Here is a 72,089-nt window from a genome sequence, read left to right as displayed (position 1 = left end):
TTCCTGCAAGTGCAGGCCCCTTAATTGTAATTCACATACTTATTGTAGAAGTATTATTTGACTATGGGTAGGCTTTCCACCATGGTTTTTCCCTTTATCGAGTTTTCCACGTATAAATCTTGGTGTCATGTGGATGGTATTTATTTTGTGATTATCGTTTATGCTTAATTGGTTTAACTGCTATTCCGGTATTAATGTCTTGGGTTTTGGTATTAAATTTTTAATTGCTAATGGTTCTGGTAATCTGTGACAATTGATTCACCCCCCCCCCCTCAATCATCTTCTGTTTATTTGAATTGTCTAACAATTGGTATCAGATCTTTGATCCTCTCTACAGAAATCTTAACCGCTTGAGGAAGATCCTATGGCATCTAACTGTAGACACCCAAAAATGGTCAAACGCTTGCGAAGTCATACTTTAACATTTGCGCATTGCCTCATTTTAGGTTTTTTGCGTCGCATTAACATTTCTCCTATGTCACGCATTTGGTCTTTATCATTTGTGAACATCGAGTCATTCTTCTACATTCTTCCTTTATCTCGCTCTCGAATTTGGTCTTGTCGACAACACTATCCAGTCATGATTTTAATCGATCTTATCCTATTGCATCAATGTGCATGCTTATTTGTCATCATTTTGGACATCGTCAATCCTAATTAGGGTTTTGTCCTCTTATTAATCTTATCATCAATCTTATCATTTTGGACATCGTCAATCCTAATTAGGGTTTTGTCCTCTTATCGATTTGTCATCAATCTTGTCATTTTAACGATCAATTTGTCATCGATCGTTGTCATGTTCGATCTGGTCATTTTGCGATTGATTTGTCATCGATCGTGGTCATTTTCAATCTTGTCGTCTTGCAATCTATTTTGTTATCGATCCTCGTCCTTTTGTCAATTTTGTCATTTTGCGATCATTTCGCTATCGATCGTTGTCTATCTCAATTATGTCAATTTGGATCAATTTGTCATTGTTCCTCGTCAATTGGCGCATTTTTCAGTCAAATCGTTTATCACATTGGTCATTTATCAATCCAAAATCAAATCAAATCGAGTCAATTATATTTCAAGACCTAATTCGTCTTCTAGGGTTTTATGATTTATTCATTTAACCTAATTTGTCATTTCTTCCTCTAGGATTACTAAATTATTTATTAATCCTAGGTCTTCTCATTACAATTAAATCTTTATTTAATTGGCTAATTATTCTTCCTCTTGTAAATTAATTAATAAATGACAAATTATTAATTAATTTACCTAATTTCTTCTAGTTCCTAATTTCCTATTTTTCCATCAATTTCTAATTCCTAATTGTCATCAATTTCAATTTTCTAATTTTCTTAATTTCCTAATTTCAAATTCCTCCTATTTCTCTCCTAATTCTATGGGAATGACATTTCAATTTGTCATGAAATTATCATAATTGATAATCAATCAATTTTGACATGGAATGTGTCATAATTTGTCATCAATTAACAATCAATCAAATTGTGCATGGAAAGTGCATAATTTGTCATAATTTGTCATATTGATTTGCAGTTTCCATTTGAATTGCATCATGCCAATCTTGTCATTTATCCAATTTCTCTATAAATTGGATGATTTTCAATCAAACCTAATCCCGAATTTCTATCAAACTACCGAATTTTCGTTTCTAGTACTCTTGAGCTTTTTGCTTTCAATTGTGTGAGCACTTGTAGGTGAGATCCACAAACCCATTGAAGAGGAAAGAACAACAATGGAGCCGCATGGAAGAAGCATCCGAATTTTTATATGGTTTGCATGACATTTTCTTTTAAATGCTTTGTTTTTGTGCCTCTATTGAATGTGCTTTGGAATTAGGTTCATTTCAATGAGAGTTCTTTTGATTGAGCTAGCATGTCGTGTGTTTTGATTGATTGATCTACTTGTTTTGATGATTCCTAATTCTGATGCTACATTAATTGGTGAACCCGACGTGAAAACTAACCTTCTAACCCCTTTACTGTGTCTTGGAGTGCTTTCAAGTTGATTTTGCAGGTCAAAAACCCAAAAACAGGGCCGTGCAGTGCATTCTGGACACTTCTGCGCTTGTGTGAAGCATTCTGCGCCTGTGTTGAGACATCTTGTGCCTGTGTTAAAACATTCTGCACTTGTGTTAGACATCCTGCACTTGTGTCCTGACTTCTGCGCCTGTGTAAAGTCCAGATCAGAGGTGAAAAATGTAGTTTTTTACTTGAAATCTTTGGTGTTTTTGCATTCTATTTTCTATGCTTTGGATTTTGGTACTGATTATTTGTGCAGGATCTTGGCATACGCATGACAAAGACTAAAAATCAAACTACTAACATGTGTTATGCAGATTCGATGGTCAAAGACAACAAATCAAACATCTAACTTGGGTTTTGCAGGTTGCCTTGGAGAAACAACCAAATTGTGTGTTTGAGTTTTTATTTAGGCACTTAGTGATTTATAAATAGGTGGAAATGAACCCTTGTTTGCTTTGTTTGTTAAGTATGACATTGGAGTAGGAGAGTATGCTCTCATCCTTCAAAGGGTGATCAGAAATCCAGATCTTCGATACCATGCTTGTGTTGTTGATTGTTTGTCTCCATTAGAGGGCCTGCCTTCCCGACCACTTTGCTTTAGCAAGCAAGTGATAATCATGAGAAGGGGATGACCCAAAGTGAGTACGGCTAGAATTCCTTGGCATTCTAACTAACTATAAAAAAATACCTGATGAGCGAAAGCTTTGAAGGAAGTGTTACGTGGGAATTGCAGTTACTTGGGAAGTGATGACCCTTGGACTCTTTCTCATATCAACATCTAAGTAGGGCCTCTTGGTCTAAATCGTGCTTGCGCGACTACATTTGTTTGGTATCTTGATGGGATTAATGTCTCAATCATGCTTGCATGACATCAAGGAGTAATGCTTAACAGAAATCCTTACTAAACACCTTGTTTTTAGAGGCCAAAAACCCTTCTAGTTGCTTGAGAAGGACAAATTCGGATACTTGGAAGAGATACTAAGTTCGCCATGGGGATATTTCCATGGGGAATGATGCTTGGCCGCCCTGAGAAGTGAGTGCCGTGGAGGGGATCCCATGGGGTCAAGCATCTATGTATTCTCCTTGAATCCCATAATGAGTCTACCTCTCAAGTACCTAATGTCTTTGCCTACCATAAGGAATGTGGAAATGAGCATGATTGTCTTGAGTCTAAGTTATAACATCTTGTATTCTTTGATTGTCAAAAGTTGAATGTTATCCCATTTCAAAAGCAAAACAAATTGATTCAAAACAAGGTTAAACATAAGAGACATTCATCCAACAAAAATTCAACAAGATTCAAAGATCATATTCCTAAAACATGGTTATCCAATATTGTTCAAAAACTTGTCTCAACTCTTATGTCACTTACATTTAGGTTCATCCTAGGTTGCATTTTTCAAAGTCATTATCAAGTATCAAGGTTAAGTTTCATCTAAGTTATACTCTTTTACATATTAATAAAAGTCATCCATTTGCATATGTCCTCTTGCATAAGAGTAATATCATTTCATAATTAAACCTTAGGTTTCATCTTAGGTTGACATTGTCATACATTTGCATTTGCATATCCCAAGTCTCTTCATTAAGCCTAAGTCATTGTCATATCATATTAAGATCATTTGCATATTGATTGTCCCTTAGCATATAGTGTCAAACCTAGGTCTTGTCATACTTGGATAATCCAAATCTTTGATAAACCCTAAGTCATTGTTAGGAGGTCTAGACCTTATCAAATCTTTTGTCCTTTTGTCATCAATATCATTTCGTCAAACATAGCTTAGTATCCAAGCATATAGGGGAGACATTGTCATCTTGTCCTTTGTCAATTAAGTCCTTTTGTCCTTTGAGGTCTAGATATCATTTCGATTTCCTAAGGGTCTCTTTTAGATTTTCATTCATAAGTTTGTCAAGATCTTCAAAAACAACCAAAAACATAGATTGCATTTTCATCTATTTAGTTCGCATTTAGTTGCATATCATATATTGTCTTTGAAAAATTCAAAAAAAATAAATAAATTTGCATTTGCATAAGTGACATGCCTGTTGAGACAAGATCAAGATCTAAGAAGATGAGTGAACCAATGTATCAATCCATGGATAACATAGTAAATTCGCAGTTTCAAACTAGTCAAACAGTGCAAGTTGAAGGTTCATTAAACACATCTCTACCACCATATGGAACGGTTCAACTTGGACCACCTCCATTATATGAACCAGTATTTGTACCCATGAAACCAGGACATGGGAGTGTTCCACCAACTCCAAGAGGAAGTGCACCTTTTAATTGGGATCAACCAAATTTGCAACATGACATTCGAACTCAAACATTGTATGAAGACCAAACTCTTTCACAAGGATTCGGTTCAGACCAAGGCATTCAACAAGAAACGAATCCAATTTTCCAACCAGATTCTTCATCTGATTCCGACGCTTCTGATGATGTCGACATGTTCCTTCAAGATCCAAAGGTAATAAAAAGGATGGATAAGTTCCTGAGCAAAGTCTTCAAAATGTGTCCTCAAAAGTATCTTCACATGATGAGTAATATGGCTCCCTTAAATGAACCAATTAATGTGCAAACACAACAAGGCAGTGAGCCGTTAAGTTTCTCTACGCATCCCAATGAAGAAAATGTGCAACAAGAGCTTCAACCTACATTGATGAGTAAACGTGCTTCAAAGGCATTGACAGTGACTATTCCTCAAAAGTCATCATTTGAGACGATAAATAATCCATTATTCAATACAACGTCTGTAATACAGGATCAAATGAAGACCATGCAAATATCGACAATGGTTCCTCAACAAGAAGTGGTTCCTAATATGCATAAAATTGGATCAACATCTAAGATACAAGAAAGTTTTACAACTGGAATGCCTAATGTCAATAATGTTTGAAGCAATTCCACGATGCAACAAAGTTATTATGTATCTTTGTCAAACACTATTGCGACAGATCCTTCCATAATGGCTACACAAAGAGCTATGGATAGTGGTGTGCATCACCAGCAATTATTGCAACAATTGAGTAATACACAAAAGGTACGATCGAATGTGCAAACAAACGATGTGCAACAACAACAATATCACATTCGACAAGAAATTGCAGCACCTTCGGCATCATTACAAGTTAACACAAACTTGCAACCATCACAAGGGATTGGACAAACAACACAGCAAGTTAATGCAAGTGCTATACCCCATCCTAAGGAGAAGCAACGAAAATCATCTAAACAAAGTTTTTTACAAATGATGGGATATACACCGCGACAACAATTGGCACAAAGTCAACAAATTCCAATTCGTCAGCACCAACAACATGTGCCACAATATGTGCCAAGGCAAACAAGTTATCCTACCTCACAACCGCAAATGGCGCCTATGCAATATCAACAACCTACTCAATTGCAATATCAACCTAGGCTCCAAGAAGCACAACAACAAAGTCAATATCAAGGTATAGCACAACCGCAACAACAAGAGAAGTACCAAGAACTTTATATGCAGGAGACGCCAAAAACGACCATTGCAGAGTATCAACAACCGATCGGAAATGCGATATATCAACAAAGAATACCAACTGGGATTAATGATGAACGTCTACAATCTGATACAATTGCGCAACAACTTGAGAAGTTGCGACGAAAAGTTGATGCATTAGAAACTAAAGGAACAAAGAAGTTGTATACAGATCAAGATTTATGTCCTAATCCCTTTGACAAGAGTGTATACATGCCTCCATTCCCTAAGCATTTTGAGGCACCCAACTTTGAGAAATATAGAGGGAATGGCAATCCAAAAGATCATATTCGAGCATTTTACACGACATGCACAAAAGTAAACTATGAGGATACATATTTAATGCGATTATTTGCACGAAGTCTCACTGGACAAGCTATGGATTGGTATTCTCATCTGCCAGGAAATATAAAGACTTGCTCAGAACTGGCGCAAAAGTTTATATCTCATTTCGCGTTCAACATCGACAGTGATGTGACTATGTCGGATTTATGCAATACCAAACAAAAGCAAGGTGAACCATTAGTGACCTTTTTGCAATGATGGTGAAGTTTGTATAGTCGTTCTTCTCTTGATATACCTGAAGAACAGCAAGTGAATCTGTTTATCCAAAATCTGGTCCCAGAAATGATGTATGAGCTAAAATTGAAAAGTCCTAGTACCATAGAAAAACTCATTAAGAAAGGAATGAATATTGAAGTAGCTCTTGTAGCTAAAGCAATTATCAAGCTCAATAAGGACAATGACAACACAAATTATTAAGGGGATAGAAATAGATTTTGGTATAAGAACAAGAATGTCACTAATGATGGTGTTGTTGATGCGAGAACTGTGAATGCAAATCAACCCCCATTCACAATCAAGAAGTTGAGTGTTCCTAATATGTCGACTATGGAACAAAATCAAGCACCCAGGAACAATGTTACTCAACAGCCACAGTATCAACCGCATGCTCAACAGTTGCAATATCAACCGCATGCTCAATAGCTACAATATCAACAACATGCTCAACAACAGTATGCTCAACAATGTAATCAACAACAAGGCCAACAAAAAAATCAACAACGCAAACCCTTCCGATCGCGGGATGGGCCTCCTCAACAGTTTACACCATTGGGAGAGCCTATCGAATCAGTCATGAAGCAATTAATACAAGCGAAGTTTATCAAACTACCAGATATTAAGGCAGAACCAGCGGTAAAACCGCATTGGTGGAATGATAATGCGTACTGTGAATATCATCGGTCCAAAGGACATAAAACCGCTTCATGTTTTCAATTAAAACATATGATTCAAGATTTATTGGAACAAGGAGTAATTGAGATAGATCCAACCCATCCGACCTCTAATACTGATCATACTATTTTCAAAACTCCTTTGCTTGATCATGACAAGGGTAAAGCGTCGTCTTCCAATTCTGCTCAAACGACCAATTATGCAAATACCGGTTATCACAATGTTATTAATTGTTTTCATGCGTCAAATGAGTATGTATCCACCTTGAGAATAAAAGGACAAGATCCTTCTTGTGCGGTCACCACTCGTCGATCCAAAATAGTCTTGAAAGGAGCTCCTGCAGCTCCTCCTAAACCAACTCCTGCAAGTCAGTATAATCTTTTGGATCACCTAGGAAAAACACCTGCACAAATATCCATTCTAGAGTTGTTGAAAATGTCTCCCATGCATCGTGCAGTCCTAGATAAAGCCTTGATTGAGTCCACTGTCCCGATAGATATTGATGTTGACCAATTTCAAGCGCGGATTGGACATTTAGCTGTTTCCCAAAATGTCGCATTTTCCGATAGTGATATCTCACCTGACAAGCTTCCCCATAATGACCCTTTGCACCTAGAAGTCTTTGTCCACAATTGCAAAATCCGGCGAGTCTCGATAGATGGCGGAGCGGGTCTTAATATCTGCACCTTGAGAGTGGTCATTGGCCTCGGATATACAGAAAATGACATTGATGCTTCCAAAAGGATAACAATCAAAGCCTATGATGACGCTGAGCGCCCATCCAAAGGGATAATTGTATTGCCCATCCGAGTTGGTCCAGTGACGGAAAACACTTTCCTACAAGTCCTAGACCTTGATCTCCCTTATAATATGATTCTTGGCCGTCCATGGATCCATGCAATGAAAGCAGTTCCATCCACCTATCATCAATGTCTAAAATATCCTTACAATGGAACTGAGATAACAATTCCAGGAGATCCTAATCCATTTCAGTTATGTGCTACCTTAAGGGGTACTCCTCAGCAGCAAGTCCCAGTCAATAGAGAAGCCAAATCACATAACTATGTGGATCCCAATCAATTATTAGATGTTGTCAAAGGAAAAATGAAGATACAGGACCAAGGGTGTGGAGAATATTCAATGGACCAAACATTCCTCATTGGGAATTTGCCGATGTCTCCAAAATCATATGGCAAACCGCATTTATTGCAAAAGGAACCCAAGGTCATTATTCAATATCAGCCTCCTACTACATTTGCAAGATGGGGAGAACTTGACAAAGAAACTATAGATGATGGTGTCATAGATTGGCTCTATAAAGATCCAACTGAAACTCCACCTGTCAAGTTGCCAGTGGAATTATATGGCAAAGGATTTACTATGCTGCAGAAGAAAGGATATGATGGCTGCAGTGGCTTAGGCCTGAACAACAATGGAAGGCTAGAACCCATCATACCTGAGAAGCGACCCCCAACTTTAGGGTTAGGTTTTGTACGGTTACGAATTGGATCCACATCTACCAAAAGGTCCATGTGTCGAAAAGGGCGTGATTCTGACGATGAAATAACACCTGAGGATACCCGACCCGAGATTGATTCTAATGAATGGGAGTGGAGTTCTTTTTCGTCCAGCTCCTATGCCCTTGACAATATCTTCATTGACCCTGATAACTTGCCTATGGAGGATAAACATGAAATAACTCATCTTCCTAAAACATGTCCTCATGCTTGGATCGAGTCATTTTGGGATCCAAGCTCCGAATCCGACACAAGCAGTTCGGATAGTGACACCATAGACATTCACATTTTCACCATATCAGCCCTCTCTATCCTTACAATCGATGATGACATGCCCCTCATATATCCCCAACTTATCCAATATGACCAACAAGAACCGCTCACGTTGGACTATTTTCAGAATGACGAAGCAATTGCAGAGTTCCTGGGACTACGGGAAGGCATACCACAGGGTGATCACAAGGCAGGATTTGCTATTGACCTGGATTCAACGACATATTTGGGGGAGTCAACTCCCTCTTCCAGTCATGAAAAAGAAAAAGAAAAAGAAAAAGAAAAAAATCAAAAGAATAGATCTTTGAGTGAAAACCGTAAGGCGCTCTCTGATCATACAAAAGTAAAAATAAAAGACGTACATGCGGGTGAAAACCTTTCTAAGGCGCCCAAAGGTGGAAGAGTGGACGTACCCCTATCAATTCAGGATAAATCAACACTGCTTTTGGAGATGACCGAGGAAATCAATCTGAGAACACCTGACAACCCTAAGGTCATTCATTTTGCTGCTTCTCTATCAAAACAAGAAAAAATAGATTTTGTCAATTTCTTTCTGGAGAAGAAGATCAGTTTTGCGTGGTCCTATGCAGATATGCCTGGCCTCGATCCCGAGTTAGTTCTTCATCATTTGCCATTGAAAGCAGGTGTTAAGCCCGTCAAACAAAAACTTAGAAAGATGCATCCTCAGGTGGCTCTTTTGGTTAAAGTGGAGCTAAAAAAATTGCTAGATGTGGGCTTCATTAGACCTATTGATTATGCAGAATGGATTTCAAATCTAGTACCAGTTAGCAAAGTAACTGGGGGCATCAGAATCTGCACAGATTTTAGGGACCTGAATAAAGCATGCCCTAAGGATGATTTTCCATTGCCCAACATAGACATCATAGTGGATATGACGGCTGGATATGAGATGCTTTCACTAATGGATGGTTTCTCCGGCTACAATCAAATCTGTATTGCACCTGAAGATCAGCATAAGACCACATTCACATGTGCTTGGGGCACCTATTGCTGGAATGTGATGCCCTTCGGCCTCAAAAATGCCGGTGCTACATATCAAAGAGCAATGACGACAATCTTCCATGATTTCATGCATACTTTGATGGAGGATTATGTTGATGACTTGTTATGCAAATCTGTTACCAGAGATAGTCATCTAGCCATCTTGGGCCCAATCTTTGATAGAATGGAGACTTACAAACTCAGGCTCAATCCAAAAAAGTGTGTCTTTGGTGTTACAGCTGGAAAGTTGCTTGGATACATTGTTTCTCACCGAGGCATTAAGGTCGATCCCGCAAAGGTCAAAGCAATAATGGATATGCCTCCACCTTCCAACCTCCGGCAATTACGAAGTCTGCAAGGAAAGCTCCAGTCAATCCATCGTTTCATAGCTCAGTTGGCTGACAAATGTCATCCATTCCAACATCTACTACACAAAGGTGTCGCTTTTAAATGGACTGAGCAATGTCAATCAGCTTTTCAAGCTCTCAAAGACTATTTGTTGTTGCCACCCATCCTAATGCCTCCTATCGAAGGAAAGCCCTTTTTATTGTATATCTCTGCAACTGAAACATCATTAGGCGTTCTCTTGGCCCAACAAGATGAGAACGGCAAAGAAAGAGCTATTTACTATATCAGCTGGACACTGGTAGGCTATGAGCTAAATTATTCAACTATTGAGAGGGCATGCTTAGCAGTGGTATTTGCAACACAAAAGCTCCGACATTATATGCTAAGCCATCAAACATTGTTGATTGCCAAAATTGATCCTTTAAAATATTTGCTCAGCTGAGCAGCTTTGACAGGTCGCCTAGCTAAATGGGTCATGATTCTCAGTGAATTTGACATTGAGTATATGGAGCGAAAGGCGATAAAAGGACAAGTCATAGCAGATCAACTGGCAGATGCTCCTATTTCAGACGATCATCCCATGTTGACTGATTTCCCAGATGAATCAGTCTTTGCTCTCACACCATCCAATGAATGGAAGTTATACTTTGATGGGTCCCACACCAAGTTCGGATCCGGTGCAGGCATTTTGTTTGTCACTCCTCAAGGTGATGCTATTCCAAAATCTTACAGAATAACTTTTCAATGTACCAATAACATTGCAGAGTACGAAGCATTGGTTACAGGACTTCGAGTGGCAGTCCACTGGAATATCAAGCATTTGCAAGTCTATGGAGATTCTCAATTAGTCATCCGACAAGTGAATGATGACTACGAAACAAAAGATGAAAAGCTTATTCCTTATAAGCACATGGTAGAATTCTTCAAGACAAAATTCACAGCTATCCATTTCAGTCAAGTCCCAAGAATACAAAACAAGTCAGCAGATGCAATGGCTATGATTGCTTTCATGATAAATATGCCTCATAATATGGACAAGTGTGAATTCCTGGTCGAACAATTGCTAGTCCCCTCTTTTGACATTCCGACAGCTGATGTGATGTGCATTCTTGTTGGTCCCAATTCCCCTTGGTACAATGACATATATCAGTATTTGAAATCCCAGACCTTACCACCTAACTTTTCCGCTAACCAACGTCGAGCCTTTATTCGACAAACAGCCAAATATGTCATCATTGCCGACACCCTTTACCACCATTCTTTTGACCATACCCTCCTCAGGTGTTTGGATTCTGACGAAGCACAAACGGCTTTACACGAGGTTCACGATGGTATATGTGGGGGCCATTTCAATGGTCTTAGCTTAGCCAAAAAGTTGATTCGTGCTGGGTATTATTGGCCCACTTTGGAAAAGGATGTTCATGAGTTTGTTAAAAAGTGCTACAAGTGCCAGATCCATGGAAATTATATTCATGCACCAGCTCAAGAGCTTCATTCTGTTATATCTCCATGGCCCTTTTCTCAGTGGGGTTTGGATCTTATTGGCAAGATTCAGCCAACATCTGCAAATGGACACAAGTTCATTATTACAGCTACAGAATATTTTACAAAATGGATTGAAGCCATCCCCATGACCTATATCACTGGTGTCCAAATTTCAAAATTCTTGCTAAATTATATCATATGCAGATATGGGGTTCCCCTTGCCATAGTCACAGATAATGGTCGACCCTTCAAGAATAAAGATGTTAAAGAACTTTGTGAAAAATTTCATATTCAACACCGTTTTTCTAGCCCATACTATCCACAGGGTAACAGTCAAGCTGAAGCATCAAATAAAACCATTATCAAGATCCTGAAGAAAGTTGTCAATGACGCTGGTCGAGATTGGCACGTACAGTTAAATCCAGCACTGTGGGCCTATCGTACTTCTATCTGCACACCTACTGGCGCCACACCTTATTCCTTGGTGTATGGTGCGGAAGCCATTTTACCCTTGGAAGTGGAGATTCCTTCCTTGCGAGTTTCTTTGCAGCACCTGATTGATGATGAGACACACAGAGTCTCTCGGCTGCATCAGCTTGAGATGTTAGATGAGAAGCGTCAGACAGCTCTGACACATTTGCAAGCATACCAAAACCATCTCCGTCGCTCTTATAATAAGAAGGTCAAAGGGCGACACTTCGAAGTGGGAGACCTGGTTTTAAAGGCAAATCCCAAGAATGCACAGTCTACTGACATCATCAAGGGCAAGTTTGAACCCAATTGGGTTGGGCCTTTCATAGTAACTGCAGCCTATGGCTCGGGGGCATATCAGCTTGCGACTCCAGAAGGTGAACCTCTGTCTGATCCTATTAATAGCATGCATCTTCGCAAGTACTGGGCATAGTTTTCTGTCAGATTTTTCTTCAAATATGATCCTGAAAAAAAAATAAAAAAATACAAAAACATGAAAAAAAAAAATACAAAAAAATGAAAAAAAAGCAAAAAAGAGAAAAAAAGCAAAAAAAGCAAAAAAAAAGAGAAAAAAGTAAAGAGCAAAAAAATGATTCGCCCTCTAGTGAAAACCTGGCAAACAGGCGCTTTGGGCAAGTACCATGGTGAAAACCTGGCAATCAGGCGCCATGAGTAATGAGATTATTGCTCCGTCATCTATCATGACTTCTAGCCATGTTTTCTCTTGGCCAGTTATCATGCCTATCTTTGACTCAACCCAATGTTTTATTCCAGGCCTGTTATTGGTCAACATCACTGTCTCGCTTACTCCAGTGTCTTGTACATATGTTTTGGTCCTGGTTTATGTGTCTTTCAAGTGCGCATTGGGTGCTTTTCCCTCGTCATGATCAATCACTGGAGCGTTTAAATCCAAAAATGTCCTGAAATAATCCAAAAAAATCCAAAAAATGTCCTGAAATAATTCATAAAAAATCAAAAAATGTCCTGAAATAATCCAAAAAAATCAAAAAATGTCCTGAAATAATCCAAAAAAATCAAAAAATGTCCTGAAATAATCCAAAAAAAAAAAATCAAAAAAAAAATGTCCTGAAAAAAGTTTAAAAATCGAATAATGTCCTAAAAAAAATCTCTAAAAATCAAATAAAGTCCTGAAAATAAAAAATGAACACAAAAAATTGTAAAACTCGAAAACAAAGCAAAACGAAAACAAAAACACGCATTTTTGCAATAAAGTATTCCCTTTGTGCATCGACAGCTCATTGAGTATACATCCAACGACACTTGCAATCAATTCAACACCGTGCTTTGATGAAATCACGCATTAACAGATGAACCTTTTCAATCAACTCAACCATTCAAACTGATCCAAATTGTCATATCAATCCAATATCAACATCAAAATCATTTGTCCTTGTTCCTACTATCATGGGTCTTATATAGGGTGTGGTATACTCGAAACCAGACTGTGTCCTGTCTTAGACGGGGTATCACATTTCCTGAAACCAGACAGCATGATCGTCCTATCAGCACGTTCAACTTTTGACAATAAAGATCCAGATGTTTGTTTGATTTGTTGGAATTTGTGCATCTTATCTTTTTAATTGATTTATCTTTGGCTTCGATCATGTTCCTATGTTGCTCGATGATGTCACTGAGTGATTTAGAGTGACCGGGATGGTTCATGATCCTTTTCTTTTGATTGTGATTGTCGTTTGTCTGTGATGTGTCTGTCTTTCGCAAAAAGGGTTGCATTTCAGCTCTGGCCTTCAATGCCATGATGCTACGCATCCATTTTGCTAAATAAAAATAAAGGTTCTCACCTACAAAGTGCATTACTGAAAGCAAGTTTTCATCATCTCTAACTGTCTTCTATCTCATTTCTTCTTACTAACACTTCTTTCGTCCGGTCGGATAGTTAGTTCGGTCTAGTGCTCCGATATCCACGCACATATGCTGCATTCTGCATTTGGTTAGTACATTTGCATTCCATCACGTATATTACATTAAGCATTTTTATCCATTTCATTTCATAAATACATCAAAAAAAAAAAAACATAAAAATACATCCATACATGTTCATATAAAGTGCATAAGTCATCCATACATAGAAAAATAGCTACAAGTCATCACATATTGCATCCAATCATATTGATGCATATCATATCACATATCATAATAATGTCGGAGTACAAAATCGGCCTATCTGTCCTAAGTATGGCCCGCAGGCTGACTACAAAATGGCAAACTACATATGTCCACTGTCTGTCCTAAGGAGTACGTGCCTCTGTCACTGGGTGCTCCCTCTGTCCTCCTCATCCCTGCCATGTCTCGCAGATGATGTCCCTCCTGGTCCTGGCTGTGGTGGTCTCATAGGTCCACTCACCCCCATGCTGCTCAATGACCTCCGAGAGCGTGACCTGCTCTCTGTCCTCGATCGTGCTCGATATGAAGGTGCTCTCCGCTCCGGTGGAACTGCACCCTCATATAGTGTCCTCCAATACAGTCTCTCCTCGCCGGTTTCTACCAGCATCTGTGCCATCTCCCGTGCACTGGCATCCCTAATCGACCCAATGAACTCAGTGACTCTCTGTCCCTCTCGTTGTGCCTGAGCTAGTGTTGTATCTCGTTCTGTCTCTCCAATGTCGCAATATAATCCTGCTGGCTCGCTATGGTAGCCCTGCACCTGTCCATCTCCTCTGTCCTAGCTGTCTCTGGCTCTATGGGAATATCCTGCAATGTATCCTGATCCGCTGAGTATGGCTCCTCATCATCCTCCTCATCATCATCCTCCCCACCATCATCTTCGTCCCCGTCATCCTCATCATCCTCCTCATCATCATCCTCCCCACCATCATCTCCCCCGTCTCCGTCATCCTCATCATCCTCCTCATCCTCCTCATCCTCATCATCTTCCTCCTCTCCTATGAGTGGGAAGTCCTCCTGTCTCCTCGGTACTGGAATGTCCGGATCAGTCAAAGGCACTGGCCGTCGTTGTGCGAACCATGCCCCATACTCCTCTGTCATCCCAGCATCCACCACATCTGACCACCACTCCCACTGTCTCTGCTGTAACTGTGCAAAGTCGGCGTATGCTATACGTGGCTGAATCATACTACCCTACTGACTCATCTCTCGGTGAGATCGGGCAAAGCATGCAGTCCTCCAAGGAACATCCTGTTGCTCTCCAAACTGTCGTTTGACCCTCTCTGGCAGGTACAACTCAATCACTCTCTGGCGGTTCACTGGTCGCCCAATCAGGTACCTCTCCTGTCTACAATATGATAACTCATCATGATCATCTGACCATCCGGGGCAGTCTCGATATGGCCTCCATATGAACTCTCTCAGTCTGTCTAACTCATGTCACCAGTACAATATGTATCCAAACGGACCCTATCTCAGTGCTCCACCATAGCTGTACACATATGGTCGGTGTGGTACAACCTGTCTATCTGTAATCGGTCGACATATGGCAATATGCTCAAATGCCCATACCTGCAGCAATGTAACTCCACAGCTCAGAGTCTGAACTCCCTGATACGCTATCTGATGCAGTTGGAAATACAACATAGCAAGTACACATGGTCCCCACGCATACACTATCCCCTCTGTCACCATCCGCTCTAGTACTTGTCCCTAGCCAATAGGGAATCCATGTCCTCGCCTGTCACCTGCTAGAAGACATGTTATCACAACTGCTATCACCACATATCGTCGGTCATACTCGACAGCCATAGTCTCCCAACGAATCTCCCTCTCGACAATGTCTAGATCATCTGCGTCACACTCAAACAGTCTGCACAATGCATCTCTCCCTGTCACTGGGTCGTACTCTACCATCTCCCCATGTATCGAAATGCGGAGGATGTGCCATACATCCTCTAGAGTCACTTTCGCCTCGCCAGTCGCCAAATGGAATGAGGAAGTCTCTGAATGCCATCGCTCTGCCAATGCGGTAAGCAACCCTGTGTTTGCCCTAATCTCAGGCATGTATGTGATGTAATATATCCCCAGTCCAGCTAATGTGTCTCTCTCTGTGCTCCTGAGTCGGTGACGTAGCATGAAGCAGTCAGGTCGATTCTCCTGCGTGATCAATGGATATTGTCGACTCTGCATCACAATCGGGGCATCATTTTGTCAGTTTTCGGGTTTGCTCCTACGGGTTGCATATCCTCATTTTCATGTCCAATCAGGGTGTTTTTCATCTACATTGACCTCTCCCACACTTGTCCCCCCTTTTCAGGTCATTTGCATGCAGTTTCAATCAAAACTAAGGTTTTTATGAACACTTGCGCCTGTGTAAGAGAAACTGCGCTTGTGTCAGGTGACTTGCGCCTGTGTCTTCCTACACAAGTGCAGAACATCCTACACAAGCGCAGGATTAGACCACACAAGCGCAGGAGTCTATTTTTGCCTCCCCTGTGGGCCCCGCAATGTCCTGTAAGCCCTCAAAATTCATGAAATCCAAAACATGGGTTTTCGAGATACATACCGCTGCTCCTGCGTCCTCCGGTCGTCTGAATGTGCGTACACGTTCTCCAAGGTGATCCGCCGTTGGAATGTTTGCCATCTGTCTGCAAGTGTCCTTGTCCAGAGCAACAAATCCTCCTCTTTAGCTAGTGCAAATGAGTCATTTTCACCCTCTTGGTCCCATTTATAGCTCTTTGTCATTGCATAGATGGACGTGCATCCTCTCCATCTTATGTTGGTCGCGGTCTTGTGCGCCTTAAATTGCTTGTCCTTCATGCATCTGATATCCGATTTTCAGTCCGTTCGATCCTATCATTTTTTATCGATCAATTGGCCTCTTTTCCACATGTTTCCGGCCAATTCCTCGAGGGGGCATGCATATGTCATTATTATTGTCTGGGGCATTTTCATTATCGTTCTTTGAAACAACGCTTAAAATCACATTGTCTCAAAGAGGGGCAAAATGTAGACACCCAAAAATGGTCAAACGCTTGCGAAGTCATACTTTAACATTTGCGCATTGCCTCATTTTAGGTTTTTTGCATCGCATTAACATTTCTCCTATGTCACGCATTTGGTCTTTATCATTTGTGAACATCGAGTCATTCTTCTACATTCTTCCTTTATCTCGCTCTCGAATTTGGTCTTGTCGACAACACTATCCAGTCATGATTTTAATCGATCTTATCCTATTGCATCAATGTGCGTGCTTATTTGTCATCATTTTGGACATCGTCAATCCTAATTAGGGTTTTGTCCTCTTATTAATCTTATCATCAATCTTATCATTTTGGACATCGTCAATCCTAATTAGGGTTTTGTCCTCTTATCGATTTGTCATCAATCTTGTCATTTTAACGATCGATTTGTCATCGATCGTTGTCATGTTCGATCTGGTCATTTTGCGATCGATTTGTCATCGATCGTGGTCATTTTCAATCTTGTCGTCTTGCAATCTATTTTGTTATCGATCCTCGTCCTTTTGTCAATTTTGTCATTTTGCGATCATTTCGCTATCGATCATTGTCTGTCTCAATTATGTCAATTTGGATCAATTTGTCATTGTTCCTCGTCAATTGGCGCATTTTTCAGTCAAATCGTTTATCACATTGGTCATTTATCAATCCAAAATCAAATCAAATCGAGTCAATTATATTTCAAGACCTAATTCGTCTTCTAGGGTTTTATGATTTATTCATTTAACCTAATTTGTCATTTCTTCCTCTAGGATTACTAAATTATTTATTAATCCTAGGTCTTCTCATTACAATTAAATCTTTATTTAATTGGCTAATTATTCTTCCTCTTGTAAATTAATTAATAAATGACAAATTATTAATTAATTTACCTAATTTCTTCTAGTTCCTAATTTCCTATTTTTCCATCAATTTCTAATTCCTAATTGTCATCAATTTCAATTTTCTAATTTTCTTAATTTCCTAATTTCAAATTCCTCCTATTTCTCTCCTAATTCTATGGGAATGACATTTCAATTTGTCATGAAATTGTCATAATTGATAATCAATCAATTTTGACATGGAATGTGTCATAATTTGTCATCAATTAACAATCAATCAAATTGTGCATGGAAAGTGCATAATTTGTCATAATTTGTCATATTGATTTGCAGTTTCCATTTGAATTGCATCATGCCAATCTTGTCATTTATCCAATTTCTCTATAAATTGGATGATTTTCAATCAAACCTAATCCCGAATTTCTATCAAACTACCGAATTTTCGTTTCTAGTACTCTTGAGCTTTTTGCTTTCAATTGTGTGAGCACTTGTAGGTGAGATCCACAAACCCATTGAAGAGGAAAGAACAACAATGGAGCCGCATGGAAGAAGCATCCGAATTGTTATATGGTTTGCATGACATTTTCTTTTAAATGCTTTGTTTTTGTGCCTCTATTGAATGTGCTTTGGAATTAGGTTCATTTCAATGAGAGTTCTTTTGATTGAGCTAGCATGTCGTGTGTTTTGATTGATTGATCTACTTGTTTTGATGATTCCTAATTCCGATGCTACACTAACAGTTCAAGTTCATCCAGTTCTTCTAGAGCTATCTTTCGGAGAGATATTCTGAGGCTTGATGGAATAAATTACACTCTATAGAAGATTCAGATGGAGACTCATCTGAGATGTCTTGGCAAGGAGATTTGGGAGATCACACAGAATGGTGTCACACCTTATAATCCGAGATCTAACAATCTTCCTCCTACAAACCTAGATAAGGAGCTTGAGAATGATTGTAGAGCAAGAGAAGCCCTCTTGTGTGCACTTTCTGATAAAAAAATAATGGGATTAACCGACAAATCATTTGGAAAGGCTATATGGGATAAGTTGGAGACTCTTAATGAAGGTGACCCTACAATGAAGATTGCTAAACTTGATGGTTACCAGGTTAGATATGAAAATATGAAGATGGAAGAAGATGAAAGGATTACTGCATTCATGGAAAGGGTAAATGAGATTGTTATGGGAATTCAATGTTGTCGTGGAACTCTGAGCGAAGATGAAATTGTTTTTAAAGTTTTGAGAGCCCTACCACCAACTTACAAAATGAAGGTTACTGCTATTAATAAGTTGAAAACAATGGCTAATACATCTGTCAACAAAGATACTTTGGTTGGGGAACTATATGCTTTTGAGCTTGAAGAATTTGGACCTTCTGGAGCTGTGAAGATTGAACCTTCTTTTCATGCATCTACATCTACAACCGGTAAGAAAGATTAGAAAGCTTTTTATGCAAAGGAATTGGAAGATATGAAGAGAGAAGATGATGATTTTGAGCAACTTGAAGCACTATTTGCTAGAAGAGTGCCTAAAGGACTAGTAGGAAGTAAGTATGGAGGAAAAGCACCTTTTAAATGTTTTGCATGTAATGAGATTGGTCATTTTGCATCTAGATGTCCTGAAAGGAATTCAAGATTTGAAGAAAGAGTTAGAAGATCATTTAAGCCTAACCCTGGATATTAGAACAAGTATAAGTACAAGAAAAACAAAGACAAATCATGCTACATAGAGGATGAGGAAAGCATTACTGATTCTGATGATGAACCGACATAAGACTTTGCTAGTGGTTCCAACAATGGAAAGGAATGGATGTTCCTAGCTATCAAGGAAGATGATCTGGCACTGGAAGAGGATGTACTTGAAGAGAAGGCACTTGCTGCTAAAATTGAAGACAAGGATGAATGGGTAATTGACAGTGGTTGTTCACATCATATGACTGGAGATATAGGGAAGTTTCTATCTTTGCAAGAATTTGACAATGGTCTAGTTAAATTTGAAGATGACAAAGCATGTATGATCAAAGGAAAAGGAACTATCATTGGATGGTAAGAACAATACTGACAATTCTTATTATGTTGAAGGTTTAAGGCATAATCTTTTGAGTGTAGGACAATTAGTGGATAAGGGATTTCAATTACAATTCAAGGATGGAAAATGCAAAATCATTAACAAATCTGGTTTGGAGATTGCAACTGGTACACAGACAAAAGGTAATATATTTCATTTGAATTCTGGTGAGAAGGCATGTTTGATTACACAGATTGATGAGAGTTGGTTATGGCATAAAAGGCTGTGTCATGTGAATTTTGATTGCATTGTGAAGATTAGTTCAGCTAAGGCAGTTAGGGATATACCTAAGATTATGAAACCCTATAATCCGGTATGTAAAGAATGTCAAATGGGTAAATAGGTCAGAACCTCTTTTAGGAGTATACAAGATAAATCAAATGATGTTCTTGATCTTATTCATACTGATTTGTGTGGCCTTGCTAGAGTTAAAAGTTTTCAAGGTGATAGATATTTCATGCTAATCATTGATGATTATTCTAGAATGATGTGGGTTACTTTTCTAAAAGAAAAATCTGAAGCATTTGAAACGTTTAAAATCTTTAAGGCTAAAGTGGAAACTGAGACAAGATTGAAGATTTAATGTTTGAGGTCAGATCATGGTGGGGAACTCACATCCGGTGAGTTTAATAACTTTTATGAGAAGCATGGTATAAGAAGACAACTTTTTGCTCCCCAGACACCTCAACAGAATGGAGTTGTGGAAAGGAAGAACACAAGTATCTTGGATGTTGCTATAACAATGATGATGGAAGCTAGTCTACCTCATATCTACTAGAGAGAAGTAATGAGCATAGCGGTTTATACATTCAACATAGTACATATCAAAGGAGAAACCGATAAGACACCTTATGAATTATGGTTTGGCAATACACCTACAGTTAAGTATTTCATAATATTTGGTAGTAAATGTTATACCAAGAGAGATGATATCATTGGCAAATTTGATCCTAGATGTGATGAAGGCATATTTCTTGGTTATTCTAATGAAAGCAAGACATATAGATGTTATAACAAGAGATTGCAAAGAATTGTGAAGAGTGCTAATGTAAAAGTAGATGAGCTGAACATAAGTCAAATCAGAGTTTATGAGAAGGAACCAATAGTGGAAATGATTATGTCTAAACCAATAGCACCTTTACTGGAATAGAGTGCTGAACCAGTTACTCCGGCAGTATCAGAAAATTCTACAGTGACTGAAGAATAGGGAAAAGGAACATAGAGTCAGAGGACTCCTAGGTATGTGCGATTCAATCATTCAGAAGATCATATCATTGGGGATAAGAGCAATGTAGTGATGACAAGAAGAAGGCTGGCAACTAATGAGGTATGTTTAATTTCACAAGTTGAACCGGTATTAGTAATTGAGGCATGTAAAGATGAACATTGGTTGAAAGCTATGGAAGAAAAATTATATCAAATTGAGAAAAATAACACATTGACTTTGGTTCCCCGTCCTAAAAATAAAAATGTTATTGGAACTAAATGGGTTTTTAGAAATAAATTGAATGAGGATGGTCAAGTTATAAGAAATAAGGCTAGATTGGTTTGTAAAGTATATTCTCAGAAGGAAGAAATTTATTATGGAGAGACTTTTGCACCGATAGCTAGGATTAAAGCTGTAAGATTATTTCTTACCTATGCTGCTTATAAAAACTACAAGGTTTATCAGATGGATGTTAAATGTGCATTTTTGAATGAGGATCTTGATGAGGAAGTTTATATTGAGTAACCTGATAGTTTTTCACTATCAAATGATACAAGCATGGTTTTCAAGTTAAGGAAAGCTTTATATGGATTGAAACAAGCACCTAGAGCTTGGTATGCAAGGTTGGATAAATATCTTTTGAAGCTTGGTTTTACTAAGGGTAATGATGACAATAATTTATATTATAAGATCATTGATGATGATATACTGATTATTGAAGTATTTGTTGATGACATTATTTTTGGAGGTGAAGACAAGTTGTGCATAATTTTTTTTTAAAATATGGAGAATGAATTTGAGATGTCTATGATTGGCGAGATGAAATTTTTCTTAGGTTTGCAGATTACTTAGACTGACAAAGGTATTTTCATCTGTCAAACTAAGTATGCTAAGGAATTGTTGAAGAAATTTGGTATGGGAAACTCTAAACCGGTAAGTACTCCCATGGTTACAAGTGAGAAATTGACAAGAAAATATGTTTTTGCACTGGTAAATCCTACGAGATAGAAATATATGATTGGAGGTCTGCTTTATTTGACTCAGACTAGGCCTGACATTATGAATGTTGTTTGTATTGTTTCAAGATTTCAGAGTGATCCTAGAGAAAATCATGAGATGGCGGTGAAAAAGATTTTTAGATACTTGCAAGGTACATCAGAATATGGTTTGTGGTACCCTAAGGATGATAAATTTACTTTATGTGCATATATAAATGTTAATTGGGCTGGAGATGTTGATGACCAGAAAAGTACTTCCAGTGGAGATTTCTTTCTTGGAAAGAAGTTAGTTTCATGGATCAACAAGAAACAATCATGTTCTTCTTTATCTATTGCTAAAGCTGAGTATGTTGCTGCTGCTACTAACTGTACACAGGTTTTATGTATTAAGCAAATGTTGAAGGATATAAAGGTGGATAGTGATGCACCGGTAGTTATTCACCGTGATAACTCTGCTGCTATTGATTTATCAAAGAATTCGGTATTTCATTCTAAGACAAAGCACATATCTATCAAGTACAACTTTTTGAAGGAAAAGGTGGAAGCAAATGAAGTTAGATTGGTTTATGTGAACACTAAAGAGTAGATTGCAGATATTTTCACTAAATCTTTGCCCAAGGAATCGTTTGATTACCTGAGAGACAGATTGGGAGTTTTTTCCCCTTCGATAGAGACTTGATTGATGCGGTTTGGCATCAGTCCAATATGCATTATCAGAGATACTATTCATTTTGGCACTGATGTGGGGATGCTACTGCTCATGGGGAGTAGTCAGCTTTGTGATTCAGTGAATTATGTTTTTGCTTTGATATTTTTGTCAGATTTCTGGCATTGATGTCAAAGGGGGAGTGATATTGATGTGAAAAAAGAAAAGAAAAGGAGAGAGATATTGATAGGGAAAGATTCAGAGCTAGATATTATTCACAGGGGGAGTTTGGTCTTTATTTCAGAGTTAAATGTGGGAGATTGTTGGCTGTCTTCCATTGCAGGAGACTTGTTTGACATTTCTTGGTACTTAGATATTTTTCACATCTAGTGTTTCCATCAATACCAAAGGGGGAGATTGTTGGCCATTTGGTGGAATTGATTATGTGTTGCATTGATGTTTTGTCATTGATGCCAACACTAGCTATTTGGATGCTTTACCGGCACCCTTCTGGTCCCGGTAGGTTGAGTGGTTTCTGGTTGATTTGGATCCGACATGATCCAGTAGGCTCCGATATGATTTGGTTATGGAATTGGCTTGTTCATGATACTCATACTCATATTCAGTAAGTTAGTTTTGTTCTAGTGATCGAATGCTATCCTGTTTGCTTAGAAGCTTGGTTTCTGGTTCCGGCGAGGGTTTCACCGGTAGAGCTTTTGATGAAGATCTTTGATGAATTGCATAAGTGGTGTTGGTGCAGCTTCTGGTGGAGTTTTAGGACGCTGTTGATGATCATGTTTGAGACTTAGCGGATGGAGATCATTGTTGTAGTGTGTGGACCTATACTGGGTCCCAGTTGATCTAGGTTATGGATCGACTTTAATGTAACACGTGGATTGGACCTCTCGATGTGTTTCCAAGATGTCTTATGTGTTTGATATTATTTGTTTGGTCTAAGGCCGACATGGTTTGTAATTATGTAATTGGTTTATTATCTGGTGGCCGACCTAATTGTTTATGGTCGAGGGTTTGTATATATATATGTGAGGTCTCATTATAGATCAGATATGGTAGAAAGATAGGAATGGGAAAAGGAATGTAATGTACGAATAATGTAATATCATTCAGGCAGAGGATTTGGTTGATCATTGGAGATTGAATTGGGTTTATGTAAGAGGATTTAGTCCTCTAGTATTGAGCTTAACCGGAACTGTACTCAGGCATAAGAGATGCTATCTTTTGTAGTTCAACACTTCTTCGGATTCTAGTCTATATTTCTATGTAGCCAGTGAGGATCCTTTTGTGATGAGCAATGCGCTCTAGGTTGTTGGCCTTCACATACTTATTGCAGAAGTATTATCTGACTATGGGTAGGCTTCCCACCGTGGTTTTTCCCTTTACCGGGTTTTCCACGTATAAATCTTGGTGTCATGTGGATGATATTTATTCTGTGATTATTGTTTATACTTAATTGGTTTAACTGCTATTCCGGTATTAATGTTTTGGGTTCTGGTATTAAAGTTTTAATTGCTAATGGTTTCGGTAATCTGTGACAACTGATTCAGCCCCCCCTCTTAGTTGTCTTCCGGTTATTTGAACTGTCTATCACTACTAAGCAGATCTACATGATGTTGAAAGATGATTACTCTATCTTTACTCGAGTCAATCAGTGTTGGGGTCTCGATTGCCCTAAGTCCAGGTGGCAATTTGTTTTTGATTTTTTTTGGCATTCCCCCATTGATCCTAAGAAATCTTGTTTTAGATGGCTTTTACTTCTTAAAAAGTTAACACTAGGTTTTTTTCTATCTGTTGTGGGTCTTGAACCTATTAGGTGTGGGGTGTGCAATGTTCGAGAGTCTTTTGAACACTTGTTTTTTGAATTTGAGTTTTCCCGAGGTGTGTGGTCCATTTTCCTTGGTTCTCCCATTGTCTGGAACTGTCGGCCTGGTCCTTCTTGGAGTGAAATCCTTGCTGGCTTTGTGGAATCCTTTGATCTTAGTTTGAACCAATTCTAGTCTATCTTGTCTTGTGAAATCCTTTGGTTTCTCTAGAAAGAAAGAAATGAAGAAATATTTCAAAACAAGAGGAGGAGGCTTACTGGGTTTAATATTAAACTCATACACTTTTACATTATGTCTCAAGTTTATGTTGTTATGGAGATCTCAAAAGATAGGTTCATGATCCTAGTCCGTGAGGGTGTTCTTTAGATTTGCAAGGTGGATATCCAGTTTGTTCAATATTTCAAGAAGCACATGGACATGTTACACCCAAAGGAAATTGATGCATTGGTACAGTATATGCAGAGACTCAAGATTGAAGATGCAGATGGTCCTTCTCCTAAGACTGGGGAGAATGTTGTTGGTACTTGTTGACTAGTAATTTGGGCTATATGTATATTGACACAGGAGGCAATTTTGTTGTATAAAACTTCTTCTATATTGTATATGATGTAAAGCTAAGCAATTTGACATAGGGATATGGCCATTTTGGAATTACATGTAATGATAGTCTAGATAGTGACTGCATGACACCAGACTGAATACATCCTTGGAATGGATATGATGTATATGTTTTTGAACTATTTTAATATAAAAAAAAATTATTATGGGAATTGGGACATGTTTATAATTAATTCACATGCATACTATGAGATATGTTTGTAATGATTATTTTAAATAAACAAAAAAACTCTAGTCATTACAGGACATACTATATTTACATTTAGCATAGTGGCATTCTTTGTTCTCATACAAGTTTGGGGCAAACATTGAGGGTGTCTTAGTGCCCTTTATTACATGTTCTTTCATGATCACATCTTGCTATCTTATCTCATGATTGTCACACAATGCTTTTGTGACACTTTTACATATTTATAGAGCTTACATGATCATATCTTTTCATATATTACTTGTTCTCCTCCCTCAAATTCCTTCATCCTTGGTATACAACCAATTCAAGTGGGGCTACTATATCACTAATTTTCTTTCATGATTATCATTATAATGACCCATTTTGTGATCTAATACTAAATCTTTACTGATTATAAGAGTTTTTAATTAATGTTCCTTGATTCTACGCTATTGTATTTTGTTCTTCAAGAGCATGGTTATAGTAGTTTGCTTATAAACCTTTCACTTCACCCATTTCTAGTTAAAGTGACCCATTTTGTGACATTATACCATTCTCTCTCTCTCTCTCTCTCTCTCTCTCTCTCTCTCACAAATTATAGTGATCCACTTTGTGATCCTATACCTCTAAATTTTGCACATTGATGGTTAACAAAGTTGAGTTGTTCACACTTATTTTAAATTTTTATTAGATGCTAGTGATGGAATTTATGCATGTAGGTTTGATATATAGAGCTATCATTTCATCAATTATTGATGAGGCATTGCCTATATCTATATCCTTTTTACATGTGCTTATCATTTATTTTCATGTTGGTTGCTTGTTTGCTTTAACACGCATGATTCATGACAGCTCACAGAACAAAATATAGAGGTGAAAAGTGCATCACTATTACTTTTCCTTGCTTGTTTTGGACATTCTTTGACCTTGTATCCCCAACACCTTAGCTCAATGTCTAAATGACATATTTCTATTCAAGATTTGGCATTCAACCAAAAGTTGATTTAAACTTTAGTTTGATTCCCTAGCTTATTTGAATGACATCTCTAGTTTTCTTATTTTCAATCTTGGGTCAAGGTTGTGGGTATCTTCCTAAACTTGAAATATTTGTAATCTTGAATCACTTTTTCCAAAATCATATTTAATCATGATCGAAGACAACTCTAACAAGTCATTACCCATCAACTCAAGCATGAAACATTCAAACTTGAATGCTAGGTCATTTTATGAAAAAGACAAAGCTCTAGGTCATTGTAGATAATCAAGTGATCATTATCTCATTGCACTATCATGATCAATAGATAATTCATAAAAAACCATTGCATCAACATCCACAATTATTAAGGATAGATACATAGGCATTTGCATCCCACTTGACATATTTTTGAACTTGTTAAACATTTTCAAATTGATGTAAAGGGAATGACTGACATTGAGACAAGATACACATTCTCTTTTCTTAATAGAAGGCTATACTAATGCTTTTGAAAACTATTTAGTCATAGGTACATAGAGATGAACAAGTTCTGAAAGATTAGAAGTTTAAAATTCAAGTTCATATATCTAGTTTAAACTTGCACAATAGATTCAAGATCATACATTTTTAGATTAGGGTCACATATGTCATAAACCTTGACATAATTAGATCATTTCCTAGTTTATTAGAGCTCCGCAATTAAAAATTTGATAGTAGAAATTTGAATTCGATTCGAATAATTGAATACATTACAATAAAACATTCATTATCATATATCAAACTATATACCTTTATTCTTTAACAATTTTCGTATTTAATTTTATATATTTGATACACATTTCAAGCACTAATTAATAAAATACTTTATTATCATACATATTAACTTAAATACATATATACATCTTTAGCTATCACATGTTGTATGTGACCTACCAAAAGATTGTTTGTCACTTATATTTTAAAATATGGAAACAGTGTATTTTCAAATTCAAACATGTGACCTCCACTCTCATATAGTACACATTTTTCACACCAACACAATCTAACTCCATATGTTATGGTAGAGAAAAATAATTTAATATATATTACCAAATAGGAAGTGTAAGGAATGAGGAGCAGTGTTGTAAACTCTCTTGGTAAACTGCAAAAGTGATAAAGCTACAAATCTATACTGTTCCGTACTGAGATTAATTTGGGGCCACATTTGGCATCTTATGTTCTCAAATTCTACACAAGTCAAATACACAGAAGAATATCTTATCTCTGTTTGATTTCGGAAAAGATACTTTTTTGATTTTAAAATTGAAATTAATTTGAAAAAGTTATCCATACAGAAGAAATGACATGGTAAAAAAACTTTAAGAGAAATGATTTGGAGGCGGAAGTTTTTACCTGTGAGTGGAAGATGCGTCAATACTGTAAACAGTGTTCTGAAACTGTTTTCTTAATCTTCTTCTAATTGATTGGAATTGTTTTAGCATGACCAAATTGCAGACTTATCCACACATCATCGTCATCTGGCCAGGGATCTTTTTGGGTGTTTTTCTTTTTCACTTTCAGTATTCCACCATGTTTCCTGCAGGTTAGTTTCAATTTGAATTTCGTTACTGGTAGAGTTATACGCATGTACTGATTAGGAAATGATTATGCTTTTTGATGGCTGCTAAGATAGGATGTTTTATCAATGGATTAGAGCTACTGTTGAAATCTGAAAATTGGGTCTAAAATGTTAGATTGTGTTCACAGACTCAAATCAGGCAATGATCAACGCTAGACATGGGCATGGAAGGATATCACAAACTCTTTCCGTATCAAACGAGAATTGTCTGCAGGATGATCTTATTCGACAACTTCACAAAGCTGGTATATATGATTATGCTCAAAGTCTGGGCATTATTCAGAATGGGATCATTACTGTGCCAAATAGTAAGTTTATTTTATTTCTCAGCTTTATTTTCTGAAAAATATGCTCTATTAATTAAATTTTAATGCAGAGGCGTTAGTTGAATGAAGCTGGTTCTGTTGACGGCGTCTTCTACAAGTCATTTTATCAGACTTTTATTAAGATTTTATCGATGATCTCAGCCCTTAAAACCAGCAAATGCAAAGCTTTACTTTTCTCCTTATGATTATATGGTTTGCTAATCTGTAGCCTGGATTTCAGTTTACGGGGTTTATCTCAGTCACACACTAAATTTGAATCCAAGTTATTGGGTTTGATTTCGTGTAGTTAGCAAGCGGTTGAGAACATACATCCTATAGGGTTTAAAACTTTAAAGTTTAAATGAGTAACTCCGATCCCTTTAAGGCCATTAAGTGCATTCGTTATATGGCTTGCCGTGGTTTTGGTTTGTTGATTTGTTTTAAGGCCGATGAGGCTTAGGACTTAAATGGTAGCACATCCTTATCAGGACACCATGTTCAAAGCTCCACAGTGGGAATATTCTCCATTAGTAGGTATCCACCCATCTTAAATGATTAGGCAACTCTGGTGATTTAGGAATCGAACTTAATCACAGGTGGAATCACCCTATCCCTGCAAACGGTAAATGTGAAATAGTCTCTAATACTTAGCAACAGAATTTGTTTTACTCAACTAAGGACTGTCTTGAAATCCTTCTGCACATAGCAATAATATCTGTTGGATTAATCTTCTAGGTTTCTCAAGGCTTTCTCTCTTATTCTTTTTTTCTTTTTACTAAACTCTTTTCTGATGGATCTTGTTTGTTAATGGCCATTTAACCAGTAAACTTCATAAGCTTACTTTTAAATCTATGCAGGGCAAGATTCAGATGAAAACTGTAAGTCGGAGCTATGGCCAGGGACAAAAGAATATTCGTGGCACACCTTTAATGGAATACCTACCAGACATTCACAATTTAACATACTTCCTTCAGTCCCATTAGTTTCCATGGATAGTGGCAGCATTGAATCTTCATCAAGAGAAGGCGATGTGGTGATGGCCACGCTTGCGTCAAACAATGCTATGGTCAAATTGAACCATCCAGAAGGGGACGAGTTTGAGTGTCCTGGTACTCCTGTAGCGTGAGTCTCTTTTTTCTCCCTTTCTTCTCTCTCTCTCTCATGTTCTAATTATAAAGGATGGGTATAATTCGAGAATTGATGATCATATTTAATATCTAAGCATATATTCAAAGGTTAAGAATGCCTTAACAGTGAAAATATTGATAAGGAATTGGCTGGAAAGGGCTTCGATGTGTCACTCTTTTTGCAGGCTAAATTATTATTGTAATGTGAATAGGAGGAGGAAAAGAAGACGGATTCACCGATTAACTATTGGAGAGCAAGGTGGGAGAGGACTTCGACACTTCAGCATGAAAGGTGCTTGGTAAACTGAAATTGCGTGATATACAATACAATGCTTTACATACCTTATAAAAATAACAACTTGTAAATTCTACATTTATAATATCTTCGTTTGTTTATATAAACTATGTAACGTTCTAATATCCAATCTGATTGATGATAGATCTCAATATTATTGTTTAAGGGAAGTAGAAAATCTCTTTTCCATAGTATTGATGTGGCCTCTTTTGTTGTATTTACATGCCAGTTTTTGAAAAATACAGAATATTCAAATTTATGGTTCATCTTGTTAGGACATTAACGTATTGTTGGCTTTTATTTGACTGTACTTCTGTTGGAATGCAGTCTGTAAGAAAGTTGAGAGCAAAGGTTGGACAACATACAACGAGGCAAGTACATAACTAAAGGTTTTTAAAATTGTTTATTCCTTCTATTCTTACAGGAAGTTGTTTCATCTTGACTATAACTAATACAGTTTGTTCCACTTCCTGCTTACTGATATTGTCTACTACAAGCAAACATCAAATGATTGTCATGATCGATCTAGATTCTACAAAGGATTGGCAATTGCTTTTGTGACTATCCTGTCCTTTATTTATCTGGTTAGCTAAAATTTTAAACTAAGCATTTTTTCATAAGGTATTGCTCCGTAGGATATATCACTACAAAGGCTTAGAAGAACATTAGTTGTCACTTGATATCATCCCTGTTGTGAGTTTCCACTTTATAGATCTATTCTCTTTCTTATTGATCCTTTTAGCCTCTCCGTTGCAAGAGGTACTTTATCACAGTCCATGCTAATTCAACTTCAACAGTCCATGCAGGTTCAAATTAATTAAAGGACTGGGATTTAATCTTCTTCCATGAGATTAATTATTATTTTTATTGAAACAAAAACATCTATTTGGAGCCATGTATTTTTTGAGATTCTTTTGTTAGAGTTTGTTATTTTTCATAGTGTCTTTTAATAGATGCCATCATTTTAAATTTTTTTGTAATGGACCTACATTCAATATAAAATTAAAAAAATATAATATATAAAAAAATTGCATATTATACTTTTTGGAAAGCTGACTTTGAGGATTATGTACAAGCAAAATGGAGTCCTTAGATGTCTTCATTTGATCCCCCTAAAGGTGAAGCGAAAGAGGTTTTGATTTAGAGTTTGGGGGTTTCTATCCAAGGGGGTTAAAATTAATCCTCTAGATTGAAACCTCCGAGGCTCAAGTCTGCATTTTTCTTAAAAAAATGTTACTTCAAGTAAAAACAGTTTGGCTTAAAAGTGGGACTCACTTATGTGCTTCAGCCCCAAATTTATGCAAATATGTTTTTAATTAGGAATTAAGATTCCGAGGCTCAAGTCTGCATTTTTCTTCAAAAAATGTGACTTCAAGTAAAAACAGTTTGGCTTAAAAGTGGGACTCACTTATGTGCTTCAGCCCCAAATTTTTGCAAATATGTTTTTAATTACGAATCAAGAACTATTACCTCTCTGAATTTGATACAGTACAAGGAAACAATACTTGTTAAGTTCTTGCAGCTCGATTGCTTTTTTTTGACGGAACAATTTGGATATAATGATCCTCCAACACCCTTACTTCTTCAAGAATCACTGCAAACATCCTTGTTTTTTATCCTCATCAACGTAGATCACTTCCTCTTTGTTCAACCATGCTTGACCTCTTTGGATTTCATCCTTCCTCAGAGCATCCTTTTGATTCCTATTCATCTTCCTTACTTCGTGATGTCAGTTGTCTTGCCACACATCCTCTAGAAGACTTTGCTTTACTACACCTAGCAACTTTCCTTGCTGCATCACTAGCATCAGTCATTTGTGCCATTCTTCTCATTGTTTTCTGCCAATTATCTTCCACATCCTCCACCAGATCAAACATTCTGTCTAATCTGTCTTCAACATAAGCAACATTGCTAACATCTTCTCCTCCTTGATCAGTCACATTACTGCTTACAGGGATTCTTTGCTTCATTCAGCCTCAGTAGTGCCATCACACATTTGCTAGTACATTTTGTGCTATCACTCCATTTGCAAACCACCTCACACTTGTTGCTTGATTTGCACAAGCATCCATGGGACGCCACATCACTTCTATCTGCTTTTCCAAGTGATCAATTCGGGATGCTATGTTCCTCATCATCTCCAATAGCTTTTCCCTATTATTTTCCCTTTGCTTCTCCAGGATTTTCTCCAAACTAGGAACACTATAACTTTGCCTCTGGCAATCAACCCTTTGGTTTGCATCTTGTCAACAATGCCCAAAGTTACTTCTTAGTTCATATCACCCTTTACAAGTAATTCACACCTCTTGTAGATTGCCACAAACTCAGTGCTTCTAGCTGCTCACCTTTTTTACAAGCCATCCTTGTAAGAATTGGTTTGCTTCCAGATCTGTCAATCCGATGCAACCTTCATTCAACTTACATTTGTTGTAGGATGCACACACATGGATATCTCAACCCAACACTACATCAGTGGAAGACACCTTCACTCTCCTTCTGTGAACCATCTTTCTTATGGATCACTTATAGTGCGACACATGCACAAGACTTTCGTGAACCACTCCTTTGATAGATCACGTGCAGTTCAACACACGGATAAAATTTCTTTATTCCATCTCTCTAGTGGATCCCCTGTAGTGTAACAGACACAAGGCTTCTACTGTGGAGTTCTCACTCGTTGCAAGTTTGCAACAATAACCTAAGCCTTGATACCACTTGATGTGGTCATGGATGGAGGGTCTAATGAAAGACTGTCCAACCATGCAACCCTAACCCCCAGGTCTAAGTAACAAACACCTGGATCTAATCAAAGAGTGGACAATAGCAAACACACAACAAATGCATAGAGAACATGATATCGTTATTCATGCACAATAATTACATCAAGTTGCTAGGCATTACAATTAGGCCTTTTAGTGTTACAACAATTATAAACAGTAAGGTCTTACAATCCAATAAAATAAATTTCACTATTAATTCATTCCTAGACCACATGAGTTATAGACCAGTTCTACAACATGAATGGTACTGCAAATCTTGAGCCCTTTGCCTACACCAGAAGTAATGCATAGTCAGATCTACATTAATATGCCATTGGATTTTGATCTCAGTTACTTGGGTTCACACTTGGATCTGGCCTCTTGCTCGGATCTTTAATTTTGTTCCGAACTCTCAAATCAAGTTCTATCCTTGTCATCTCCATCCTTGTTGTGTATGGTGAAAGCTTGTTTGATGGAAAGCTACGCTTCCAATACAGGAATGGTGGATCTGTTTTTCCTTATGTTGTCTTTGCAATGAAGGAATTGTGGGTCTATATTTGTTGGATAGAGGAATAATGATGCTAGAACTCTAGACTTTACATTGTTTGTTGTCAAAGATAACAGTGATTTAGGTTCTTGCGGTAATTACATTTTTCTCTTTGATCAGTAGGGTTTTAACCTCTAGAAGTCATGTTACTTCTTTAAAGAGTGGAGATTTGGCTAGAAATATTGGAATAGTGAGGACTTGGTGTTAGTCAAAACATAGTGATACAGATTTAATGAAAATGAAATGTGCCATGAAGATCTATGTGGTATCAAAAGCCGCTTGTTGGGAACATACTAGGGGCGTTGCTCTTCAATTCCATTTGGGGCTCTACCTCTAGATCCTTGTAAGAGAATGCTTTCCCTCAATTCTATTGGGGGCTGTGCCCTGAGACCCTCATTAGCTGCTGTGACCTTGGGTTGCCAAATTAAACCAAGCCCCTTGCTTCAAGACTTCATGGAACACAGCTATTATATTGCTTAGAGACATCACAAGTATTGAAGCTTGAAGTTTGTATTTATTGAACTCATTTTTGGTCTATGATGTGTATTGAACCCTGATTTTGATCGATATATGAAGAAAATTAGTAATATTTTCCATAAATATAATGCATACTTTTGAAGAATATTTTAAAAAGTTTATGTATTTTTTAATGTTTCATAAATTTGTCAAGTTATTGTTGAGTCTTGAGTTTTTGCCTAGATTTTGAATCCTTTTGGGTCAGCCAAGTTATTGTTGAGTTCAAGTTTTTCAGCTATGTTTTGTATCATGAGTTTTTGTAACTTGTACTTGTTGGATCAACTTTGAATTGAAAGGAAGCCATCTACACACATTCTCCTTTTCATTGAACATCCTTGGGCATATCTATTGTAGTGCTTCACTATACTTTTAGACTTATATAGGGCATTTGTAGATGATGTTGTCATTTTGGGCTATTTTTATTAGGACTCAAGCATTTTTATTAAGTGTAGGATATATTTTTGCTTTAGTGACTTGGATACACAGATATATAAATAAGACTTGAACATACAACACCCTTAATCATTGATATTTTGTGTATCATGATAAATATGACATGGCATTTATCAATTGAACAAAACATAATAAATTATGATATGTGATGATTACAACAATTTAAAAAAAATTAAGATAGGCAAGGATTTGAGAAGGCCTATACTTGTGTACAAAAAAAAGATTAAAAATTAAGCATGACAAAACAACAAAGGACTACAATGAGAATCAATTGACAACACAACAAAAAACACGGCACTATAAATCCTTACAAACTACCAACCCAAAGTTAGGGTGGTTTGAAGCCAAATTGCTCCAATGGCTTTTGCTTCACCATATTGCAAGAATTCTTCTGCCCTAAACTTGTTTTTTTGGAGCAAGGAAGATTTATAAGTCCACAAGTAGATCCATCATCTAACCCCGAAACTTTAAAAGAGGTATCCATCTTCGTACAATCTATAGGAGCTTTTCCCCTACTTTCTTCCTTCTATGCATCATGAATTGTAGTGATGCACTCCTCAATGGTCATAGGCGTTTGTTCCTTTTTCCTCCAAACAAAATGGTATTTCTTGTTACTTAGGCAACGGCAAATTACTCAAGAGTCCTCGAATTCAATCTGTTGTACCCAATCACCAAATTTGGAACATAAGGTAATTAACAGGGAGCCTTTGGTTTTCTCCACAAGCACACAAAATCTGGCAAACAACAAATGCTTCTTGAATTTTGTGATTGTATCTGCAGCAAAATATTGCCCAAAAAAAATGGCAATAAGCTTTAAAACCTTTTTGTCCCAATATTCCAATGGCAGATCTGATAGTCTAACCCACACATGAAACTTGATGATGTCATCATTCATTGGGTTAAAGCCTGGATATCAATTTTTAAGATAAGGCCATTCCGCCTAAGAAACCAAGGACCATCCAGAAGAGTCTTTGAACAATCATCCAGATTGGAAAATGAAAATAAGATAAAATTATTCAGCCTAGCAACTACCTCAACCTAGCCACTTAGTTTCCATTTCCGAATCACCCATCTTCTAACAACATCAATTTCCCAACAATTGAGTTCCTAAACCAAGCACTTGATTTAATAGTGAGAGAATTAGGGATAGCAATTTGAATTTGCACCTCTACCTCAGCTTGGGTAGGAACAATAGCATCAAAAACATCATCAATCCAAAACTCTTCACTCAAAGTGGAAGAGTGGGAATCCTTTACTACAATTGCAATAGGGCTACACACATCTATGAAATGGCAAACCCTAGGCTGATCACCCTTGCCAACACTCCCAACAGCTACATCATAGGTGTAGGCAGTTAGCAAACATGGACCACCCATGCCCATCAATGCACTAGCCTCCGACTCAAGTAGACAACATTCTTCCAAAGCTATAGGAGCCATAGCAATATCATCAATAGGATTCAAAGGAAAAGCTGCCACCCTCAACATCGTAGATCTCAGGGAGAACGAAGCAGAAACTCACTCTTGAGGGCATGCCCAAGGTTGCATGACCCAAAACTAGACAAATTTGGTTTCGTGAAAGACAAATGGGTTTGAGAAACAATCTTTTGTGCCTACACCCACAACGCCGTGAGGGAAACATCTTCATCAGAACTAGACACTTTCCTCTAGGCCTCTAGCCACAATGCCATGAGGGAATCATCCACATATGGGCCGGACCTTTCTCTCCATCATCATCATTGTCATCCCCTTTATTTGTTTCATCCTCACTCATGCTCTGCACGAATTGCATGGACCCTTGACTACCTTGGCCCTCGCTCTTGCTTTTGCTCCTACTCTCATCTTTGTCTCCGTTCACCATCATGATGATAGTTACTAGATGAAATTTGTTTTGGAGAAAGTTGGCAGATACAATTGTGCTGGAGAATAGTTGCCAGATACAATTGTGTTGAAGAATAGTTAATTGGATTGCGAATGTTGATATTATTTGTTCATGTTATATACGAGATGATGTGATCCTTTCTAGCTTATGTGCAGATCACATGGGCTGTATGAAGACCAAATAAGATTGAAGGGGAGTACAAGGTTCCATAAAAGAGTAATCGAGGCAGTCTAGTAGTGAGATGACTTTGGTAAAACAGGCAGAATGGGAAAAAGAAAAACTCCTTGAATGCATTCTGTGCATGCATAACTATTGATGAATGGGGTAATCATTATATTTCTAATGAATGAAGAGAATTAGTTATGACCAATCAGCTGGGTGACTTGACACAATGAAGACGATAATTTATTTTGCCTTTTTATTAATGAAATTTAGGATTAAAAAATATGTTGAAAACAATTTATGGATTAAGGCATGCAGAAAAGCTTAATTGTGATCAGTTCATTGAATAATATATATGGGAGGAAAAACATGTCAAGCTTGAGCCTCAAATGGAAAAAAGGTAAATCTTTTAGGGGGAAAAGAAAAAAGAAAGAAAAAGAAAAAAGACTCGTAACATGATGAAAGCTTTTAAGTGAGAGCAGTTTTTAACGTAACAGATTTTGAATAAAAAGTTTATGTATAAAGCTCTTAAATAGAAAAGATATTTACATGAGGAAATCATATTTAGAAGAGAAAAGTAGAAAAGGAGAGCAAGAAAATAATTATTTATGGAAAAAAATGGTTTATTATATCTTAGAAATGATAAAAGAAATGAGCTAATGAACCATATATAATGAAGGGCTGCAAACCTAAAATTTTTTTTGGTGGGGTCAAATCACATCTGGGAATCAATTTTAAAACCTGAAAGTAAAGAAAAAGAAGGGAGACTTCAAAAAGAAATGGTAGGATAGAATGATGGTCTGTCGAGAAGCCCATTCCTGAATTTAGTGCATATTAAATTTTCTGCAGTTGGTTGGTAGAGAAAATATTAGAGGAAATCACATGAGGAAAAAGGGGTGCGATGCTTGGATTTTAGGAAAGTTGCCGTAGATAAGGGGACTGAACAGGAGAGTGAGAACTAGCTGGAAGGCATTTGGAAGTGCAAGTTAATTGAAAATCTAATAAGGCTGAGAACCAAAGCCCGATTTCTTCAGTTTGAAAACTGCATTGAGGCATTCTGTTTTGTATGACTACTTTAAAATTGTTGTCTATTAGATTGTTCTATTGAAAAAACTATTGTTTATTTATATATTCCCTTCCATGTTTGTTGTCACCATATATGTTTATTTATGAGTGAAGAGAATAATGAAGAAACAAGGCTAGCATAGTTCACTTGCTAAATTTGTGAATTTGTTTTAAAAGCTGAGAAAAGGTAGAGGCTTCCATTGTGCGTTTATAATTTTATTTAATGTATAAAAACTAAAGCTAGTGTTTGGGTGCCAAGCGCCTCTTTTATATACTGCTGTAATTGACAAGTGGGGTAAAATGTTTTAGTAGATCTAGGCACAAGGAGAGGGAAATGCCCTTTAATGGTCTTTTTGAAAAAGAGATCAATAATTAATTTCTTGATTGGATATGGGAAACCATGCTGCAGCCCATAATTTTAAAGCCTTTTTGTTGTGACAATCACACAATGCACTTGTTACACTTGTTAGTTTGTATCAAAAGCTGACATAAGCTAGAGGCCTCCATTTTGCATTTCTTGGGGGGGTCAAAATTTAAAGTTATGTTTTGGTTGTTAAGCATCTCTTTTATATTTTGTCTGAGTGAGAAGTGGCGTAAAAGAACTTATTAAAACCTTTGGGTGCTCAGCATAGGGAGGGGGGAAAGCATTGCTAGTGGCCTTGTTGGAAAAGAAATTTACAATTTATGCACTTGGCTGGGTATGGGAGGGAGTAAATCGATATTGTAGCCCACAATTGTTAAAGCCTTCATATTGTGACAACCCTCTTGACTAGTTCTATGGGATTTATTGAATTGAATCTCCTGTAAGATTTTATCTGTGGAAGATTCTCTTAATTTGAAATTAAAGAATAATTTGTACATGGTTGATGCAAAAATCCTTTTACTCTTGTGTTTTAAATTTGTTCTCTCTCTAAGAACCTAAATCATTCTCATCAATTACAAAAGAAAATAATATATTTTGGGTATAAATGAATGAGATTATAGGGAAGTGGGGAAAATTTGGGGAAGAATGGGAATGGTTAGTTGGGCATGCTTTATGAGAAAGAGAGGCCTCAACAAAGGGAACAGATTTAGCTCTTATGGACCGTTGCATCAGCTGTAAGGGTAACCAGGGGACAAAACAGCAACACTTCCCTCTGTTCGGTATAGATAAGAGAGTAGATTTGTGGCTCCACTTATTGACTATGAGTGCACTTGTTTCATCTCCTTTCCTCTTATTTTATTGAAATGAACATGCAAATGGTGATGTTTTCATATTTGTTAATGACAAATAGAAACCCTTGTGTTACATAGATGGTTTAATTATTTTTGCATTTATAAATTTGTTGCATGATTGTGGTAGATTATTATCCTCAATATTTCTAATATCTTAGGGATGCTATGTTTTGATAATTTCTAATTGTCAAATCAATTTTGGAACCCCCATGTGATTGATGTTCATTGTCATCACTTTAACCTTTATGTGAAGAGTAAATGTGCATTGGATTTACAATTTAGTAGAACTCATGGTTGTCTTTGAAATGTCTTGAGTGAGAGAAAGAGCTCATGGATGAAGCAAAACAGCAAGTGGATGAGCAAATGGCACATTCACTTGAATGTGTGCCTTAAACTTAGCAAAGAAATAAAAGAATTATTACCTTGAGGAATTTAACCCCACTTCCAACTATCTTTAAATAGCCTATTTAGGGGCCAATATCTCTTGGGGAGAAAAAAATCTCATAGCTCAGTTAAGGACTAACTCACACTATCTTTGGTGTGAAATAGGTAAATGGAGAAGTTTAAGAGAGGTATGGGAAGAATGGGTTTGTATCATTTGCACAACTAGGGAAGTGAAAATAGAAAAACTCTTTTACTTTTGGATGTAAAACTTACAATGACATCTAGGTCAATTGTGCAAGTAATTTAGTGGTATCTTCGTAACAAGATTTATTCAATGAGGAATTGGTTGAGAAAATGGGGTGGTTCATTATTAAATTGAATAGCAAAATATCAACAATTAAGAGTGAAAAAATTGTAGGATGCATTATCCCTAAGCTTTCTTTGGCCTTGTGGATGTTAAAAATCATATATTCTATTCTATGCATTCCCTTATTGGTTTTCATCCTTTTATTCTTCTTTCAAAAGTCTTCTAATATGTCACATGAAATTTCTATTTTCAATTTGCTTTTTTAGGTCTTTTCCGTCTTTGTAACTTTTTTAACCTTCTAATTTTGTCTTTTAATAGATTTTCAAACTTTCTATTACTCTTTTTTCAGATGAGATTATTATTATTTATATTTATCGTGTGAAATCAGGTGTACTCATCCAAGTAATGGCTTCTTTGGTTTTCTAGTGCTAACATCACCTCCTTTTTTTATGATTTATATATTTATGCTAACACCATACAGTTTGATGACACCCACATAGCAGCAACAAACTTTTTTGAGCTTCGGTCGTAGAAAAAAATTATGATTTGTAATTTTTATGATATTGAAACTTGAAATTCATATTGAACTCGTTTTTTAGTCTATGACATGTATTAAACTCTAATTTGAATTTAGATATAAAGGAGATCACAAATATATTCCATATGTTTAGTAATATGCATGTCTTCAAATTTTTGTTTTTTAAATTTGTGTTTTCAATATTCAATAAATTTGCCAAATTAACGCCAAGTTATCCTAGAGTCTTTTCCGAGTCTTGAGTTTTTAAATTTTTTAGGTGTTCCGAGTTAGTAAGTCTTAAGTTTTTCAACTATGGTTTTGATCATATGAACAAAACCTTGGAAAAATCTTTAACAGAAAATCGCATTTAGTTTGGAATATTGTCCATGCTGTGAGATGATCAAATTTCTAGATTGCCCTGGATCAATGCCAATGTGATTATTGCAGTGTGGTCAGGGATCACTGAAGTTTGAAACAACAAATCACTCAGGTGACTAGATTCCATAACACCATAGCAATGTGACATGCAAGGTCCTTGCTAGGATTCATGAGTTTTGGTCTGAGTAAACTTTGGTGGGTCTAGGGCCTTGACTTGTGGACTTGCCAAGTCTAGCATCTGGAATTGTGAGTCTAAAGGGACTCACAAGTTTTGACATTGGACTTAATGAGTTTGTAGGGCTAACCACAAGAAAAACCAGAAAAAACACATCAAATACAAATTTAAACGGCCACTAAAGACTTGAAAGCTCTCATTCATCTTTAACCTTATTGTCACTTGTCTGTTTGCTTTCAACTATTTTTACTCTACTGGGTTTTCATTTTTATGTTAAAGTAGCTGAACAGTCTTGTGCAAAGAGCTGATAGAGTTGGGTTGATGGTGGATTTATGCCAAGGAGGAGCTGATTTAAGGCTTCAAGTTTGAGTCACATATCCAACTTCCAACTTCAAGAATCAAGTCAAGGTAAGTTGAACATCTTTTATTGTCTCATTCATTGTCCTCTACAATTTATATTTTAATTTTCACCCTTTTGGTTATATGCATTGGAGAATTTAAAGTTAGTACAGTTAAAACTCTAGGTTTTTGTTATTTGATTTATTTCCTTGCATTCTTTTTTTTATCTTTATTATTTATTTTTATATGTTTTTATTGCATTTTCATTAGCTTTATTACTTGCATTTTTTAATTAACCCTTACTTTTTTATTTCTTCATAATGCTGCGTTTTTATTTTTAAATATTTCTGAACCACAAAGGAGGGACTCTACTTGGAAGCATGGTAGGTCAGACGTAGAAAAAGGGAAAGTGTTTTACAACTATTACGGTGTGGAGTTTCTAGAAGGCATTAATTATCTCAAATGCCACCTTGCCTGCATACTTGGACGTGATGTTTTACTATTCCCAAATGTTAAGCCTGAGGTTGTGAGGGAGGTGACAACATTGTTGGAGACCTTAATAGAAAAGAAAGAACAAAGATTAAGACAAAACCAATAAATGGTTGCATCTTCCACTTGTCCAGTGCTTGGAAATTGTAGTGGATCGAGTTCTATTAGACTTGGGCATAGAGTTGCATTTTGAGTAGCTGAGTTGTGTTTTCCCAACAATCATTGGAAAGCTTGAATTGGAACAAGGACAATCACTAAGTGACAAAGAATGTAACTAGCGATTTTTGGATTTTTTTTTTAATTATTACTTTCATAGATTTGTTGAGGATTTACATTTTTCAGTGGGTTTTTAAATTCTGTTTTTTTAATTTGGGATGTTTTAAGTCCTCTTATTGGCAAGCAATGTTTGTTGGAATGGCTGTAGTTGGTTTGGGGTTCAAAGCTCTTAATATCGATGATCTTTGGTGCCCAATTTTGATAGAGAAGATAGCTAATGTATGGTATATTATTGAGGAGCAGTTGGCTATCTAGATGAAGAAGTGCTGCACTGTCATGTTCAATGAATTTATTGATAGAAAAAATAGGATGATGAATTTTTTAGTTTTTTATTCTGGGGACACAATCTTCTTGAAGTCATTTGATGCTTCAAGGAAAATAAAAAAATATAGATTCTTTATATGGAGTTTTAAAAGAAGTTTTGGCATAAGTGGAGGTGCAGACCGTAGTGCCAGTAGTTACTACTAATGCAACAAATTATGTTGTTGCAGGTAGATTACTAATAGATAGACATCTCAGCATTTTTGGAATCTTTGTTTAGCATATTGCATTGATCTAATGCTGGAGAGCATTAAGAAACATCAGTGAATTAGGCTATGGAGCAATTGATGAAAAATTTGTAGAAACATTGATAACCATGCTTAGGTACTCTCTTTAATGAGAGAGTTCTCAAATAACAGGGAGTTTGGTCTGAACCAGTGGCAATTAGTTTTCCAATCTTGTTCATTATAAGTAAAATCTTCTTGGAAGAAAATGTTTGTTACTGAGAAGTGGAACAAGTCTTCCTACCCAAACACAACTACTGTGATTGATGTGGTGTGATGAGGCCCAGTTTTCCTCTTGTTAAAGGAGATTATACTTTATAGATATAGTCTTTAATTTTTTTTCCATTTTCTTTTAAATTTATTCTCTTTTCTAACATAATAGTTTACTCTTTTAACTTGATTTTTGGGTGCGATCATACCAATGTTAGTGCACTGGATCCCATCAAAACTCCGTAGTTAAGCGCGCTTTGGGCCAAAGTAGTACTGGGATGGTGACTTCTCAAGATGTTCCGTCATTGCACCCTTTATTATATATTTTTTGAATTTGTATATTGTTTGTTTCTTCATCTTCCCTTCTCTTTCTATTTTTTAAAATTAATGTATTAATTAATTTGTAAGCTAAAAAACACTACTTGAATTTTGGCTTTTTAGAGGGGTTGAGTCATTGGTTTCTCTCCTTCGTATTGTTGATGGACAAAAGCTAGCAGTGAGGTCATATACAAAGGCATGGATTGAACAAGCAAGCATATTAGACAATATTATGGTGGTGTGGAGGCTAAATATGTGCCTATATGGGATATGTCAGATAAGACAACTTCATAGGCCTTTTCATGCTCGTGCATACTTCCTCAACCTAACCTTCCAATTTCTTGATAGCTTCAAGGCTGATATGGAAGTTATGGGAGGCTTCTAGACCATCACAAAGGCTATGCAGCCAACTCCACAAATGAGGTTGAAGATCAATTCCATGATTGAGATTGATGAACAAGCTCTAGGATATCTTTTTTCTTAAACATGTAAGATCAGAAAGCAACTACTAGGTCATGTAAAATTTGGATAAGTTGAATATTTGATAAAAAATTTAAAGGTTTTCCTTATTTTTATTTAAGTTGTGGGATTGTATATATTGTAAATCTTAAGCATTTTAATTCTATCCTTACAAATGCATGGTGGGAGAATTTTGGTGCTAAGGTGTCTAATCTTTAGAGAAGGGCCATCCAAGTTTTAAGCCAACCATGTAGTGCTTTAGGTTGTGAGTATAATTGGAGTATCTTTGAGTACATCTTTACAAAAAGAACAAGAAGTTGTTAATGCAAAGGTTGATGACCTTGTATTTGTGCATTGCAACTTGTGCCTCCACCACAAGAGAGTTATAGCCACATATGAAGATTTATCCCTTGTGGTGTTGGAGAAGTATGATCTTGCGTTTGAGTGGATCACCAAAGATGACCTCATTTTTAGAAGAAGACCATGCATAGGTAAATCAAGTTGTTTGTGTAGGGCTTTTAGTGATGGAGGAGAAGGTTCAAGCCCTTGTAACTAGAGATAGAAGTTGTCCAAGATGATGATGCTACATGTTTTGCAAATATAATGGAGGTAGTTGCTTCTTTGACATACTCAAAGAACCATAGAGCCAAATGGCTTGGAGATAACTTTGGGAGAGTGGCTCCTTCCAACCTTTTTTGCTAGTACCGTATATGTGGATTTGTAAATCCATTGTTTGGTACAAAAAATCAATTTAATGATATCAAAACAATTTTTATTTCAAATTAGAGTTCAAGTCTGAAGTTTATGGCATTTCTTTATTTATTTTGTTGTTACAATCCCCAAATGGCACTCAAAATTTTCTCGCTTAATAATTATCAAGCAATGCATGTAAATATAATGTAAAATTCATTTTGATACAAATATATCGTAAGTCAACTTGCCACATGGTTATGATATTCCATGATTACAATGAAATCTTATTAGAGTACAAATACAATATCAATGGCAACATGCCAAGTACAAACAAAACCAACATATCCGTTAGTCTTCCACTTGTCTTAGGCTCTTGTTGTTTGGGGGAGGTAATATGAGCCCACCATCAATGAAAACTTGATCCACCCCAATTGCAACTTAGCATGAAGTAGTCAAATAAGTAATCCATAGTCCATGAAACAATATACAAGGTTTATCAAGGTTTCATAGTTATTAATCTGCAATTAAATTATTTTTCTTTTATTTGATTACTAAGCATACCATACAAATCATACAAGTCATCAAAATCAATACAATAGAGTAGCACAAGAGGATAAATATGTGAATAAGTTAAGTGATTTTAATATTCACCCAACACCCTTCTTATTCTTTGGTGACTTTATTCTCATGTAATTCTCTATTTTACTTCTCCAAGTTATCTAATAATAATCATCTTATATTTGCTCCAATTCTTCTTCTCAAATCTCATTCTTTAATAAATAGATTGACCCTTATTTAATTTAATTTTCTCTTAAAAAGAATTGTTGTTATATTTTTTTTCTTTGGAATAGTGTTGTTTTAAATATATGAATGGATTTTCTTGTAAATTCCCATGGATACATTTGCCTTATCTATTTATCATATCTTTATTCTATTTTCTTTCTTTATTTAATTCTAACATTATTTTATTTCAATCTTTAATATTTAGAATATTCAAATACACCTCTTGTGATTTAATTTAATTTAAAGAGATAGGCATATCATTTCATGGATTAGGAAATCCTCACATAACTTATTCTTGAAACATCACACACTAATAGACCATTAGTTGTGTTGACTAGGAAATGGGGTTAGAACAAACATGATATCATAAAGCGAACCACAAAAGCTAATATCATGTAAAATTAACCTACTACAATCAACAAAGCTATCAAAACGAGCACTCCTTTGATGGTGCTTTATTGTTTCTTCTTTCTCCTCTAATATTATGTTGCTCTCAAGTAGATGAGTGCACAATTGTGATAAAGCAAAGGCAATTCGAGAGCAAAGGCAATTCGAGAGCGTGAACTTAATATTTATTTATTAATTCACTTTCATATTAGTAATTAGTCAATTAAATATTTATTTAATTGTGACAAAAAAAATTAAAGGATAAATAAATAATGAATTTATTTATCCAAAGAGGGACATGTTAGAATAAAGGGGGTCAATAATTAAATGATTATTTAACCCTAGAAATGGATTCAGTCAAATTAATGCCAAAGAGGTAGAGATTAAATAATTTAATCAGATAGACAAGAAGAGCGATTTAGGTCAAATCAACAAGAAAGGATCAAATTAGAGGACATAATTAGTAATTAATTTTTTAGTTAGCATCATTTAATTAACAAAAGAATGACACAATATCAACAAATGATAAAGACCAAATGCGGGAGAAGGAGACATGTTAAAAAGTGGAGTCCCAAACATTAACCATTTTTTAGTGTCTACAAGTTGCATATGCATCACAAAATAAAACTTGTATAATTAAATAATAAATGATTCAAGTAATCCACCGCACACCAAACATACACCCTACAAATACAAACATATTAATACTTATAGCCAACTTATAGTTAATAATCATTTAACAAGTAAAATCTCCACATACAAATTAAAAAGGGACGGGTCAAACTTCAAATTATAATCAAAGAGATCAATATTTTGAGATATTACAGTTGTTTACAGATGCATGGCAGATGTAACCGATTAGTTTTTGCTTTAAATTTGTTATTTTTTCAATTTTCCCAAGTCTTTGCTGATTTTGGTGCCATATCCAAGCCCGAGGCAAAAAAATGGCTTGTTGAGTCTGTGCCTAGTGTAAACACTAGGCATAGCATGAACTTTTTGCAGTAATTTCAAGTGCCAAAGAGAGTATTGAGAGCATACAACGTATTATGCCTCCCATTAGTTTTCATGTTAAAAGTAGCTCAGGTCTCTTGGAAAATATTCCTTTCTGCAGAAACCAGAAAACAAATAAACCCTCCAATGTTACCATAAAATGGTGGTATGCCCCATACGTTCAACAGTTCCAATCCCTTATTAACCCTTGAATTTCAAAACCCCCTCATTCAATTGAGAGAATTAATTTTTTATATTAGTGTTAGGTGGTTTATCCGTATACATGCAACTGAATCTCTTGTTCTACCTTCTTGATGATTAAGACTTGCATGCCCTAACCATTTGGTTGTGATATATTGTTGTCTCCACAACACCTTTCTGTTAGATGACTTCCATAACTAGCATGACCCACAGCCTTCTTCGTACATAATTGCTAATGTTCTGTTCTCATAACACACAACTGCAGAGATACTAAATGTGTAAGCAATGTTAAACGAAAATTAATAAATTTTGACTCATAACTTTTATATAATAGGGTTGTTCCTATCCTGCCAAGTACGCACCTGTGCAGCCTTTTTTTTCAAGCCAAAACATATCTTGTGCACTTTTATAACTTGAGAAAAGTACACACAGTCTCGGTGGTAGAAGTTTATCGTGATATATCTAGTTTTTAGCAAAAAGTTCAAGAATTTCTTTATACATAGATGCCAAAATTTTAAATTACATAATCACCATTTTTCTTGTAGAGTCTTAAACAAGGGTGGAATCAGAAAGTGTACATTTAGAAATTCATCCTGTATCATTAAATTTTTTTTTGTTAGCTTCTTTTTTGAGTGTAATGCTGAAAAGAATTTAAAATTTTTTACCACTCACACTTGATAACTCGCTTTTAGTTATCCAGGTTGCATCTGAATTAGTGGCCGAGTTCATGAATCCAAACAGCACACTTGTTTCCCAAGATCAGGTTGGAGATATTCAGTTGCCCCATTCTTAGATCTATTGATGCATTTTCAATTATCGTTCAGTTAATTTGGCCTTTAAATTTGATATTTGGGTTTATGTGTAGAAGTTAAACTGGGTTTATGTGTAGAAGTTAAATCTGGGTTTATGTGTAGAAGTTAAATCAGGATTTCTGATAGATAATAAATTTTTTACAGCAACAATATGATGAGAAGAACATTCGTAGGAGGGTGTATGATGCACTGAATGTACTCATGGCAATGGACATAATAACCAAGGACAAAAAAGAGATTCAATGGAAAGGGTTACCTACTGCACATCTGAATGATATCGAACAGCTGAAGGTTTTCCTGCTTCCTCTGTTAAATTAGTCCAGATTGTATTGTATGCAATGGTAATCCGTTAGGTATATTTATTATACGTTGTACCAATGAAGATAAAAGAAACGAGATCTAATGTTCCTATAGAATGATAATGTGCAATTTTTTTTGCGTATATGCTGTATTTAGACAATTGGAACCCAAAGGATCTACTGTTTTATGTTTACAGACTGAGAGAAAGCAGGTTATAACTCGGATTGACAAAAAAAGGGCTTATCTACAGGAACTTGAAGAGCAGGTAAAAATTTGAGTAATTGTAATCATTGCATATCCACATATGACCCTTTTTTCTTCCTTTTGAACAATAAACTTGCTTAGCTATGACGTTGTTTGCAAACCATTTCAAGGACAAGAAAGGGTCTTTTATATATGCTGCATGATGTTTGGTTATTTTATGGCTAAAGATAACAGGCCTTCAAAATCTAGTTCTCCGGAATGAAAGGGTATCTAAGTCAGGAAATCATACTTCTGGAGGTGTGGCACTGCCATTTATATTAGTAAAGGTACTGATCCTAACTTTAGTGTTTTTTGCATCATGACCGTCTGCAAGTTCTCATCTCTTTTGTTTTCCAATTTCCATTGGTATACAGTAATGCACTCAATTCTTGAAGCTAGTGTTATTTATTGACATTTTTATTTTTCTTAATTCAAGGTTCACCTCATTTTCTATGCGTTCATGAACATTATTGGTTACCAAATATATCTTTAGTACAAGCTATAATCAGAAAGAAGGTTATTTTTGTTTCTGTTTGAGTTTATTGTGAATGAATGAAACAACAATTTCAAACAGCTATGCTACCTTTGCAATTGAATGAGTGCAATATCAGCATCTCAGAATCCAGACAAATCAGATTTGGTATTCCTTGCTCAGACGGTAGGTGCTAGTAATGATGGTCTCGTTTTCTAGAAGCACCATCTGGCCTTCTCTGATGAACTAGGACCTTAATCACGTTATCTCTTTTTACCGTCATTTCGTTTCCTTGTGCTTTTCCTTCACGGAAACAGATTAGGATCTTGTCTTGCTTACATAGATTTCAGGAGCCATCCTGATATTATAAATATAGGCCTTTAATATCATTTGAATTTTTCATACAACTATCATGTTGACTTAAGCTCAATAAGTTTATCTTCATTTATAAAGAGAATTCATCTGCAATGCTCGTATCTTTCTCTAAAGAGCCAAGAATTGAGAAGGTTATCAAATGGAAAATAGTTAATAATCTTCATAGATCAACGGCAAAACTGTATGTAAGAAGCTAACTCTATTGATTGGTTCTATCTTTACTAAATTTTACATCTGATATACTGTGTAATTGTAACAATCATAAATGACATGCAATTTTTTTTATCATATGCTCTGAACTTGTACACTTAGAACAGAAAAAGCATTTGCAGTTTCATGTCTATTGTCCATTGTATCAGGGGAAAATTTTAAAAGATTGCTTCTGGAATCAACTGTGTATGTTTTTGTATTGATATTTTGGATCATATTCAGTTATCCGTCATCAGGAAGAGGAGAGTGAGGAATGGGATTGCAGACATAGTCTTAAAAAGAGGCAAAGGGGAAGACATGAGGACTGGAGAACAAGAGACAAACGAGAGGAAGAGGGGGTGAAGAAGGAGAAGGAAATCAAGGAAAATAAATTAATAAAATAAAACCAATGAATAAATATTCTGGTCCTCATGTCTTCCCCCTTGCTTTTTTTAAGAATGTCTGCAATCCCATTCTTCACTCTCCTGATGATGGACTGAGTGTGATCCATAACATCGATGCAAAAACATACAAAATTGATTCCAAAAGCAATCTTTTTATTACAAACAGTAATTGGTAAAAAAAATTCAATGTATTCACAGAACGATCGAAAGATCATTATAAAGAATTACAAAAAATGATGTTTCTAAAAAGAAACAATTGTAAATAGAAACAAACTAATTATTTACAAAATATTACATAATTGACCATTAATTAATAATAAAAATATTATTCTAATACCCTCCCTTAATGGTCAATCGGTCAACTACACCAAGCTGCCCCCTGAATTTAGCAAATTTATCTAGGCTGAGAGACTTGGTGAGAATGTTTGCAGTCTGACCCGCAATTGGAACATACTGCAACTGAATTGAACCGTCTTCAACAAGTTGTCGAATAAAATGACAATGAGTTTCCACATGCTTGGTTCTTTCATGGAAGACGGGATTCTTGGCAAGTTTGAGAACTCCTTGATTATCACAAAACAAGGGAGTCGGACCTGCTTGAGATATTTGCATTTCCGCAAGCATCTGGCGAAGCCAAACTACCTCACAAACTGCCTTAATTGCTCCTCGATACTCTGCTTTTGTCGAGTAGAGAGCCACTGCATGCTACTTTTTACTAGTCCATGTGACTGCACTAGATCCCAAACTGAACACACACCCAGATGTTGATTTCCTGTCATCAACTGAACCTGCCCAATTTGAACTTGTGAAACCATTGAGTCTAGGATCGTGACTCCTAGCATAAAGAAGTCCATATTCAGAGGTGCCCTTCACAAAATGCAGCACACGCTTCGCTGCTACCCAATTGTCAGCCTTGGGGGCTGTCATGAAGCGTGAGATGTAGCTCACTGCAAAACTAAGATCAGGTCTAGTTGAAGTGAGATAGAGGAGACTAACCACTAGTTGCTTGAATGTTGTTTCATCTACGGGAGGAGAATCAAACTTGGCTGACAACTTCAGTCCTATCTCCATAGGCGTGGAAGCAGGCTTACAATCTTGCATTCGAAACCTGTCAAGCAATTTCGTGGCATACTTAGACTAAGAAATAAAAATGCTATCATTAGTCTGCCAAACAAAAATGGAGAAGCCCCAAATCTGTCATGTCAAAAGCCTTGCATAGGTCTTGTTTGATTTCTGTAATCAAATGTGCTGAACTGCCAGTAATGAACATCATTACCAGAGTGTTTGATATACAGATTACTGTCAGAGGGGCTATGCTGAAAACCATGGGCAACCAAGTACTGATCAATCTTGATGTACCACACTCGAGGAGCCTATTTGAGTCCATAGAGTTCTTTCATGAGTCTACATAGTTGATGTTTGTTGCCGGCAACCTTGAAACCAAGAGGCTGTGTCATGTAGACTTCTTCCTGCAACTCACCATTGAGGAAGATACTCTTAACATTTATTTGATGGACTTCCATCCAAACTGAGTTGCAATAGCGAGAAGAAAACGAATTGTACTCATCTTGGTAGTAGGAACAAAAGTCTCCTCATAATCAATGCCTTCCCACTGTGTGAAAATTTGCGGGTTTGATGCAGAAGAATTTGGAGGATTAGAAAACTCTACCAGTCACCCAAATCGCGAAAAATGTAGAAGCCGCAGTTGCAAAGGAGAAAAAACACGAAAAATCGCGTGTAGAGGATTGCACCACAGATTTGTAGAGGCTAGAAAATTATGAAGCAGTTGTCGCGGAATGAAATAGGTGAAAATTGCGCAGAAAAACCAGCAATATTGCGCCACAAAATAAGAGTAATTTGTCTTAGGCGGAGTGAAAAATGTGGGCCGAAACTGAGTAAAATACCCACGTCACGCGTTGTAAAGGGATCACGTCGCGATTTTATTAAAAGTTGCGCAATTAAATGCATGTAGGTCGCACAAGTATTCGCAGGAGGTCGCAGGTCACAGAATAGAGACAGGTCAGAATGAAGAAGAATGGCACCGACAGACACGACCAAAAACTCTCTTTGAAAATAAAAAAATTCTGCTCAGAAAAGAAAACACGAACACAACCACATCGCCAAGAAGTCGCGATTTCTAAAAGAAACCCTCAAATGCGAAAATCCGCCCAGATAAAAAATCTTTAAAAAAAATTTCTTTCGAAATTTTTACTGTTAACAAATCCCCCAGAAAAACTTTAAGATTCCCACTCTGATACCATATTACAAACAGTAATTGGTAAAAAATTCAATGTATTAATAGAATGATCGAAAGATCATTATAAAGAATTACAAAAAACGATGTTTCTAAAAAGAAACAATTGTAAATAGAAACAAACTAATTATTTACAAAATATTACATAATTGACCATTAATTAATAATAAATAATATTATTCTATTAAAGAAGTCGCGATTTCTGAAAGAAACCCTCGGACGCGAAAATCCGCCCATATAAAAACGATTTTTTTACTGGAAACAGATCCCCCAGAAAATTTTTAAGATTCCCGCTCTGATCCCATATTACAAACAGTAATTGGTAAAAAAGATTCAATGTATTAACAGGATGATCGAAAGATCATTATAAAGAATTACAAAAAAACGATGTTTCTAAAAAGAAATAATCGTAAATAGAAACAAATTAATTATTTACAAAATATTTTACATAATTGACCCTTAATTAATAATAAATAATATTATTCTAGTACTTCTAAATTCTACATGGCCTGTGGAAAACTCATTCCGACTACCTATCAAGGCACCATTTCATCTGCAATGCACATATCTTTCAATCTTTCTATAAAGAAACAAGAATTGAGAAGATTACCCAATGAAAAGTAGTTCATAATCATCATGGTTTAAGAGCAGAACTACAGTTATCTCTTGGTTTTGCTAATACCGTTGCCCTTTAATTGATAATTTAGTTGATGTTTTGAGATGTAATTGAAGGATAAGAAGTTGTTATTCGTAGTATACCATAAGTTACATTCGGGATGAATGCAATTCATGTGAATCTCATGGATGGGTGCATTCTTACCAAACCAAGGTCATATGTGAAATGATACGGTCATTTTGTGTAGTTTATCTGCAAAATTGTAATTCTAAATATGGCCCAGGTGAGTTGTTGATTTCCCCTCTTAAATGCTAAAGGTTATCTCTAGTACTATATGTTGTTTTGTACTGAACACTCTAGTAACGAAAATTACTAAGTTGATGCAGCATCGCCTTTGCTTATTGAGGATAATGAAAATTTTGGAAAAATTTTCCATGATAAGTTGCATCTGATTAAAGGCCTAATTATTTGGTTACCTACCTAGTGCACCACTATTAGAATAGTTTCTCGAATCTTCCGTTCATCATTTTACTGTCGAATGTATTAATGTAATACTTTGTTTTTCAGAGTAGGTATTCTTCCCATTATCATTTTTTTCTCATTATATTTCAAATAAGGACGTAAAATTTTGCATATTAGCTAGATTTTATCTATGCAAGAATGTAATATAGAAGGGATTCGCATTTTATATCATTTTAAATATCTCTTCATTTGTATCGTATCTCATTAAGGCTCATTGATGTGGTGTTAGTTAAAGATCTTTGTACAATGTATCAATACCAGCGCTTGTCTTGTGGAATTAGCTCTGTGTTAAGTCCTTTTATCTCCCAGGAGACAAACTTGTTTGTCTAAAATTTCTCGTGTTTCAATTTGTTGCACATTTTTATATATAGTGGTTCACTATATCACATTAATGTCTCTATTCAGGGATATCATTTGACATGCCATCTCCACTTTTGGCCTAAGTATCTGAAAGGGAGAGTCTTCTATTTTTTAAATGTTCATAAGTTTTCATATAGGAAACATGTCATATAAATTCAATGGAACCCCACTGAGACCTTGTGTTCATCTACATTTCAAAAATGTTTGTGCTAGCTGATATTCCTACCATTTACACAAAGTTAAAGTTGTGAATAGCTTGTTGCCATTTAATTGACCAAAGTCTATTGTTTTGATTTCATTTTGTTGTTTTCTGCCTAAGCAGACTCATCCTCATGCGACTGTTGACATTGAGATATCAGAAGATATGCAGCTAGTGCACTTTGACTTCAATAGGTAAACCTTATCTTCAATTTCTTTGTGGCATGGATATATCAGTTCATAAGTGGGCAAGTTGACTCCTAATCTTATGAATCGCCACTGATATTTTTTATTCTGTATTTTGACACTGTTTCTTGTTGCAGTATATTTGAGTTACATGATGATGCATGTATGCTGAAAGCAATGCAATTTTGCAAAACACCATTCACTGATGGTTCAGTTGATGAAAGAGCAGTAAGTGGATCAGAATTTAATAACCTACACTCACCTTTATCTAACATGTACAATAGTATCTTGTCGCCTCATTCAAAAAAGACAGATGATGCTGATTCCTATTCTTTGTCAAGTATCCCTGGTAGAATCTGCGATTCCTCGCCTGTCCTGAGCATTTGAAAGCACTCATGAAGAATGAGACTTCACTTAATGGCCCATGGGTTTGTTGCTCAGCAGCTTTGTACTACTAAGTGCTCTTTTTTAGGACTAAATGTTCAAGTTGAATCTTTAGGCATTCTTTCTTTTCATTTTTTCATTGTAAGTTATATAGGCTTTTCAGCATGTGGTCTGGCCTCCACCGGGAAGAGTAATATATCTAGCTGAGTGTGTTAGAATAGTGTATATTATTGTGAAAAATAAAGACGAATTGGGTTTCTTCATACATCAAACAGGGCTATTCTGCAGTACTTCTTTAGCAGGCTTGTTTTAATCCATCGATGATTTTAAATGTAAAAAAACAATGGAACAAGCATATCCCATTTATAAATATATTGGAGGATCAAAGTGTCTACTTGTTATAAGAATTTTTAGACTATGTGGATATGTTACTTAGATGGCATGGTTGATAAGATATTAGAGTTCATATATGTGCATGTGTATATATGTATACATATACATACATATTGTAATGAAATTTGTTTACTCATGCCCGTTTCTATTTAGCTTTGAGTCCATTTTAAGAGAGTGGCTTAATACATCTACGTATCAACAAATGGCGCAATCTTGTGCAAAGGTGGTGTCCTTCCTACACGCTATTGATCATCCACTTACACACATTCCCTCACATTTATCCCCTACCTTATCCTTATGCATGCACATTTTGATATATTCACATAAACCATCCATTTTGATATCTTACCATTCACATGTCTTAGGTTGCTTCCTTGGATGTAGAAGTGATCGTGCACTCATGGATCAGACCCCTAATTTTGCAAAATTCATATTAAAATCTGATCAACTTTATCCCTTCCTTGAGCCAACTTAACACACGCTTATGTAATCAATTGTAATGTGCTTGTATTGAAAAGCATTTAGTTGTATTCATTTGCCATCATTAGATATCAAGAAAGTATTAAAAGGAACACAGATTTGCATAATCACCTTAGAAGCATTTGCATTCTTGAATCTTGTTTTAGATTATTGGTACAACTATAAAGTTAATTTCTTTTGGGGGGTTAAATAATGTAACGCCCCCACTATGAGGCCCAGAGGACAATACAATAATACACAATAAAAGTGCAAATAGTTTTTTTTTTTTGAAATATTTTAAAAACAAAATAATCTATACATTACAATGAACATCATGAACATAAAAGAAAAGGATAACATAAACATCATATAAGTATCCTCAAGGCCTCAACGAAACAACTCAAATAACAATAATCATATATACACAAAGGATTGAGATGCTTTTACAAATAATAATACATAGACTTGCTCAAAGAGCATGGTTCAGATTACATAGCCATGGATATACAAATGATCATAAATTACATTACAAGGTATCCTTATGGATACAATCTTCTAATACAAGGATGTCTGAAACTCAACAACTGGAGAGCAAGGTAGATCTTCAGTTTTCTTCTCAAACCATCACGATCATGAAGCAACTCGTACCAAACCCAATGGGTGCGAAAAACACTCCACCCCTCGTGCTAGGAGGTATCAATCAGGCCTCAAAGATAGGAGGAAGGAACAAAAGAAGCAAGAAAATAATCGAAGTTTGATTGGAAACAACACCAATATGTCCTAGTCATGAACAATAACTCACAAGATCACCAACACAAGGAAATCACAAGATAACAAAGGAAATCCTCAAGAACAATAACCATTTCATTAGATTCCAGAGGCTCGAGCAAATACAGAAAAACAACCAAGAAATCCACTAGGTAAGCAATTGGGAGGAGTGTCATCACTAGGTTGTCATGGGTTACCCTGGTAGGTCTTCACTAGGTTCCGACCCCCATCCTGGGTTACCCTAGTAACCTCTCTTGACCCCCGACCCCCATACAACTCTAGTGGACCACACCAACATCTTGTGAAGACGCGATTGGTGGATGCCATTCCAAGCCTTCTCATCTTACCCCGAACCTAAATGAGCATTCAAGATTAAGAGAGGTATACAATGCAATTATCTTATTAAGTGTGAACTAACTACCCATCCCCAAGATTATTATATTATGTTATCACTTATTAACAAACTTTCATTGAGTTACCCTAGCGACCACTTTGGGTCCCGACCCCCAATGAAAGCCACTCTCCTATAAATGCACCTAGGAAACCAAACCAGATTCGAAGAAAACATTAAAATACCATAGCAAGGCATGGCCCTCTTGCTAGAATAAATAAAGTGTCGCAAAGGGAGGATCCAAATAAGGCTAGGGATTACCATCTAGCTTTCAATCACACAAACATACTAGAACTTTAATCCAGTGAAATGATAGTGCAAAACAATGAGATGATCAAATTCCCACGCCCCCCCCGAGGCCTCCAGAAAAGATCAAGGATAATTTAATTGAAACCCATCCCCCAACAAGGACCAAAAGAACCTAGACTCAATTACGATCACGTAAGATAGAATAACAAGATACAACATACAGAGAACTATACTTCATTACTTCAAAACAAAATACCAAATTTCATTATTCTTGCCCATTCAAAATAAAGATTTTAATCTCAAGTAACAACAATGAAATACATCAGTAATTTAATCTTGACTAAGTCTTCCTCAACATTTCATTCTATTTATTTATGCTAATAAAATGGAAATTGGTAATATTCAATTTAGGTATTCTTATTACAAAATTTTCTTTCCATTAATTTAACTAATACCTCACTGATTATGACTAAAAATTATTCTTACTTTATGCATATAAGAACCAATCGGAAAAGAAACCATAACTATCTACACACACATAAAATATATCCCCACTGAGTGAAAAGAGTCACAAAATTATCCTTAATTGAAAACTTAACTGATTATCAATATAACTCTATAACCATATATATATATATATAAACTTATCGAATCCTAAAAACAAAATAGTAGAGAATATTAATGATGACACCAAGGAATGACGAGGCATATTGGATGTCGTGGTTGCTACGGCTAGGGGTGTAACCCCATAGTCATGGCTACACCCACGACTGTGGATATTACGCCCCACATTCAACATAAAAATAGTGAGCAATAAAAATATACTAAGACAAAATAAAATTTGAAAATGAAATTTCTTTATATATATACCATCAAAACACATGCAAAGCAAGATATATGGACAATTTGATCAACAATGAAACATATATATATATATATATATATATATATATATATATATATATATATATATATATATATATATATATATATATATATATATATATATATATATATATATATATATATATATATATATATATATATATATACGAGGTTGGGAGGCAAGACATCCAAATGCTCGAACTTGAGGGAAGGGACTCCTCTCAAGTAGTAGATAATAGTGGCATTCAGCTTCCGGGTTCGCTAACTATGCTATGTTACGTCCTGTGTGGTTTTTCCAGATGTGGTATACGATATATGGTGTCTGCTCTATGGTTACCAAAGGAGAAGTGGGACTATCTATAGGCCGACTCGCCCGGGCATGAACCCACATTGAAGGCACTGAACCCCGTCCGCCATAGAATTGTAGGGGCCCTCCCACCCTGCATAGGCCTTAGGGAAGTCAGAGATGGGATTCGACAGTGCTAATTGGACTTTGTAAAAATACTTCTTTTATTATAAATAAAGAAACTTCTAAAGCAATCATCTAGGGGAGACAAGAGCAAGGGCAGGTGCACCATCAGTTGAAGAAGTAGTTGAAGCACACGTTGGACCAAAACAGGACCAAAACCTACTGCCTTACCGCTTGGCCACGCCCCTTGTTGCTTTATGGAACAAACAACATGAAAAGCACCATAAAGAATAGGGTTATTTGTAGTTAAGGTAGATGCCTCAGATAGGAGGTCCTTATTAATTAGCCTGCTAGAATACGGGGGTGCCCCATTGTGGAGATAGATGCAAGCCTCCTCTCCTTTCTTTGTCTCGAACCCCTTACTAACAGAAAGCTTACTCGCAGAAAGAATTAGCTCCCAGTGGTTCGAATGAGATATTATAATCAACAGTTGGAATGAATGATAAAATAAGACTGCTTTAAGTGCGGAGCTGTATCAATCCGATGCATAAGAATATTGTGTTCAGCCTGAAATACGATCATGAAATTGAAAGTACCAGAGATTCCTAGAGGCATACCATCAGAGAAACTTTGTTTATTTCCGGAAGTCCAGCTTTTGCTAGCAGCACCAAACCAGTGGAATAGCGCCCCCCACCTACTGATCACTCGCACTGCAATGATTTCACTAAGCAAAATTAGTAGGGGCCTACCGTCGAGCTCGAGAAAAAGTGTGGCTTTGTAGACTGTGAAAGCGACCAAACGATATTTGAAAAATACAACCTGTAAATCCGGCATGGAGAGAGAGGGCTTCGCTCTCGCTCTATCAATAAGCACGAAGGGTTTCTTGCTGTAGCTGTTGTATGGATAAAGGTTATATCGCTATCGGTAGACCTCCAACTATAATTGCAGGCGGATTAATTAACCCCCCGTCTTTCTATAGTTGCTGATTTGTCCTTCGTCATCGGCCCTACGGGGCAGCGCAACACTACTGGACTCATCGTAGGGAGGTCAACAAAATGGCCTTTTTTGTTTCACCGACCGGAAGGACGAATGCGAAGCAACCGCCTATATATAGTTCCCAAATATATAGTTCCCAAATCTTTCAAACCCCTGAAGTTTAATAGTCCGAAAGTATATTTTCCCCCAAAAACTATTAACAAAATTCCCAATTTGAGTAATCTTAAAACTAAAATTCCTCATTTGAATAATCTGAAAATCAAAGTAAAACTTATTACTAAATTCTAAATCCATATCAAAAATCAAATTCTTCTTTATACCAACCCCCATTCCAAATTTATTAAAAGCCCAAAACACAACAAATTTGATTTCAATTCAGAATAAACTTTTCCCAAAAAAACATAAAACCCCGAAAATTTTATTTATATTTTGAAAACTAAAACTTTCAATTTTATAACCAGAATTTCCAAACAATTATGTGGGTAGAATTCCTACCTCAAAATCGCTTTCCTGTGAGAAATACGAAGGAGTAACCAAGCTAAAAAACCACAACAGATCTTCAATGCAAAACAATGAGCTCGATAGATCCAAACCGAGAGCCGCTAATATCTAAATCAAACCTCCTCAATTTCTTTCCAAAAGATTTGCAAGATGAATCAAAAACCCCCAAAGAATTTCTTCTACATGCACCAAATTAATTTACCAAGAGCTTTTCCCCCCAAAAAAATTCACCCACAAAGCTCTATGCAATCCCCAAAAATAAATCCTCTCCCATGTGAGATTCCCCCTAAAATAATCTCAACAATTTTTTTTTGTAACTTAATAAAGCAAGAATTTTAAAATAAGATTCACATGACTACTAAATTATTAAAATCCATATATATATTTATTTATTTACTTAAAATATTAATATCTTAAAACAATAACCAATTTAATTAAACAATTTAATTTAAACACACATAACAACATTAAACCAAGTTATAAAATACTATATAAACTAGAATTAATTCTTTGATGCTTAATTAGTTTAATCTACACTAATGCCATTTTCATTTCATTAACTTTAGTGAATAAACATGAGTATTAAAATGCCATTTAATTTGTAAGGTCACATTTACACCAACACAGAGAGAGCAAGCATGGTTGACAACACCACACAAGGATAAACTGACATCACAAGGCTGACCACAACCTCAAGGTTACCTGACAAAGGGTAAAGTCTAGGGTTTGACTGATATCTCCGGATCCACTTTACCATTGGGTTGATGAGAACACTTAGACCTGCAAGTTCAGGTGGAGTCGATGCTCGGTACCTGCAGCTGCATAAGAAAACGTCAAACATGTGCATATAACATATAGCATCGCATTGTGAAAGAGGAATGAAAATCACATAGCTTGCCCATAAAGAGCAGTGCGACACTTTTCCCCTTCACCCCAAACACATCAAAGATAATAAGCAATGTAAGATCAAGGTAGGTATACATCTAAGAACATCATTATAAAATTCTAACATTACAAAAATATTCCATCTATAATCATCTAACACACAGAGGGAAGATACATCATATAACATCACATGTTCAAAACATCATTATTCTAACCATCCATATAACATGAAATATCAAAGTCGCATAGAAATCCTAGAAGCATAGTCAAGCATCACAACCAAATCCAAAATCGACCAACACCAAAAGGGTCGAAGCCACACACATAAATATAAAGTTTGTCAAGTCAAAGGAGAGGGACACTACATCCTCCCCCCTATAATCAGGCTTACTCCTGGAAGCCTCCAAAAAGATAAGGATAAAGATCACACATACGAGGATCCTCCTCCCAAGTAGCAGAAAACTCATCATTAGGGTCTCACTGGAACCTGACCTGCTCAATGTCTCTACCTCTGAGAACCCGATGCTTGTGCTCCAGAACGCCCACAGGCTCGAGAGCGAGCTTCCCGTCCTCGACCTGTAGAGTAGTCTGATCAAGAATGTGAGATATATCAGGATGATACTGGCGTAGAACAGAAACATGGAAAACATCATGAATGCGCGAAAGATTAGGCAGCATAGCAAGTTGATAGGCAACTAGACCAATCCTCTCCAAGATCTCAAACGAACCCACAAAGCGTGGTGCTAGCTTAGAGCCCTTTTCGTAATGAATTGGACTCTTCCGTGGTTGCACATGCAAGAACACTTGATCCCTAACAAAAAACTGACGATCCACTCTATGCGCGTCTACGTACTTCTTTTGCCGATCATGTGCTGTTGTTAAGTGCTCTCTCATCCTCTCAGCTTGTTGCTCCACATCCCTAACAATATCCGTACCCAGATGCACCCTGTCCTCTAATCAGTCCCAACTCAAGGGAGTCTGATAGGGACGACCATATAACGCCTGAAAAGGAGCCATACCGATGGAACTGTGGTATCCATTGTTATAAGCGAATTCCATCAAGTATAGGTACTCCTCCCAACGAGTTTGCTGGTCCATAACGTACATTCAAAGCATGTCCTCTAGCACCCAGTTGACCCTCTCGGTCCGTCCATCAATCTTAGGATGATAGGCTGAACTCAAATTCAATTGAGTACCCAATGCCTGTTGAAGAGACTTCCATAGGGCCAATTTGAACACGAGATCTCTATCAAAAATGATCTTTCGAGGAATGCCATGAAGTCTAGCAATGTCCTCCATGAAAATTCTAGCCACCATTGCCGCATTATAAGAAGATCAGACAGGTGAGAAGTGTGCAACTTTGGTCAACTTGTCCACAGTGACCATGATGGTATCATGACAACATTGGGTCTTAGGTAAACCCACAATGAAATCCATGGAAACAATGTCCCATTTCCATACTGGGAGAAGACACTGCTACAAAACAACTGCTGGATGTCGATGCTCCGCCTTCACTCTTTGACATTCTAAGCATCGAGCTACAAAATCTGCTATATCCCTCTTCATATCCAGACAAAAATACAACTGCCAAAGATCTGTATGAATCTTCTTGACACCAGGATGAGAAGAATACGGTGCGCGATGTGACTCGCAAAGAATCAAAATGTGAAGATCCTCAGAAGAAGGCACATAGATACGTCCCAAATGTCACAAAAGACCATCGAGATCAAGGGAATAACTTGTGAATCTTCCTTCCAAATTTCTACTGGATTCCACCTCAGAACAGACTACTTGATACCAGGTGTTTGCAGTGAGTGCTGCCATGATACGCCCTCTCAAATCCACCTCCAGAGTCATTGCTGAAATCTCATGTCATTGATGACTAAGAGCATCTGCAACTACATTCTCCTTTCCCTGAATATACTTAACCTCAAAGTAGTACTCACAAAGTAATTTCATCCATCTCCTCTATCTAGCATTAAGGTTCGGTTGCGTAATTATGTACTACAAGTTGTGATGATCTGTATGCAACTTGAACCGATGCCCCAAGAGGAAGTGCCTCCAACGAACCAAAGCATGCACTACAACAACTAGTTCTAATTCATGTGTAGGATAGTTAAGCCCATGGTTCTTAAGTTTATGAGACTGATAAGAAATCACTCTCCCATTCTGTATTAGCACTGCACCTAACCCTTCCAAAGACGCATCTGTACAAACCATGAAATCACTGGATGGATCAAGAATTGCCAAAATAGGCGCACTGGTCAACTTCTCCTTAAGAATCTGAAAGGCTTTCTGACACTTCTCTGACCATACAAATTTCTTCTCTTTCCTCTATAGGGAAGTGATGGGATGAGCAATTCTAGATAACCCGTAAACAAACCTCCAGTAGTAACATGCTAAACACATAAAATTGTGAACCTCAAATACGTTCGTAGGTGCAGGACACTCAAGAATGGCTTGGATCTTTGAGGGATCCACTGCAATACCCTCTCTAGAGGTAACATGCCTAGGGTACTCGATCTTAGTCTTAAAGAATTTCACATTTAGCCACATTAGCATACAACTGATTCTCCCTTAGACATTGCAATACCTGCCTCAAATGCCCCTCATGCTCCTCCATGGTTTTGGAATAAACCAATATGTCATCAAGGAATAGATGATGAATCTATCTAGATATGTCCTGAATATGCCATTCATAAGGCTCATGAAAACATATGGTGCATTAGTCAACCCGAAAGGCACAATAGTGAACTCATAATGGCCATATAGATTGCAGAAAGTTGTCTGATGAATATCCGCCTCCATGATCCTCAACCGGTGGTACCCTGACTTCAGATCAATTTTTGAAAACACCTCTGCCCCCTTTATCTGGTCAAATAAGTCATCAATCCTCGACAATGGGTAACGATTCTTCACTATCAATTTGTTTAGATGCCGGTAATCAATGCATAAGCGAAGATATCCATCCTTCTTCCTCACAAATATAATAGGTCCTCCCCAAGGAGAGACACTAGGTCAGATAAACCCTTTTGCCAATAGGTTCTCCAGCTATATCCAAAGCTCTTAAGCTCCTGAGTTGTCTTCCGATATGGAGTGCGTGAGATAGGTTCAACTTCGGGCACTAAATCAATGTCCCTCTTAGGAGGCATACCCAGCATCTCACTCGGAAAGACATGCAAATTCTCTTATCAAGGGATGATCATCAAGTGATACCTCTCAACTTTCATACATCTCCAAGTCATTCACCGACACAACAAATAGTTGACATCCCTGACACATACAACGCTTCTGCTGCATAGCATAAATTAGGCATAGAGAAACGGGTCTCTATATGCCAACCACTTCCACCAAGTTTCCTGAACGGTCCAAACACTACGTTGTTTTATTTTGGCAATCTATGACTGCCCGATTGGCTGACAACCAATCCATGCCCAAAACAATATCATAGGAACCCAAAGGCATGATACACAGGACCACATAAGTATGAAGCTTACCAATCTGTAATTCACATCTATGAACCATGGTTTCTACTGCGACCTTAACCCCCAGAGGCTAACTCTACTTGCCATCTAACACCTTGCTCTACTACCACTAGACCACATCGCTTAACAAGAGAAGATGATATAAAAGAATCAGTTGCTCTGGAATCAAACAAAATAGAAATAGAATTACCGTGCAACACACTTGAAGTCTCCACTATAGTGCTTTGATGTTCTGTTTGGTGGTTTTCCACCGCTACATGTATCCTATGGCTCCTGCCAACATCCCTAACTGTAGGATATAAAGTAGTTGGTTTGTAACTGAATCCTTGAGTACCCTTCTGAGGGCAATACCTAGAAATGTGGCCCTGCTGCCCACAAAAGAAACATCCTGTCTCTCGGTCATTACCACCACCATCTCTAGCAGATGCACTCGACTGCTGATGACCACCTCTGCTAGTTGTCGTTTGAGTACTGTGAGAAGGATGGTCATTGCGGTCACGTTTATTCCTCTTCCAATTCCCGTTCTTTCCTGACTAGCACCCTCATTCTATTGATAGTATGAATTCTTTCACTTTGGCTATTGTTGCTACTGACCACTGAAATATCTTGCTCCCTGATTCTGTGTTGCTCTAGAACCCTGTCCACTAGTCTATGTATTACCCTTCTTCCCTCTTGAGTGAGACCCATGAGCCTTAGCAAGTTTCTCCTCAACCAAACAGGCTTTCTCAACTGCAACTTTCATGGTTTTTGGTTTGAAAACCTGCACATCTCCATTGATCCTGTCATTGAGACCCCTGATAAAATGTTGTACTAGCATAGTCTCATCATCTCCTATCACAACATATCTCTTGATCTTGTAAAAATGACGCTCATACTATTCTACTGACATGGACAACTGATGCAAGTCATAGAATTCATTTGCTTTGCACTGCCTCAAATGATCTAAAAGAAATCGTGTCTAAAAACGTTCAACAAACAACTCCCAAGAGATAGTATTGATGTTTGGGCGAAGCTTCTATTCTTCAAATTGACACCACGTGGATGCAAAAACCCTCATGTGCATGATTGCACATCTATAGAAAAACATCGGTCTAATTCAATCATCCAGTGTTTATCCTCTAAACCAGTTTCAGTACCATGGAATTTAGGAGGGTTGGTTCTCATCAAGTCTCTCATGAATGTCACCTCCCATTCTAACATATTATTAACTGGCCTTATTGGTGACCTTTCACGAGCCCCATTATCCTGGCGGGGACCTAGACGGTCAAGAAGTTGCTCTAGTAACACCTGCAACTAATTCCCGCTGAACCAGCCTAATGACGTTTCTGATTACCAGAATCCCCGTGGGAACTCTATGTGGAAGTATTGTCAGCTTCTACCCCTCTGCCACGTCTCCTACCTTAGCCTCTACCACAACCTCTTCCACGTGCTCTCGGCATCCTTCTGGACAACACACCAACACGCAAGGGACAAGCTTAGGATAAGAATCAAAATTGCACGCAAAAGACTAACATCATCAACAAAGAGAACCCAAGTACACCCAAAGAATCCTAGTGCTTGAATATGGGCTCTAATACCAAGTGGAACGGCCCCACTATGAGGCCCAGAGGATAATACAATAATACAATAAAAATGCAAATAGTTTTTTTTTTAATATTTTAAAGACGAAATAATCTATACATTACAATGAACATCATGAACATACAAGAAAAGGATAACATAAACATCATATAAGTGTCCTCAAGGCCTCACAATGAAACAAATCAAATAACAATAATCATTTATACACGAAGGATTGAGATGCTTTTATAAATAATAATACATAGACTTGTTATGCCTTGCATACCTAACCCCATTAGTTTCCTTGTTTTGAAAATATGGGTCCCTCTTTTGCTTTCTGTAGCTTTGTTTTCTTAACTTTTGCCTGGACACCTCGGAACTTTTCTTAAGTTTTGCATATACATATTTAGATTGGGCAGGAGATACTGATGACAGGAAGAGCACTTCTGGTGGAGCTTTCTTTCTTAGAAAGAAACTGGTTTCATGGATTAGCAAAAAATAGTCATGCATTTCTTTATCTACTGTAGAAGTTGAATATGTTGCAGCAGCAACTAATTGTACTCAGGTCCCATGGATGAAGCAAATGTTGAAGGATATCGGGGGAAAATATAGTGAACCAATAGTTATCTACTGTGATAACTCTGCAGCTATTGACATATCTAAGAATCTGGTATTTCACTCTAAGACTAAGCACATATCAATAAAGTATAACTTTCTGAAGGACAAGGTAGAAGAAAAAGAAGTCAAATTGGTTTATGTGAACACTAAAGAGAATATTGCATATATATTCACTAAACCGATGTCTAAAGAATCATTTGAGTATTTGAGAGACAGGTTGGGGGTTTCTGCCCCTTAGGCAAAGACTTGATTGATGCAGTTTGGCATCAGTTCAACATGCATTATCATAGATACTATTCATTCCGGTACTGATGAAGTGGTGCTACTACTCAGGGGGAGTAGTTAGCTTTGAGATTCATAGAATTTTGGCATCTATGTCATATCTCTGGCATTGATGTCAAAGGGGGAAAGATACTGATGTGAAAATGAAAACTTAAGAGCTATACAAAGATATTACTCAAAGGGGGAGTTTGTTGGTTGTCTTCCATTGGGGGAGACTTGTTTGGCATTTCTTGGTACTTAGATGTTTTTCACATCTAGTGTTGCCATCAATTCCAAAGGGGGAGATTGTTGGCATTTTGGAGGAATTGATTATGTGTTTCATTGATATTTTGTCATTGATGACAACACTAGCTGTTATGGTTGGTTACCGACAGAAGATCTAGTGCTACCAGCAAAAGAGACTATCTGTTGGACACTTTCGACATGGTTTAAGGTTCTACTGACAAAACTTCTATTGAGAATTCTTGACAGGATGCATAAGTGGTGTTGGTGCAGCTTTTAGGATGCTGAAGATGTTCTCTGATCGTGATTCAACTAGTTGGAGACATCACTTTGGCATGGTGGACCTAGAATAGGTCTAGTGCCTATCTAGGTTATGGACCAGTATCATTTTAACGTGTCCTCTAGAAGTAACCAGGATGATTTATGCATTGGTTAATGTTGTTTTGGTCTATGGCCGACATGGCATATCGTTATAATATGGATATATGTAATAATCTTATTGTAATATCTTTTAGGTGGCCGACCTAATTGGTTTAGGCCTTAGGGTTGGTATAAAACAATGTAAGATCTCATTGTAGATCGAGTATCGTGGTCATGAATTATAATATCATATGCGAAGGAGTTTTGGTCAATCATTGAGGATCAAGTTGGGTTTATGTAAGTGGTCAAAGGCCACCGACGTTGAGCTTAATCAAAACTGTAATCAGGCATGGTAGATGCTATCTCTGACAATTCACTCTACTGGATTGTTGTCCAAATATCTTGAGGTGGTTTTAACCTCTCTGTAGTTAGTGAGACTCTTTTGTAATGAGTAGTGTGCCTTCCTACATGTGCAGGCCCCTCATTGTATCACATAGTATCATCTGACTGTGGGTAGGTTTCCCACCGTGGTTTTTCCCTTTACTGGGTTTTCCACGTACAAATCATGGTGTTATGTGGTATGGTTGCATTGTGTTGATTATTTGTTTTATTATTGAGTTGCATTGTTTATCGGTATCTGTTTCTTCTTTACCAGTATTTAATAGTTATGTGGTCCGGTTTAAGGTTGTATAGTGGATTAATTGTTATAATATGTTAATAATTGATTCTCCCCCCTCTCAGTTGTTTACTGGTTATCCTAACATATATATACATATATCCCCATTGTCTGAAAAGAGTTACAAAATTATCCTTAACTGAAAACTTATTTGACTATCAATATCTCTATAACCATACATACATACATATACATATATATACGTGTGTGTGTGTATGCATATATATATACATACTTATCGAATCCTAAAAACAAAATAGTAGAGAATATTACTGACAATGCCAAGGAATGGCGAGGCATACTGGATGTCGTGGGTGCCACGGTTGGGGGTGTAACCCCACAGTCATGGCTACACCCACGGCTGTGGGTGTAAACCCACAACTTCAACATAAAAATAGCGAGCGATAAAAATATGCTATGACAAAATAAAATTTGAAAACAATATATATGTACATATATATGTACATATATATATATATGTATATATGTATGTATATATGTATGTATATATATATATATGTATATACATATAGATATACATATATATATACATGTATATATATATATATACATGTATATATATGTGTGTGTGTGTGTGTGTGTGTGTGTGTGTGTGTGTGTACACACACACACACACACACACACACACACACACAAATATATATATATATATATATATATATATATATATATATATAAACACAGATACCATCAAAACACAAACAAATCTTCAATTACACAAGAAGTTGAAAATTAAGAGAACAAGATATATGGACAATTTGATCAATAATGAAACATATATATAAATCTGCATAACAAAGGAATCTACAGACACATGAGAAATCTAAATCTGAGTTGCATCAAATACACAGAGGTTCCATAGCTCAAAGATAATTTTCAAATCTTTCTAACCCCTGAAATTTAATAATCTGAAAGTATATTTTCCCCAAAAAATATTAACAAAATTCCCAATTTGAGTAATTTGAAAACTAACATTCCCAATTTGAATAATTTGAAAATCAAAGTAAACCTTATTACTAAAATCTAAATCCATGTCAAAAATCAAATTCTTCTTATATCAACCCCCATTCCAAATTTATTGAAAGCCAAAAACACAGTAAATTTTATTTCAATTCACAATAAACTTTTCCCAAAAAAACATAAAACCCCGAATATTTTTTTTATATTCTAAAAACTAATTTTTTTAATTTTATAACCAAAATTTCCAAACAATTATGTGGGTAGAATTCATACCTTAAAATCGCTTTCCTGGAAGAAATCTGAAGGAGTAACCAAGCCAGAAAACCACAACAGATCTTCAATGGAAAACAGTGAGCTTGACAGATCCAAACCGAGAGTCGCTTATATCTAAATCAAACCTCAATTTCTTTCTAGAAGATTTGTAGGACGAATCCAAAAACCCCAAATAATTTCTTCTACATGCACCAAATTAATTTACCAAAAGCTTTTCCCAAAAAAGAAAATTCACCCCAAAGCTCTTTGCAATCCCCAAAAATAAATCCTCTCCCCCAAGAAGCCCTTGTCGTGCCTGTGAGAATCCCCCTAAAATAATCTCATTAAATTTTTTTTGTAACTCATGACATGCACGAGAGAAATTAATTGCCCCAATATCATTTCTATTAATTTCTATTTTTTATAAGAGGAAGTGGGGGAAAAGATAATTTATTTATTTATTTCTCAGTATTATTATTATTCTTTAATAAAGCAAGAATTTTAAAATAAGATTCCCATGACTACTAAATTATTAGAACCCACATATATATATTTATTTATTTACTTAAAATCTTAATATCTTAAAATAATAACCAATTTAATTTAAACACACATAACAACATTAAACCAAGTTATAAAATGCTATATAAATTAGAATTAATTCTTTGATGTTTAATTAGTTTAATCTACACTAATTATATTTTCATTTCATTAACTTTAATGAATAAACATGAGTATTAAATAATATTATTTTTATTTCATTAACTTTAGTGAATAAACATGAGTATTAAAATGTCATTTAATTTACAAGGTCAAATTTACACCAACTAACACAGAGAGAGCAACCATGGTTGACAACACCACACAAGGCTGACCACAACCTCAAGGTTACCCGACAAAGGGTAAAGTCTAGGGTCTGACTGATATCTCCGGATCCACTTTACCATTGGGTTGATGAGCATGCTCAGACCTGCAGGTTCAGGTGGAGTTGATGCTCGGTACCTATAGCTACATAAGAAAACATCAAACATGTGCATATAACATATAACATCACTGTTGGCATGTTGGCATAACTGATGGAGATGATGGTGTACTGGTAAAGGATTGTTGGTGATGATATATTGATGGTCTGTTGGTGATGATATAAATATGATATGATGATCAGTTAATTGTGTTGTCATTGATGGAAACCATATTTTTCCATGTTTGTTTATGCTTAGTATGTCATCTAAGTCTACTGGTTAAGTCTAATCGGTAATGGATTGAATTGGATTGAGCTAGAAAGCAAAACTACCAAGTGACAGTGAACCATTAAGCAAGAACAATGAAGGAGATGGTTGCGGTAGTGATCCATGTTGAGTCAGGTGTTGCGGTTTGGAATGTGTGCTTATGACATCATAATGAATCTATGACATGAACCACATTATGTTTGTAATTTACTGTTGTATAATTAGCTAGGGTTTGAGAACTGATAACAAGATCTTTGACCAGTGATGTTTTATGGTTTGGCAGTGATTCTTTTCATGTTCATAAGTTGATGACATGTTAGAATCCGTGTGAAAAGATAAGATTCTTTTTTGGTACATACAAGGATCAAATTTCTTGGGAAGCAGTGAAGTGCTTAGCAGAATGTGTTAAGGGTTTGATAGCTTATCAGATCGATGTGCGGTGATGAGTTATGATCATTCAACGGCTATAATTTTCTTGTAATTTGTTGTAATGATCTGTATGATGATTTGTAATGATCTAATATGATCTATGATATTGATTCATTGTAGGTTAGGGTTTTGTAACTGAACTAATTGTAAAATGTATTTAGGTTGAGTTTGAGAAGGTTGAGTGTGTCGGTGATCAGAGAAGTGTGTCTGTGCCGAACCAAATTGAGATGTCTGCATGAGAGAAGCACATTGGAGCTGACAAGGATCTGTAATAGAAAACTATTAAGTGCTGAGTCAAGATCATTTATCTGTTGTTTCCTAATAGATGCAACAACATTAAAATCCCTTAACTGGGTTGGTCCTAACAGGCATGACCTTGTAAATCCCTTCACCGGGTGGCTCATTAATTTGGGTTTAAATCATCCAGCAAGGTTACTCCTAATAGGGTAAAGCTCCTAACGAAGCTAAGTTGTAAAATCCTTTGACCACATGACTCCTAACATAGTCTCCTCTTAACCGAGAATTGTAAATTTCCGAACCGGGCTAGGATCCTAACAGGGGGCATTCTGAAAGAGTGCATATTTTGTGGGTACCGATTCCCACCTTGGTTTTTCCCATTTGGGTTTCCATGTGAAAAATCCTTGTGTCCATTTTGTGGATGGATTATGCATTTGATGTCTTTACTATATTTTCTTATTGATGAACACTTAAGTTTCTACCGGTAATGTTTTGCTAAATTTGCGTTAATTGATTGTTTGATCAACTACCAATACTGGTCATGAACTTATTTGTGAAGTATTGTTCATATTAGTGAAAATTGTTGGCATTACGTGAACCAACATGAAGACATAATGATATTGTATGTTGTCATTGATGTCAATATGAGACATGGTGTGAACCGACACATGTGATAGGTGAAGAGAGAGGAACCGACATATGTATGAACCAGTTTATATGCCAAAGTGAAGTGGCATATTTGTTCAAGGTGAACCGGCATGTAGTTATGGGAACTGACATGTAGTTATGGGAATCGACACATGGAAGCATTGTATGAATATTGGTTGGTAGGTAGCTTCCACTTCAGGGTTTCCAGTTGGAGTACCTCAAGTCTGTGTGACTCAATCGGTGCTCTTTGTGTGATGAGTTAGCAGCATGATGGAGGACAGATTGTGTTGCCACATAAGCTCTGTGTGCGTGAAGGATCTTGCATGAAGAAGACTATTCCTATCTACCTCGGGAATGAGCGAAGTTTATCAAACGGTGATAACATGTAAAGGGTTATCAACCGCCATGAAATCAATGGATAATGGACGATGGAGGATGTCTTGAGATCGATTCAAGATTGTTGCATTTAATGCAGTATGATTCAACGATCACGATTGAACTGTTTGAATTGCTTAACCTAACAGGTTTAGGGTTTAGGGTTTTTGCTACCGACCTGTATGTTTCCTATAAGTTCGATGTTGTGTTTCTTTCTGAAGTTGTTGGCAAAAGTTGTGAGTGTGTATCCAAGAGAAGTGATACGTGATTCTTGTCAGACCAAAGGAGAGAAGAGATATCTGCAAAGTGAATGTATAGAAGGTGAAGAGGAGCCTAAACGGATCTGCATTAGCATTTAGTGCTATTAACAGATCATTGTAATTCCTGTTGATCTCTAACCACTTCAACAGTTGTAAAATCCCCTAACAGGGTAGCCTTAACTGGCTTGATTCAAAATCCCTTAAATCAGGTGGTCTTAACCAACTTGATTAAAATCCCTTAACCGGGTAACTCGAGGCTAATGAGTTCTGAGAAGCTAGAGAGCTTAGGAGATCCTTTCAGCTATTGAGTTCTTGAAATCCTCTAACAAGGTGACCCTACCGGGTTTAACCCTTAACCGAGTGATCCCTAACAGGATCGGTTCCTACCATAACCTATTGTAATGTCCTCAACTGGACAAGGCTCCTAATAGAGTGGACTTCTAAAGAGTTCACAAAGCAGCTTGTGGGTATTCATCCCCACCGTGGTTTTTCCCAGTTGGGTTTCCACGTGAAAAATATGCGTGTCATGTGAAATGCTTTTGTCTTGTGATGCTTTGTTTTACCTGTTAAGCATATGAAGGTTCTATGTTTTATGCTTGTCTATAAAACATATTGAACTCACTGTTGTGAAGATCTGATGGTTAAGTTTACCTATTTAAGCATGAGAATATAATGATACAGTAGTATTGAGCTAAGAGGGTAGCTTATTGAATGACTGGTTCATGACTGAGTGAGTTGTACTGGATGTTACCGGTTGCACTCTGTTTTACCGGTATCCCTGCTTGTCAGTCATTAGGGGTATTTGTTGTCAAACCGGTTTTGGACTATATTTGTGTTTGTACTGATTCACCCCCCCCCTCTCAGTACCGGTTTGGTACTTGTGGTTCATCATTGAGTTATTAATTGGTATCAGAGCACTCAAGGTCCTCTATGTTGTAAGCTTAACCGCTTGAGGAAAAGATCCCAGTCAAATGATGAAGAGGGAAGGTCCAAAGTTTAACAGGGAAAATTTTGGTATATGGAAAGACAGGATGAAGATATTCATCAAAAGCATGGTTGTTCAACACTGGAGTTATGTTGAAAATGTATATGTTGTTCCTACCGGTACTCTCACCGTTGACCAAAAGAGAGAGATACAAGAAAATGGGCAAGTCATGGAAGCCCTCATCAGTAGTCTATCTGACATTGAGTTTATTGATGTTCAGGACAAGGAAAATCCCAAAGAGGTATGGGATGCTCTTGAAAATATCTATGGTGGTGATGCGCATGTAAAACAGGCTAAGGAAGAGAGCTTGAGAGGGAAGTTTGAAGACATGCGGATGGTTGAAGGAGAGACCATTTAGCAGTATGGAATAAGAATCAAAACAGTTGTTGGAGAAATAAAGAGTGTAGGTGGCAAAATAGAAGATTCCACTGTGGTAAGCAAAGTCCCGAGATCCCTGTTTCCGGTTTATGCAATAAGGGTTGCTGCTATTCAGGAGCTAAGATCAATAGACAAGTCTAAGGCATCCTTGGACTCCATCATAGCCAAGTTGACAGCCTATGAGCTAAATAGTTTTGATGGCAGTGTTCAAAAGATATAATCAGCGTTAAGAGCCTCTGTTATACCTTCCAGAAAAGGAAAAGAGGCTAGCACTAGTGGGGAACCTAATCAGAGC

At 36.6% G+C, this 72,089-nt stretch overlaps 2 protein-coding genes across 3 annotated transcripts; one reads left to right on the top strand and one right to left on the bottom strand.

The window, feature by feature from the left end:
* Nucleotides 1–27,426: 27,426 nt before the first annotated feature.
* On the top strand, nt 27,427–53,275 carry LOC131040969 (transcription factor-like protein DPB). Of its 2 annotated transcripts, XM_057973939.2 has the most exons (12): nt 27,427–27,566; nt 27,651–27,754; nt 27,919–28,098; nt 28,953–29,217; nt 29,435–29,514; nt 29,845–29,888; nt 46,267–46,329; nt 46,523–46,669; nt 46,875–46,943; nt 47,110–47,208; nt 52,436–52,506; nt 52,635–53,275. In XM_057973939.2, exons 2-12 carry the CDS (start codon nt 27,652–27,654, stop codon nt 52,882–52,884), a joined length of 1,371 nt encoding a protein of 456 aa, XP_057829922.2. In that variant the 5' UTR covers nt 27,427–27,566; nt 27,651; the 3' UTR covers nt 52,885–53,275. The 2 variants fall into 2 exon arrangements, with proteins under 2 accessions (XP_057829922.2, XP_057829921.2); XM_057973938.2 differs by having other exon boundaries at nt 27,521–27,754.
* A 6,019-nt stretch (nt 53,276–59,294) lies between these two features.
* LOC131875136 (uncharacterized) lies at nt 59,295–59,711 on the bottom strand. The gene has a single exon (XM_059219165.1). It carries the CDS (start codon nt 59,709–59,711, stop codon nt 59,295–59,297), a length of 417 nt encoding a protein of 138 aa, XP_059075148.1.
* Between the last annotated feature and the right edge of the window lie 12,378 nt (nt 59,712–72,089).

The sequence above is a fragment of the Cryptomeria japonica genome, chromosome 4 (assembly GCF_030272615.1).
Source record: "Cryptomeria japonica chromosome 4, Sugi_1.0, whole genome shotgun sequence".
In the NCBI taxonomy this organism is placed as follows: Eukaryota; Viridiplantae; Streptophyta; class Pinopsida; order Cupressales; family Cupressaceae; genus Cryptomeria; species Cryptomeria japonica.
Note: the sequence above shows the minus strand (reverse complement) of the source record. Positions and strands in the feature narration are given on the sequence as shown.

What these genes read in the sequence shown, in the direction of transcription:
- LOC131040969 (XM_057973939.2), top strand. Translation starts at nt 27,652, where the DNA reads ATGACCAAATTGCAGACTTATCCACACATCATCGTCATCTGGCCAGGG. An exon ending in TACAGGAACTTGAAGAGCAG is followed by an intron (nt 46,944 to 47,109) that starts GTAAAAATTTGA and finishes TTATGGCTAAAG; the next exon opens with ATAACAGGCCTTCAAAATCT. An exon ending in GTGCACTTTGACTTCAATAG is followed by an intron (nt 52,507 to 52,634) that starts GTAAACCTTATC and finishes TTCTTGTTGCAG; the next exon opens with TATATTTGAGTTACATGATG.
- LOC131875136 (XM_059219165.1), bottom strand. Translation starts at nt 59,711, where the DNA reads ATGAGAGAGCACTTAACAACAGCACATGATCGGCAAAAGAAGTACGTA.